At 43.1% G+C, this 66,469-nt stretch overlaps 1 protein-coding gene and 1 pseudogene across 1 annotated transcript; one reads left to right on the top strand and one right to left on the bottom strand.

Annotated features, from left to right (window-relative positions):
• The first annotated feature begins 12,277 nt into the window (after positions 1-12,277).
• Positions 12,278-17,969, top strand: LOC110525405 (cytochrome P450 1A1-like). Its single transcript, XM_021605476.3, has 6 exons — positions 12,278-13,337; positions 15,024-15,147; positions 15,508-15,597; positions 16,415-16,538; positions 16,688-16,774; positions 17,570-17,969. Exons 1-6 carry the CDS (start codon positions 12,372-12,374, stop codon positions 17,850-17,852), a joined length of 1,674 nt encoding a protein of 557 aa, XP_021461151.3. The 5' UTR covers positions 12,278-12,371; the 3' UTR covers positions 17,853-17,969.
• Positions 17,970-42,503: 24,534 nt separating this feature from the next.
• Positions 42,504-44,009, bottom strand: LOC110525111 (uncharacterized; annotated as a pseudogene).
• Between the last annotated feature and the right edge of the window lie 22,460 nt (positions 44,010-66,469).

Below are 66,469 nucleotides of genomic sequence, written 5' to 3'. Positions count from 1 at the left end.
TGGGTAACCTTGTTGAACATGATGTTCTGAAAATGCTTTTAGAACTTAATATTATACTTTTTTCCAACGCCTAGCACAAGGGCCGTTCCATGTCATTTCAGCAACCCATGACACCCACCATCTCAGATTGTCCTGTCGTTAGAAACAGATAAGATTAACATTCCTGCAACATTATTTGGTTGAAATATAATTAGATCTCTGAGAAATTAAGCTAATTGATTACACCCAAATTGGCCATTTTAACTGATAGGATTCATATAATATTCAATAAATATAGTACCTTACACCCGATACACCAAAAACTTGTTTCTAACATTGAGTAAGACATGAGGAATCCAAATAAATTGTCAAAAGCCACCCACGGACCCTCCACACCAATCCCACCCTAACAATGAGTATACAGTATCAGTTCGCTATGCCTGACAAGTAGTATGGAGCTGTGGCTTGGAGTATTGTTTCTTCATCCTATTTAGTGTATTCTCTGTGATTTTGGTGAAGTTTTTTTTCCCTTGTTTCCGAGAAAATAGTAATTGAAGTTGTTACATCCTGATTTTACCAGGTGCTGACCTAGGAGAGGCTAGCTAACGAGCTGGGCTAGAAACAACTGGCTAAACTAGTATTCAGTTGATGTTAGCTAGCTATCTAGGTGTCTGTTCTAAAAGAGTTAGCTACAGACATGTAGGGTTGATAACAGTGCCCACTAATATCAAATCAATTGCAGCTAGTAAATCCTGCACTGTAGCAAGCTCTTCCGGTAATGTCACTAGCTAATCACACAGCACAGTTGTTGATCACACAGCACAGTTGATCTTATTTTGTAAATGTATACTTCATGCCATGTTACCTGGCTAGACTTGAACAGAATAGTCTTCTAAAAAGGCACTTATTTTAATATTTGTTTTATTAGTACCCTTGAAAACATTCTCAAGGCTACTAACGTGCATTGTAACATAAATATTATTTTCAGCAGTTGTAAGGGTAGGAATGTTGTGGGGACATTCTTGTACAGGGACACTCGAAGTCAATAAATTAATCATTGTTTATTGTCAGCACACTGAAGAGGTTCCAACCAACTCAATGCACCGTTTTGTTTCATTCATGCTATCGAACAACTCTGTTTCATAATATGTGACAGACCAACACCTCACGAGGCTTCTCCTCTCTAAGCTGAGACCTTGAAAAACAAGGTCTGGGTGTACTGCCAAATTTCAGCTGCTGATAAGAGGAGGATTTGTTCAGTCAACCACTTGCATGAACACAGAAATTGGTTTATAGAACAGAACATGAATAGAACACAGAAATTGTAACGGCTTTCTTCCTGGGAAAGAGAGGACCAAAGCGCAGCGTGGTGAGTGTTCATCTTCTTTAATAATAAATCCCAACTGAACACTTCAAATTACAAAACAACAAATGTGAAAACCGAAAACAGTCCTATCTGGTACATAGACACAAAGACAGGAAACAATCACCCATCAACCCCAACACAAAACAAGCTACCTAAATATGGTTCCCAATCAGAGACAATGACTAACACGTGCCTCTGATTGAGAACCATATCAGGCCAAAACACAGAAACAGACAAACTAGACACACAACATAGAATGCCCACCCAGCTCATGTCCTGACCAACACTAAAACAAGGAAAACACACAAGAACTATGGTCAGAACGTGACAGAAATGAGTTATACAAAAAGCACAAACATTAAAATTCCCATTACATTCCATCCTCTTATCACTATGTGCGATATTAATCATTACATTTTAATGTAAGCATTTTGATTTTAGCTTCTATATCAAAATATTCTATACTCTATTAAAGTAAGGGAAATCAACACAGAAAAAACCCGGACACTTCATAATTTCAAACCCTTCATTCTGGGTTCGACAATCCACTTAGTATGGTAATACTATAATGATAATAAAGGCTATAATTTATTAATTGGATAGAGAATCAAAAATACACAATGGATCTGTAGATTCAGAGGAGAATAAATCTCTCAATGTTAACCATTGTTTCCATATTTCTTAGCACAATCGGATTGCATTGACCTATGTTTTCACTAACTGTCCCTGGGACATCCACCTAGTCAAAATATAAAACCCAGTTGTTTAACTTGCTCATCAGCTCAGTGTTCCATATAATGTATACAGGTTAAGGGTTTAGATGACCTTACCCTGAACTTGTTAAAATAAAACAACCTTCAATCAATACTCAGTGTCCGCATCTACAGGGGGAAATTGGGGCTCATCCAGAATTGGCTTCTAACTGTTTTACCATCCTCTGGAAGAGTAGAAAACAAGATAGCTGCCAAAATCCTATCAGCCAGAGAGGCACATAAACTTACAACATGGTAAGGAGGTGCTACTCTCAGATAGTAGCATTGTTTGCTTTCGCCGAAAAGCCTTTTTGGAATCTGACATGTTGGCCGGATTCACAACAAGTGTAGCTTTAATTTGGTATCTTATGTGTGATTTCATGAAAGTTTGATTTGTATAGTAAGGTATTCAAATTTGGCGAGAGGTTTTAAACAAAGAGAGAAAACATGTTTCAACCCTGCAGGCGCAACACAAAACGCAGAAATAAAAATATAAGTCATGCCTTCTTTGACAAGCTTCTTCTGTTGGCACTCCAATATGTCCCATAAACATCACAAATGGTCCTTTTGTTAGATTCATTCCGTCGATATATATCCAAAATGTCCATTTATTTGGCGCGTTTGATCCAGAAAAACACCGGTTCCAACTTACTACAAAATATCTCAAAAGTTACCTGTAAACTTTGCCAAAACATTTCAAACTACTTTTGTAATACAAACTTAGGTATTCTTTAGTAAATAATCAATAAAATTTGAGACGGGATGATCTGTGTTCAATACAGGAAGAAAACAATCTGACGCTACCTTTCTGGTCATGCGCCTCTAACAAACAGTACACTTGAAGTGACCCTCGTTTTGAACAGGGCTACTTCTTCATTACACAAAGGAAAAACCTCAACCAATTTCTAAAGACTGGTGACATCCAGTGGAAGTGGTAGGAACTGCAAGAATGTGCTTTAGAAATCTGGATTCCCAATGAAAGTTAATTGAAAAGAGAGTGACCTCAAAAAAAGAGATCTGAATGGTTTTTCCTCTGGGTTTCGCCTGCTACATAAGTTCTGTTATACTCACAGACATTATTCAAACAGTTTTAGAAACTTCAGAGTGTTTTCTATCCATATCTACTAATAATATGCATATCTTATCTTCTGGGGATGAGAAGCAGGCAGTTGAATTTGGGCATGCATTTCATCCGGACGTGAAAATACTGCCCCCTGTCACCAAGAAGTTAATAACATTTCACAGGGAAGAGAGAGAGAACACATGTTATAACAGTTTCACACCAACCTTGCTAAGAATGAGATTGAGGCAAGGTTAGCCCAAGCTACAATCTAGTGTCTCTCCTCACATATTTAGGACACAGCTCTGTCTCTAGAAGCCTTGCCTTTCCAAATCATAATTGTAATTATTGATAAATTATCCAACCCAAATTTAGAATGACAGTCCTTAGTGCTTCACGTTGGTTCTATCCCTTTAATTTAAGACCCTCACTTTTCTCATCACTTGTGGTAATGACAGATTGACTGATTTTGCAGTGTGCAGACCTCCACAATCATCCTGATACCCTAAATAAACAATTTTGGTCAAGCCTAAATCAATTACGGGCACGGTTGACCACCCCCCTGGGTCCCCTGCACTCATCCTTCCTGGCATTTCTTCATGTTTTTCTTCAGATAGTGTTTCAGTTTGTCCTTTTAAGTGGATGGCCCTTGATAATGTCTCTCACCTGAGCCGCCACTGTCCTTTACAGTCCATTATGTCTTTGTCCATTTTCCTATGAGTACAGCAGCCGCATGAAAGAAGTCAGGACTGGATCTCTCTCCATGTTCACTCCACCCCATGTTGCACTTCTGAGAGAAAAATCAGTTGATAACTTTGACTTCTGTGTACAGGTTGCTGGCTTCGACTCAGGTCTCACGGTAAAAGTGGTGAAGGACCATGCTGAATGCCATTTTCTACATATTTAGCCGGTTAGAGGCGGTGTTGAGGTTCACACTGTTCATCGGCCGAATTATCTTCCATGCATCTAGATATCATCTGTTTTCACCATTCACCATTCACCATAACATCAAGAGATGAAAGACCAGAACAGTTTAGTTTTGAATAACAACACACAGTTGAAGCACCCCCCCCCCCCCCCCCCCCCCCCCCCCCCCCCCCCCCAAAATTGGCTTATACTCCCCTATCACCTTGGAGATCTCACTGAGGCATTACAGGTCAGGGAATCAGAGGGCTAATTCTTAGGGGAAAATCTTGACCATCCAGCAGACCCAATCTGGGGAGACTTGTTATTGAAGCAAGACATAAACAAAGTAAAGAAAACAACAACAGCAATACACATGTATCATTCGAGATGGGGGAAATCTTCATTCATTTGAAGTAACTTTCATCCATTACCAACATTTCTTTTTCCCTTTTACAGGCAGGCATGTGAATAAAATCAATTTACATATTTACCAAAGGGCCCCAGGGGACCGGTAATTCCCCCTTTGGACACATGACTCACATCATGAATCACGTGTCTGAAAAAAAAACAACACTGGCTGTTGAATCAAAAATAAACAAATGAGAATAAATCAAATTGAATTATCTATTGATAACTCCATCAGGAAATAATTGTATCCCATAAGGTAATGGTAAAATAGACTAGAGACAGCTTTCTCTCTCTCTACTTCTTGCAGTTCAAATCACACATAGGACTATTGATAAATTATAAACATCTTCTTAATGATTTGTTTTTACATAGCCCATAAAAAAACGTATCCTGTCTTCCTAGTAGCGGTGATCAGGCCTCACCAGGAAGTCAAAACAGAGATCAGAGGTCAGTCAGCCCTTTTAAGTGAGAGATTGTTTCCCTGTAACTCAGACATTATTTAAAGACATTTCAAACATTGTGTGTATCAGGTTTACATTGGGTTTTTCAGTACATTTCTTCTAGTCAAGAGAATTGACATGTACGCAACCGAAACTCTGACAATAGAAACTTTCAGTTGTATACAGCATCCTTTCTAACCCGTGAAAAACCCACTAAAACAAAATAAAAAGACCCCATACTCCTAAATCAAACAGAGTACAAACCACTAACAAATATACATTAACGGGTCGGTTGTGTGTGGATACTGGCATGTGTGTGGCAAAAATTGTAGGGTAAACACAAACAACATGGCCAGGCCTTGCTTCATTTTGGAGGACCCTTAAATCTTTTAACTGCTCTCCCAAGGCACCTGCCACAGGAAGTCCTTTCAAAGGGAGAGATACAGAATCATTGATAAACATGAAAATAAAACTTGGTAGCGGACATTCCATCAGTCCTGGAAGAAATCAAATAAACATGTACTTAGTTTTCACTGTGCTACATTTGAATCAGTCCTAAAAAGTCTTAATCATTAATCGAATTTACTGCTCTCTTGTAATCTTAATCTTTTTGACCTGTTGCGTTGACATACAATTATTTACAAACTGTCCCAAATTTCCCCACTGTGCCTCTCACAGCCTTTTTGAGTTCAGTGTGTACTGGCAGCGATCTATTGTTCCACAGGAATGTTATCTCTAATCCAAACAACAGATGACGTAAACACGAGAGCAATGGACCAAGCCTTGAAGAGTGAGCAGCCTCTAATTTGATATCAGGCCCAATGCTCAATCCCTCTGTTTTACTCCTTCAAATTACTAAATTATTATATTATTGGATTGCTATCTGAAAGCCAATAACCAGTCTTTGTTACTTTCACTAGTCTCCATCTGTCTCCAATCTGTTTTCTTCAACTAGGACTCCCTTCTTCCCAATAGGAATACCTCATCACTACTGCTTAAACACACAGATCACTCTCAAACCACATTTAGCTTTTCCCCCTATTGCAAGGGTTAAGATAAAACAAAAACAAACATGATAACTTTCTCCATATTGGATAGCATTGTTTTCATTTTAGTATACCTTCAAAAAGTTACTCTATATTGTTATTTCTAATCTATGTTGGATATTCTTCAATATTTATTAAATGTTGATTATTTTAAGATTCATATGTAATTCCTTGGAGGGATCATTTTGTATTAACTGGGTTGCACTGTCTTCGTCCCCAGGAGATGTCGCACTTGGTCCATAATAAATTTGGCACCTGAGATAACAGGGAAACAGATGCCGTATCCATTTTTCCTACTCACGAATTGGTTTAGAATGTCATCATTTGGGATATTAAAAAAACTCCATCGGGAGTACAATAGATTGGAGCCTTTTAAGTTTAGTTAACAGAAAATCATGTTCAACATTAATTGGTTCTATTTGACAGGGTATGGTTGTATTTCAAAATGCATTACCAGGGTGGAGGAAATCTTCTAAGCGTTTATTAGCTCTATTGGTTAGGGGTAAGTCAATGCCTTAAATCTTATAATTTCTCAAATATTCCATAAAGGGACCACTCTGAACATTCCTCAGAATACTTTGTCTCTCAGAACTCAGGATAAGACCAAGATGTAGACAGCTAGAGTCCCAGATGTTAGACAGCTAGAGTCCCAGGCAGGCAGAGGTCCGTAATCCAGGGCAAAATCAATAAGGTACAGAACGGCAGGCAGGCTTGGGCTTAGGACAGGCAGAAACAGGAGACAAAGGGCTGTGAGACATAGGTTTATTCCTAGAGACATGAAAAGTGGAATGGATACGGATGGTATGGGGCAACAGAAGAGAAACAGCAGAGGGGCTAATGATCTTGGAGATAGTGAAAGAGACAATGACTCCACCCGGCCGTTGGACTGGTGGTGGAACCCGGAGGACAGGCTAGCCAACGACCCAATGAGTGTGCAGAATGCCTTCCAGAACCGGGACAAGAACTGAGGACCCTGGTCGTAGACCACATCCACTGGCAGTCCATGGATCCGGATTACGTGCTGGCCAGTTCGTACTATCACGTTTCAGGTAAGACCCAGATGCAGACCGTGTCGAAGTAACAAAAGATGATTACTAGTACAGGGGCAGGCAAAACGACAGGTCAAGGGCAGGCAGAGGTCAGTAATCCAGATAGGATGCAAAAGGTCCAGAACGGCAGGCAGTCTCAGGGTAGAATGGTAGAATGGTAAAAAGGCAGAAAGGTCAAAACCGGGAAAAACTAGTAAACAGAAACTAGAACAGACAAGAGCAAGGGGGGAAATGCCGGTAGGTTTCACAAAACAAAACGAACTGGCAACAGACAAATAGAGAACACAGGTATAAATACACTGGGCATAATGGGGAAGATAGACGACACCTGGAGGGGGGTGGAGACAAGCACAAAGACAGGTGAAACATATCTATTTATTATGGCCATCGAAATGTTAGCTATTAAAATCAGATCCAACAATAATTTCAAGAGATTAGAAATACATGGCTTAAAAACAAAGGTGGCAATTTACGCTGATTATTCATATTTTCTTTTAAATCCACAACTTGGATCCCTCCACAGCTTCATAGAGGATCTAGATAAATGTTCTAACCTCTCTGGATTACAACCAAATTATGGTAAATGTACTTACTATATTTCATATTGGGTCACAAAAAAATTCAACTTTTACATTGTCATGTAGTTTACCAATAAAATGGTGCGATGGTGATGACATTTTAATAGAAAGTTAGCAAAAATAGATACGATCTTGCTACCGTGGAAAGGCAAATACCTTTCTATTTGTTTTAAAAAATCACCCTGATAAACTCTAGTCATATCCTAGTTTAACAATTTGCTTATGGTCTTGCCTCCACCTAGTGAACAGTTTTTAAAATTATATGAGAAAAAAAATATTAAATTTTATTTGGAATGGCAAGCCAGACAAAATTAAACGGGCCTATTTATATAATGAATATGAATTTGGAGGGCAGAAAAGCATTGGTCCTCTCACTAAAGGCTTCAGTCATCCAAAAGTTATACTTAAATCCAAACTTGTTCTCTAGAAAATTTGTAAGAATGTCTCACCCTATGTTCAAGAAATACCTTTTCCCCTTTATTCAGTTTACAACCTCTCACTATCACTATCAGTTATTTGAAAAAGGAAATAATCTCCCAAATATCGCTAATTTTAAAACAATCCATAGAAAATTGGTTGCAATTTCAAGTTAATCCACCAATAAAGACAGACAAATAATACAAAAATATTGTTGATTAAAAAAAACATTATTCTTTAAATTTAAAAAAAAAAAATGGTATAATCTTCGCAAATGATATCATAATTATAACTGGTGGAGTTATGTCATACATGCAGCTAACAAAAAAAAATGGAAATGTCTGCTCTACCCAAAATTACAACCAACTAATTGCAGCATTACTGGAAAAATGGAAGAGGGAAGTGGACAGGGGAAAAGGGAAGGCACTTGGCCCTGCATTAAAGCCCATAATTGGTTAAAGAAAATCATGATCAATAAGAAAGTATACCAGCTTAATTTAAAGACCAAAAGAATTGACAGCCATGCCACATAGATTGCAAAATATTTGGGAAGAGATTTTTGACACGGTTCATGAACTGATACGCAAAACGACGCCGGATTTAGAACTTAGAATTTGTAAATTATTATACAACATTTTTGCAACCAATAGAATGTTATTTATATGGGAGATACAACCTTCCCAGCTATGCAGATTTTGCTGCGAAGAGGCAGAATCATTAGATCATTTTGGTACTGTCCATATGCAGCTTGTTTTTGGTCAAAGGTCCAGGAATCGCTGAAGAATTGCAATATTTACCTGGAGCTAACCCTGCAGATAGCACTACTGGGCGATTTGAAAATTCATAGTCAATCAATCAATATATGATATAATAATACTTTATATTTTAAATTTACAATCTGTAGAAACAATGAGGATAGAAAGGTTCAGAACTTTTGTGAAACATCACAGCACAGGTGAAAAATATATGGCAACTAGAAATCACAACATGGATGGTGTGAAGAAAGAGATGGGAGGCGTTGAAGGGAGCTGAAGGTTGGGACTATTAACAACAAGCTAACTAATGTAAAATATACTGTGCCCGTAAAACGTATACAGGTAGAGGAAGGACAGGAGTAAAAAAAAAACAACCAAATTGAACTATTGTAAAAAAAATACTCTGCCCATAAAATGTATACACAGTTGAAGTCGGAAGTTTACATACACTTAGGTTGGAGTCATTAAAACTTGTTTTTCAACCACTCCACAAATATCTTGTTAACAAACTATAGTTTTGAGAAGTCGGTTAGGACATCTACTTTGTGCATGACACAAGTAATTTTTTCCAACAATTGTTTACAGACAGATCATTTCACTTATAATTCACTGTATCACAATTCCAGTGGGTCAGAAGTTTACATACACTAAGTTGACTGTGCCTTTAAACAGCTATGAAAATTCCAGAAAATTATGTCTTGGCTTTAGAAGCTTCAGATAGGCTAATTGACATCATTTGAGTCAATTGGAGGTGTACCTGTGGATGTATTTCAAGGTCTACCTTCAAACGCAGTGCCTCTTTGCTGGACATCATGAGAAAATCAAAAGAAATATGCCAAGACCTCAGAAAAAATGATGTAGACCTCCACAAGTCTGGTTCATCTTTGGGAGCAATTTCCAAATGCCTGAAGGTACCTCGTTCATCTGTACAAACAATAGTATGCAAGCATAAACACCATGGGACTACGCAGCCGTCATACCGCTCAGGAAGGAGTTGCGTTCTGTCTAATAGAGATGAAAGTACTTTGGTACGAAAAGTGCAAATCAATCCCAGAACAACAGCAAAGAACCTTGTGAAGATGCTGGAGGAAACAGGTACAAAAGTATCTATATCCACAGTGAAACAAGTCCTATATTGACAAAACCTGAAAGGCCGCTCAGCAAGGAAGAAGCCACTGCTCCAGAACCGCCATAAAATGCCAGACTACGGTTTGCATTTGCACATGGGGACAAAGATCATACTTTTTGGAGAAGTGTACTCTGGTCTGATGAAACAAAAATAGAGCTGTTTGGCCATAATGACCATTGTTATGTTTGGAGGAAAAAGGGGGATGCTTGCAAGCCGAAGAACACCATCCCAACCGTGAAGCACTTGGGTGGCAGCATCATGTTGTGGGGGTGCTTTGCTGCAGGAGGGACTGGTGCACACACAAAATAGATGGTATCATGAGAAGGAAAACTATGTGGATATATTGAAGCAACATCTCAAGACATCAGTCAGTAAGTTAAAGCTTGGTTGCAAATGGGTCTTCCAAATGGACAATGACCCCAAGCATACTTCCAATGTTGTGGCAAAATGGCTTAAGGACAACAAAGTCAAGTTATTGGGCTGCACAGCTATTTTCAGGTCTCTAAAGAGATGTTTGTTCGGGTTCATGTCCGGGTTCTAGCTGGGTCACTGAAGGACAATCAGAGACTTGTCCCGAAGCCACTCCTGCATTGTCTTGGCTGTGTGCTTAGGGTCATTGTCCTTTGGAAGGTGAACCTTCGCACCAGTCTGAGGTCCTGAGCGCTCTGGAGCAGGTTTCATCAAGGATCTCTCTGTACTTTGCTCTGTTCATCTTTCCCTTGATCCTGACTAGATTCCCAGTCCCTGCCACTGACAAACATTCTCATAGCATGATGCTGCCACCACCATGCTTCACTGTACGGATAGTGCCAGGTTTCCTCCAGACCTGACTCTTGGCATTCAGGCCAAAGAGTTCAATATTGGTTTCATCAGACCAGAGAATCTTGTTTCTCATGGTCTGAAAGTCCTTTAGGTTCCTTTTGGCAAAGTCTAAATTGGCTGTCATGTGCATTTTACTGAGGAGTGGCTTTTGTCTAGCCACTCAACCATAAAGGCCTGATTGATGGAGTGCTGCAGACATTGTTTGGTACCCTTCCCAAGATCTTTGCCTCGACACAATGATGTCTCAGAGCTCTACGGACAATTCCTTCGACCTCATGGCTTGGTTTTGGCACTGACATGCACTGTCAACTGTGGGACCTTTCCAAATCATGTCCAATCATTTCAATTTGCCACAGGTGAAATCCAATCAAGTTGTAGAAACATCTCAAGGATGGGTGCACCTGAGCTCAATTTTGAGTCTCATAGCAAAGGGTCTGAATACTTATGTAAATAAGGTATTTCTGTTTTTATTTTCTAAAAACCTGTTTTGGCTTTGTCATTACGGGCTATTGTGTGTAGATTCATGAGGGGAAATGTATTTATTCAATTTTAGATTAAGGCTGTAACGTAACAAAATGTGGAACAATGGACGGTGTCTGAATACTTTCCGAATGCACTTTATGGTCCAATTCCCTTGTGGCATATCTATGCCTGAATATCCTGTCTGTGGAAGTGGGAAAGTGGAGAGAGAGGTGGAGTTGGGAGAGAGAAGAGGGAGACAGAGGGAGAGAGAGGAGGTTAAAGGGAAGGGAAAAATATGAAGACAGGTTTAATGGAGGGGGGAGAGAGAGGGGAGAGACAGAGGGAGAGGTTGAAGAAGGGAGGTGGAAGGAGAGAGATAGACAGGAGGGAAAAAGAGATTAAAAAGAGAGAGACAGAGCAAGAGAGGAGTGTATCATTTCTGTGAGGCCTTTCTCTATGTATCCATATTGTGATGCTAATCTTCTCCCATTGAATGCAATGTTTTCACTTAGGCATCAACTCCTTAAAGCTCACATTTTCCCATTGACTGCAATTTATTGACATAAGATTCAATTGGCTGATGCTTATCTTTTCCCATTGGAAGCAATGTACTGAGATAAACATCCTCCCTGGTGAGACTCATCTTTTTCCATTAACTGCATTGTATTTAGGAAACATCAGCTACTGTGACATTTTATCTTTTTGCAAAAACGTGCCAGGGTGACATTTTCAGGCTGATAATGGGCTGGGATGCTAGATCAAGCTCTATGGAGTTGTTCAATTGAATGCTCACCAGTTTGCAGTGTCTGCTTAAATAGGCTGATCTTGTCGCTGCCTCTCATGGCACTTGGCCCTGCCTAGTGCCAGTCCTCTTGCAAAGTGTATCCAGTTTTGCGTCCTCCGGCAATTTGCATTGCGGTAGGTCAAACTGAACTCATTAGAAGAGTCTCCAATTTAAGAGAACTTTCATTGCTCGCGTCTGGTGAGTAACATATCATTGTCTTTTGGTTGTTATCAAATTTATGCATTGACTACTTGTTCAACAAAAGTAGGCTACATGTTGGTAGTTCATTGGGAGATACCACATTATTTTCTTACTGCCATAAAATCATAGATTGTTATTTCTGTGAAATTAAAACCTAAGCAGTTGTGTTCTCATACAGGACTAATCTGAACAGATTATCTTTATTTATTTTTCTTTCATGTTTATGAAAGTGATAAAGTATTTGTTTTCACTCTCTCTTCCAGATTCTAGTTTGTGTCTTAGTGCTTCTGTACTGGCTGGCTCACAGCTCTCAGACGGCAATATGAGGCTGACATTTGGGATATTCCCCAAGGATGGCCTCAGTATGTCCCTCTCCGGAGTCACCATGGCTCTCTGTACCCTCACCCTGCTTCTAGTGGCTCTCAGGGGCCGCAAGCGAGAGGGTGCGGGACACTCCAAAGGCACCCTGCCACCGGGACCGACCCCCTGGCCCCTGGTGGGTAACCTGTTCCAGATGGGCGACCAGATCCACCTGTCCCTGACGCAGCTCCGGATGCAGTACGGAGACGTCTTCCAGATGCGTATGGGCTCCCTTGTTGTGGTGGTGCTCAGCGGCTATGCCACCATTAGGCAGGCGCTGGTTCGGCAGGGCGAGGCTTTCGCTGGACGCCCTGACCTCTTCACCTTCTCTGCCGTGGCCAATGGCACCAGCATGACCTTCAGTGAGAAGTATGGCCCCGCCTGGGTGCTCCACAAGAAGCTCTGCAAGAACGCCCTTCGCTCCTTCTCGCAGGCAGAGTCGCGGGGTCCCGACACCACCTGTCTGCTAGAGGAGCACGTGTGCGCTGAGGCAGCTGGGATGGTGGAGGCCATTTGGGAGCTATCAGAGGCGAGCGAGGGGCTAGGTCTGGACCCTGTTGTCCCGCTGGTTACGTCGGTGGCCAATGTGGTGTGTGCTCTGTGTTTCGGGAAGAGGTATGACTACAATGACAAAGAGTTCCTCACTATTGTGCACATCAACAACGAGGTGTTGCGGATCTTCGCTGCAGGCAACATGGCCGACTTCTTCCCTGTGTTCCGCTACCTGCCGAGCCCGTCCCTGCGTAAGATGGTCCAGCACATCAGCAGAATGAACAGCTTCATGGAACACAACATCGAGGAGCACCTGGAGACCTTTGACAAGGTTTGAGCCACACCTGGGTCATGCAAATTAGAGCACGCCACAGAAAACATTTATATACTTTTTCAGTGGAACATTTAAAATGAGTCCTTTTCGGGACAAGTCCATGTTGTCCCTCCCTGTTTCAGTTTTCTTCTGTTTGGTGTTTAATGAACAGACCCTGAAAGCCGTCTGATAATATTGCAATGTATGATAAGATATCCAACTGACATTCAACCGTTCTACTGTTACAGCTTGAGGTAGAGGTAAGATATGTTGATACATGTACTATTAAAACTATTGCCTAGAGGCATATATTCTGTAATGTGTATTCAGAAAGTTGACGGTAATCCTTTTTGCAGACATCAACTTGTAGAGAAATCTCTATTATAATATGACATTTAGGCTGAACTTGGTAGATAAGTAAACTGTTACAAAGATATGATCTGTGCAATCAGATTCTGGTACAGAGGCACAGAAAACCAGCCAGTCATTGAGGGATCTGTTTCATTGCTAGATGGATAGACAGAGAGAAGGAATAATGCAGGTGGGAAAGAAAGGAATAGATGGGATAGAGATATAGCGTGAGCAGAGGTAGATTAGGTAGAAAGGAAAGTTTCTTTTTGGAAAGCATGTTTTTGCTTGTGATTTTAGGTTACATATAACAGTTTGTATATTACAGTAGGGAATACATTGAACAGATAGTTATTTGAAATATTGAAATAGTTGAGTTACAATATAAGAGACCTATACTCTAGGTAGGAGGACAGGCCAGACCAGGCTTATATATATATCGGGTGAGGCTAAATTGAACCTTTGTTCTTGCGCAGGGGCTAAAATGGTCGCACGCTCTCTTTAATGAGGAATTATCAATCTGGTGGAAGACATATGCTCACATGTTTTCTAGAAGATGCTGTCATTTACTGCCAGTCTCACTCTCACAATTTGATGGTACATTTGATTGTTGGGTTGTATGTTAGGGTTTTGTGAATTTGAAAGGATTACATTTAATTTGAAATCAATATTTGGAATATGACACAGATATAACCTGGAGTGGCTAGGTTAGGACTCCCCCTGCCCATGTATAGGCTTACTTAGAGAGACATAACATATAAGCCTTATTATTAGACATTATAAGGGCTCATACAGTACCAGCCAAAAGTTTGGACACACCTACTCATTCAAGGGTTTTTCTTTATTTTTACTATTTTCTACATTGCAGAATAATAGCAAAGACATAAAAACTACAAAATAACACATATGGAATCATGTAGTAACCAAAAAAGTGTTAAACTGTGCACAGTACTACATAGAGCTATAACTACATGGAACTCTATTCCACATCAGGTAACTGATGCAAGCAGTAGAATCAGATTTTAAAAACGATAAAAATACACCTTATGGAACAGCGGGGAATAGGCACACAAGTGCTAGCATACGCACTCTACACACATGTACATTGTAGTATGGGGGTATTTTACATTTTGCATTGTAGATATGTAGTGGTGTAATACTGTTATATGATGTACTGTTTTATCTTTTGTTTTCTATGCAATGTAATTGTCTTAATGTGTTTGAAACACAGGAAGAGTAGCTGCTGCCTTGGCAGCAGATAATGGTGATCCCTAATAAATACAACAAAGCTGCAGGTATTAAGTAGAGTGTGAAGTAAAGTGTTAACTAAAGCTGTGATGATGTGTGTGTTTCCAGGACTGTATACGTGACATCACAGATGCTCTGATTGCCCTCTGTGAGGATCGGCAAGAGGATGAAGACACCGCAGTGCTGTCCAACTCCCAGATCATACACACTGTCATCGACATCTTTGGAGCAGGTGAGAGAGATGGAACAGAGAAGTTTGGCAACAAATGATTTGAAGCTCTGCTTATAAACAGCATATTAACACTAGGCTATTACACAGTATGTTCATTCTTGACAAGAAGTTTATAAACAGAACTTGGTATTATGGCTATTTCAGGGCTGTGGCTGTAGTATGTTTGCTGAGACTCGATTTCCAAATCCAGATGTCTTTTTCTTCTGGACGATCACCATTCCCAGCAGTGATGGGTTGAACAATACGTTTGAACAGACCAACTCTAGAGTAACTTAATTCATTTGGCGTTCATAGCATAGATAAGACGGTGATAACGCCGATTGTAACTAACGTTACATATGAGTTTTTTTTACATTACAGGATTCGATACCATCATAGCTGGTTTACAGTGGAGCCTCTTATACCTCATCAAGTTTCCTGACATCCAGGTCAAAATACACCAGGAGATTGGTACTGTACATCCTCTGTGTTGTAATAATTATTCCTGTATGACTGAACAGTACTTTTCCTATAGAAAACTGTAATACTGTACTGTCTGCCCTTGTAGCGCTAAATTGACTTCTTGTCTCTTTATACTTAGTCTCTTTGTACGCCTGCTTGTGTGTCTGCTTTACTTGTTAAGAATAATCACTTTGTTTTATAAAAATAGGTGAGAGGTCAGGTGTTTTATGAATGTAAGTACTTCCTGTGTTGTCAAATAGCACATCCTAATGAGCAGAGTCTCCTACAGTACCAGCCAGTTTGCCAGTTTGATAGGCCGTCTGTGCAGTTCCACACAATGATCTAATCTCTGAGAGACGTGCCCCCCCACCCTACCCCCCCATTCCGTCCTCAATGGCTAGAGACCATTGCTCGCCATGGTAACACGCAAAAGGTCATGAATTCACCAAAGCCGGAGCTATTTTTGAAGTGGGCTGAGAAAACTGGTACAGTATGTTCAGTAAGCACGATTCATTCACAGAGACAGAGAGAGAGAAAAGAGAGAGAGATTTTGGATACTTGGACAGTCTACTCTGACAGGAACAAAGGAGATCACACGCAGGGGTATTGCACCATACGAGAATCAAGCCACACAAATCATCCCCTTACTTGTGAATGGAAATGTAAGACTAGATGGCAATAATCCAATCGTCTTTCTTTCTTCCTTGGTCTCACTTTTTCTGATTTCCACTGTTCCTTTTCTCTTTTTTCCACTTTCAGGTACATTATTTTCTTTCTTCGAGGTATTTTGATTGCGACTGTATGTTTTTGCCTTTCTCTGGTTCAGACGACCACATTGGCCCAGCCAGACTACCTCGGTTTGAAGACAAGCCCAAGATGCCTTTTACTGAGTCCTTCTTATATGAGGTGTTCCGTCACACATCCTATGTCCCTTTCACCATACCACACTGGTGAGGCTCTGATAACAGGCACAGTAACAATTTGTAATATTTACATCTGAATGGTGCCTGTCTGTTAGCACGTTCAGGTCAAAGCATTATCTCTGGGGAAGTTGATATTTACACAGTCTTTTTTCCCCCCATGCTTTTCATCCCTTAAGCACCACACAAAACATCACACTCAATGGATACTTCATTCCAAAGGACACCTGTGTCTTCATCAATCAGTATCAGGTTAATCACGACATGTGAGTGTTATCTGTATGTGTTTTAAAGCACACATCTCAATTGATGTTACATTTTAGTCCTTTGTGCAGTGTTGGGGAAGTTACTCTGAAGGTATAGCTGGCCAAGTTACCAATTACTTCAGAATGGAAGAGGTTAAGCTACAGTAAAGCTACCCTTAAGAAACATATTGTTTAGTTAACTGAAGTTACTTTGGAAAAGTAGACTACAGACTACAAATTGCAAGAACAGATCACTCTGGAGTCAGATTTTATCTGATTTTAGATGTTAACAGATTGTGTAATTTAGCCTATTAAACAAAAAAACTATATTTTAAGTGAGAATTTAACAGGTCTGATGCTGAAAAAGAAAGACAATTCTTGCCTAATTCCATTCTCTTTAAAAAAAAGTAGTGTGTAGTTCCAGTAGTTAAAGCTACACCACTACATGGTAAAAAAGTAAATAACTGCTGAAAACACTACCTAGATTTGAATTGAGTTAAACTACCACCAAGCTACTGCAAAATGTAGTTACATTACTTGTTGAACTACATGTAGTTCACTCCTCCCCAACACTGAGGAGGTGACATCACCTTTTGCAGCTCTCTCACAATCTATTTGCATGTGTTTGAGTGTTCAACTGGTCTTGGTCATGTCCACTAGGCACCAACCAGCAGGGAAGGACTGAAGTGAGGGATTGACTATCTGGACTCTGCTCATTTTTGTTTCCAAGTTACGAAACGTTTTCCTTTGTGTGCTCTAATGAACACAACCCTGTTGTGGTTGTGAATGGTTGGCTGTCATTTTCCTCATTTGTAGAGATCTGTGGGGTGACCCAGACGTGTTCCGTCCCGAGCGCTTCCTGGGTAAAGAGGGACTGCTCAACAAAGACCTGACAGACAAGGTCATGATCTTCGGGATGGGGAAAAGGCGTTGCCTGGGTGATGGGTTCGCCCGGTTGGAGATGTTTGTATTCCTGACCACACTGCTCCATCGGCTGTGTATCGAGAATGTTCCGGGACAGGAGCTGGACCTCAGTACCGACTTTGGGCTCACCATGAAGCCCCGCCCCTACAGGATCAGTGTCTCGTCACGCCTCTAGATCCGTCCTGTCCGTTAAGCCATACGGCACCAACTACAGTAAGGCTACAACTGGCTTGACTGGGCAAGACCTTGCCCACATCATCATAACGCACAGAAACCATGGATACTCAGACACCAAAACATATTTACTATACAGACTGAACACAACATCTTCACCTGGCAGTGGTGTCATTACCACTGTAAACACAAACACAGTTCCTAGCTGTGAAGCGTCAAAACAGTACAAAGTGTGCAATAGTATTAAGTAGTCATAACCAAGGATTTGTTCACATCCATTTCCTCATTGGTCATCAAATGGATTGATATTTCCCTAGAAGTTGTTAAGATTTTAGTTGAAGTATGTACGTATCCTATTGTAGATATTTAAGATAAACCTATTATATACGTAACTTTAGCATTTTTATGATATCTCAGTATGCATGTAATGTTAGAATATCTATGCCTATTGGAAAACAGTATTGGTACAGGGCCATTCCCAGTATTATTTGAACTATTAGGGACAGTGATTGGTCCTTCCACCTTCATCAAGTGAAACATAATTACAAATGCCTTTTATTAATATCCTTATCTGTAGTTATTCATTCAACTAAACGCTTAGGGAGGGAGAGAGGAAGTGTTTTATTTAAGTGATCAGAGCCTTGGGCACTATGCAGCGTTCACTCAGGGTTCATTACTACTCAGCGCACTCTTCCACCCCCCCATTCATCTGTAACTCCGGGATTTTAAGAGAAGATCTCTTTCTCACTTTCTGTCTCCTTTCCCATTCCTACTGTAAGTAGTTGCCGGTGATACTCTGAGATTAAGGAGAATCACCTTATTTTTTAAAATATATATATTTTTAATATTAGACAGTCTTTGGATTCTACCAGACTTCTTTCAGAGGTTAAGATGAAAGATGAGACACGTTTGTAAAATTTTAATTTTGATGCTGTGATGTTCTATTTTATGAGATAAAACTATCACTGAAAAGCCATGACTATAAGTGTTTGAATGAGATGTGTTATTTACATTATTGTAACTTGATTGCCAGTATATGTTCCCAGAAGAATTCCACAGATGTCACAGCAGTGAAGCCATTTGAGAGACATGTCTTTATTCAGAAGACAATACACCCCTCTTTGAAATCCGATATTAATGATGTCTGTTAACACGTGTCTTGTGAAAATTACATTTTTTCATTTGTTAGTCTTTTTTGTCTTAATTTAGCATCTGAAAAGTGTGACTGAGAATAAAAACTGATGGAAGTTTGTGTATGTGGTTATACTTTGTTTGTTTTTGTTTCATTTTGGTCACAATCACTGGCATTCTCTCCAGAATTAAAGGTACATTCCTTAATTCGTGCTTCAGCCAAACGGCAGCCCTACCCACTTGGTTTGGTACAAAGCTGTGGGATGGGACTGGAGATATGTGGCCACTTTCAAATTCAGAGATTGAGATAAAAAAAATATATATATATAATTTTAAACACATTTCTAAGCTATACACTGTTTACAAAGACTGATTCTTGAAGAATTGCCTAACTGCCTAAACCCAACTGAAACCAAAATAAACTTGTTTTACTCCATTGTTTGTAAATATGTAATTGTAAACAAAGATTGTATAGCTTCAAAGCATCTCATGGTTGATTAGTCCTTGCATCCAAAGCTCCGTCTATGAATTTGAGTGGTTACATCTCTCCTGCCCCATCCCTCAACTGTTTACCAAAACAGGTGGTGGGGCGGCCGTTTTACAAAACTCAGACTGTGGATTTTTTTTGAACCTTTATTTAACTAGGCAAGTCAGTTTAAGAACAAATTGTTCTTACAGTGTGTTAACTGCCTTGTTCAGGGGTAGAATGATAGATTTTTACCTTCTCAGCTCGGGGATTCGATCCAGCAACCTTTCGGTTACTGGCCCAATTCCTCTAATCACTAGGCTACCCAGATTGAATACAGTTGTATAAGCTCAAGTACTTTATAAATCAATTAAATTAATTCCAATTTGAACTGGTTTAATGTTAAGGCTCCATGCTGTCTCTTACATGATAGATCCTGTTACAGTATATGAGCCATATGAGAAACTAATGAGCATGATTGGAATGAAGAATGGACTCAACTCAACTTTAGACCCCTTTCAAGGTGAACATATCAGATTTTTTTTTATTTCAATTCAATTTGGACAAAGAAAGGCTCTCAAACATTTGACCCTAAGTGAGTTTTAACCACATTCCTCAGGCCTCAGTATAGAGGCACAAGTGGCGACCCGTCAGTGGCGACCTGTTTATCTAAAAAATATATATATTTTGTCATTAATACGTGTCACATATCAGTTTGCAAACAATGTTAAAAAAAATGGAGTTAATAAAGTCGAATACAAACATGGTCTCTTCATTACTTTCTTGAGTAAAGCATCTCCAAAATGTAGGTGTTTCAGCCTAGCTCAGTGGTTTCTGTGGTGGAGGGTAGACAGTGGAAAATACAGAGCGTAGGGTTTGGTAATCTTCTCTAGTTGCGCCGTGATTGGCTCAGTGTTCTGTCAATCATGGGGACACTACGTCACCGCAAAATCTACAGGGAGAGCTTGAAAGTTCAAGCCCCCTTAGGTGATGCCATCTATTTACAGATGAGCTATGTACAGGTGCAGTGATCTGTGAGCTGCTCTGACAGCTGGTGCTTAAAGCTAGTGAGGGAGGTAAGAGTCTCCAGCTTCAGAGATTTTTGCAGTTCGTTCCAGTCATTGGCAGCAGAGAATTGGAAGGAGAGGAGGCCAAAGGAAGAATTGGCTTTGGGGGATGACCAGTGACATTTACCTGCTGGAGCCCGTGCTACAGGTGGGTGCTACTATGTTGACCAGTGAGCTGAAAGAAGGCAGGGCTTTATCTAGCAGAGACTTGTAGATGACCTGGAGCCAGTGGGTTTGACGATGAGTATGAAGCGAGGGCCAGCCAATGAGATCATACAGGTTGCAGTGGTGGGTAGTATATGGGGCTTTGGTGACAAAACGGATGGCACTGTGATAGACTGCATCCAATTTGTTGAGTAGAGTGTTGGAGGCTATTTTGTAAATGACATCGCCGAAGTCGAGGATCGGTAGGATGGTCAGTTTTACGAGGCTATGTTTGGCAGCATAAGTGAAGGATGTTTTGTTGCAAAATAGGAAGCTGATTCTAGATTTAATTTTGAATTGGAGATGTCTGGAAGGAGAGTTTACAGTCTAACCTAGGTATTTGTAGTTGTCCACATATTCAAAGTCAGAACTGTCCAGAGTAGTGATGCTGGACGGGCGGGCAGGTGCGGGCAGCGATCGGTTGAAGAGCATGCATTTAGTTTTACTTGCATTTAAGAGCAGTTGGAGGCCATGGAAGGAGAGTTGTATGGCATTGAAGCTCATCTGGAGGTTTGTTAACACAGTGTCCAACGAAGGGCCAGAGTTACACAGAATGTTGTCGTCTGCGTAGATGTGGATCAAAGAATCACTAGCAGCGAGAGCGACATCAATGATGTATACAGAGAAGAGAGTCGGCCGAGAATTGAACCCTGTGGCACCCCCCATAGAGACTGCCAGGGGTCCGGACAACAGGCCCTCCGATTTGACACACTAAACTCTATCGGAGAAGTAGTTGGTGAACCAAGCGAGGCAGTCATTTGAGAAACCAAGGCTGTTGAGTCTGCCAATAAAAATGTTGTGATTGACAGAGTCGAAAGCCTTAGCCAGGTCGATGAATGCAGCTGCACAGTAATGTATCTTATTGATGGCGGTTATGATATTGTTTAGGACCTTGAGCGTGGCTGAGGTGCACCCATGACCAGCTCTGAAACCAGATTGCATAGTGGAGAAGGTAAGGTGGGATTCAAAATGGTCGGTAATCTGTTTGTTAACTTGGCTTTCAAAGACCTTAGAAAGGCAGGGTAGAATAGATATAGGTCTGTAGCAGTTTGGGTCTAGAGTGCCTCCCCCTTTGAAGAGGGGTATGACTTCAGCAGCTTTCCAATCTATGGGAATCTCAGATGATACGAAAGAGAGGTTGAACAGGCTAGTGATAGGGGTTGCAATAATTTTGGCAGATAATTTAGAAAGAGAGGGTCCAGATTGTCTAGCCCGGCTGATTTGTAGGGGTCCAGATTTTGCAGCTCTTTCAGAACATCAGCTATCTGGATTTGGGTGAAGGAGAAGTGGGGGAGGCTTGGGCGAGTATCTGTGGGGAGCGCAGGGCTGTTGACCGGGGTAGGGGTAGCCAGGTGGAAAGCATGGCCAGCCATAGAAAAATGCTTATTCAAATTCTCAACTATTGTGAATTTATCGGTAGTGACAGTGTTTCCTAGCCTCAGTGCAGTGGGCAGCTGGGCGGAGTTACTCTTATTCTCCATGGACTTTACAGTGTCCCAGAACTTTTTTGAGTTTGTACTACAGGATGCAAATTTCTGTTTGAAAAAGCTAGCTTTAGCTTTCCTAACTGCCTGTGCATATTGGTTCCTAACTTCCCTAAAAAGTTGCATATCACGGGAGATATTCGATGCTAATGCAGTACGCCACAGGATGTTTTTGTGCTGGTCAAGGGCAGACAGGTCTGGAGTGAACCAAGGGCTTTATCTATTCCTAGTTCTACATTTTTTGAATGGAGCATGCCGATTTAAGATGGTGAGGAAAGCACTTTTAAGAATATCCAGGCATCCTCTACTGACGGGAGGAGGTCAATGTCATTCTAGGATAGGTCAATTAGAAAGGCCTGCTCGCAGAAGTGTTTTAGAGAGCGTTTGACAGTGATGAGGGGTGATCGTTTGACCGCAGACCCATTACGGATGCTGCCACCACCATGCTTCACCGTAGCAACTGTGCCAGGTTTCCTCCAGACGTGACGCTTGTCATTCAGGACAAAGAGTTTAATCTTGATTTCATCAGACCAGAGAATCTTTTTCTCATGGTCTGAGAGTTTTTAGGTACCTTTAAGCAAACTCCAAGCCGGCAGTCATATGCCTTTTACTGAGGAGTGGCTTCCGTCTGGCCACTCTACCATAAAGGCCTGATTGGTGGAGTGCTGCGGAGATGGGTGTCCTTCTGGAAGGTTCTCCCATTTCCACAGAGAAACTGTAGAGCTCTGTCATAGTGACCATCAAATTCTTGGTCACCTCCCAGACCAAGGCCCTTTTTCCCCGATTGCTCATTTCTAGGAAGAGTCTTGGTGGTTCCAAACTTCTTCCATTTAAGAATGATGGAGGTCACTGTGTTCTTGGGGACCTTCAATGCTGCAGAATTCTTTTGGTAAACTTCCCCAGATTTGTGCCTCGACACAATGCTGTCTCAGAGCTCTATGAACAATTATTTCATGACTTGGTGTTTGCTCTGACAATGTAATAAGATGGCGCCTACAGAGAGGGCTGCCGTGCTTCTAGCTCATAGGAAACTTTGCAGTATTTTGTTTTTATGTGTTTTTTCTTACATTATTTACCACAGGAGGATGCAATGAAGTTCCAATGAAGTTGTAGAAACATCTCAAGGATGATCAATGGAAACAGGATGCACATGAGCTCAATTTCGAATCTTATAGCAAAGGGTCTGAATAGTTATGTAAATACATTTTGCAAACAAAAAAACAAAAAAATAAATGTGCTAACATTTCTAAAAACCTGTTTTCACTTTGTCATTATGGGCTATTGTGTGAAGATTGATGAGGAAAAACAATGATTTAATCAATTTTAGAATAAGGCTGTAACGTAACAAAATGTGGAAAAAGTCAAGGGGTCTGAATACTTTCCGAAGGCACTGTGTAGATAAAAATGTATCAGTGCTCATTGGCCATTGGACATGAACATTACACAACAAGTTGGAAATCACCAATTCAACAATGAGTGGTTTGTAAGGAATCAGTGGCTAACTGCAAGCATTGCAAAGCAATCCCTCTTTCGCTTCCCTTGCCTGCTATTCGGTCTGGTCCAAGTCTGGGTTTAAGGGTCTCTTTTCCAAGCATAAAAGGATAAACATTCACATGAAACATCAAGACAGTATTACTTCTGCCGCATTCAAAACAACTGGAAACTTGGAACGGGGAAATCTTAGACTTCAGTGAGTTCAAGACAACTGTGAACTCTGAAAAAATCTCTGACTGGGAAAATACGTTTTGAATCGTCATCCAACTCGGAATTCCACATCGGGAACTCTGGCCTCTTTCTAGAGCTCCGAGCTGGAGAACACTGACGTCATGATTTGACCTTGTTATTTTCCAGAATTCCCAGTTGAAAGCACCATACATCTAGAGAATGCCAGACTTTGATGACAAAGTTTTATGACAAAATATGCCCACAAGAAGGACTGCCGCCGCACCACCTTCCTTTTCGAGTGAGCACAGAACTGTAAGTCCAAAAATGTCTTGTATGCTTCTGCATAAATAATGTATTATTCCAGGGAGGTATGTATACTGTAGCTAAGAAAGTAATACTAAGTGTATGTTGTGCATTAAGCTGTTTCCCCCTCATACTATAATTTAGCTTACTGTTCTCACTTGGTGGTGCACATGTAGCCTAAAGCTTGTTTTAGAGAAATGTCATCATCAAATATTGTAAGAGCTTTCATTGTCTGCTTATATGCCCCCTTTATTTATCATACAGTTCTGACTTGGTGTACAGGTAGAATACCGTAAGAACGCCCCATGTTCTGAAATCTGTATCTGTACATTTTAAAAGTGTTGAACAAATAGTTATTTTTACTATGTCGGTCTTAGCTCACTCATTAATGTCTTAATCAAAATTACGGTTCATTGCTCCCTTATGCCATGGTACATGGATTGTACATCTCCATTGTCAGTGGAAACCCCATATGTTTAAGCAAGTCAGCCATATCAGCTATGTTTTTTTAAAAAGGTTGCAAATGAGGCTGAATTAACTGTTTCACTGCCAGATAAGGCTCCGCTGATAGCCAGATGTAGCCGGGTAAGAATTCAATCCATGGTGCTTAAAATGAAGCTCTGCTGTTGGGACAGCTTTATGTAGACCCTAACAGTTTGTCACCTTCATAGTGCAATTCATGTATTGTGGCTTTGCTGGCATGCATCCAAAACAAAAGTGTTGAGTTTGCCCACCAAGATTTACAAGATTTACATGCTAAAATGCCACGGAGAGGCAAATCAGGATATGCAACTTGATCTTATAACAAACACTCACATTGGCCAACAGCCAGAGAAACACTCATGCTCTCTGAACTGCAGATGTACAAGCATGGCAGTTTAGGAGCATTTTTGATTTATTTTATTTGAAAGGACATCCGGAAATGGAGAGAGGGAGATACAAGGTTTAGAGGGGCATAGACTGAAATGGCCGATACGGGGGGCTTGAACCCCCATCGGGACGGGAGCTTGTGTGGTCCGGAGTAGTGAGTGTTATCTGCTACTGTACCTCAGACTCCGGCAGACAGTTTAGACATTTATTTAAAGCTCATGAGTTACCCACATTTATTCGCCTGTGTGTGGTCATAGGAGAGACTCCAACAATGTCTGTTACAGCAGAGATCATTTTGGTGGTTGAAAGAATGGTTGTTAATTAGCAAAATAGCTGTCATACTCTCTGGGGAAAGAGACACCCCCCCCCCCCCCCACCTCACCACTCATCCCATTTCCCTGACTGCCTCTGCAATGTGATCAACCCTTTGTCTCTCACTTAGTTCTAGTCCACAGAGCTCATTGTATGGATTAAACTATGGAGTTATTAAGAACAAACCAGGGTGAGCGTGTGTAGAGACAGCTCTGATCTGAAGGGGCAAATACAGCAGAAATGCATGAAAGGAATCGGTAGGTAATGTGGTGGTAAACACTCAGGGTTACAGTATGGTTTAAAAATGTTACACAATTATAATCGGCCTCATTCAAGACAAAGGGTGGTCTACTTTTAGAATGGTGGCCTCTTGGCTCAGTATATGGTTCTTATTTACACTGGACTGTTCTAGGTTAGGGTTTGACCAGGGTTAAACACCAGGGCCCCGAAAGCAGGGTAGCGCTAGTCTTAGCCTAAGGCTGTCTTGGATCATCCCTGGACATATATCACAGGCAAGCCCAGGGTTCCAATAAAGGGTCAACTACTAGACTGGATGTTCTTGGGGCCATATTTATAATAGGTTCTTATGCACTAAGGGGACAATTCAGATTTCTGAATTTATGCCTTTCCTACGCACTTCTCAGTATTTGGTATTCAAACGTACCTTATTTAGTTGCGTAACGCGCTCTGCAGGTGTGGATACCTTCCAAGAGTGTGCAAAGCTGTCAACAAGGCAAATGTGGCTACTTTGAAGAATCTAAAATCTAAAATATATTTTGATTTGTTTAACACTTTTTAGGTTACTACATGATTCCATATGTGTTTTTTCATCGTTTTGATGTCTTCACTATTATTCTACGATGTAGAAAACAAAATGTTATTTTCTTAGTCAACCTTGTGTTCTTTTTCTTTGTGTTCTTGAACGTAGCCCTGTTTCTTTGTGTTCTTGAAAGTAGCCCTGTTTTTTGTGTTCTGGAACGTAGCCCTGTCTTTCATTTTTGTTAATTGATTTCACCTGTGTTCGTTTCTCACCTGGTCTCATTAGCTCCCTATTTAGTTCAGTTCTTTCTGTTTGTATGGTTGTGAGGTATTGTTTGGTTTTGACTGCCTACCTGTGTTTGATCTTTGCCTAGGACCATGATTCTTGCCTTCTGTGAAGGCTTAACAAACATCTGCCGCGCTCCGCATGTAAATCTATACATTTTTCTCCTCTCTTCTCTTTCATTACAGAATACCTCACCTAAAAACGGAATGGATTCAGTGGAGCTACAGCGGTGCCTAACCCAGCAAGAGGAGCTTGTGGAGGAAATTTGCCATCTTCCCTGCCAGCCTATCCCTACTCTTCCGATGCCAGGTATCATAGCCCTCCTTCGTTCATACCTGGAAAATATGACGGTTTGCCTGGGAAATGTTAGGGATTTCTGACGCAATGCAGCAAATGCATTGAGCACAACCCCACTAACTTCGCCACCGACAAGAGCAGGATGGATTGTGTTGTCTCTACTCACAGGCAAAGCCCTGTATTGGGTCACCAACATATGGACTGCCAACAGCACAGAACTCTGATCCGAGAACCATTTCCACACCCTCTTCAAAGAGCTATTCGATAACTCTCCCTCCAGTTGTCCTATAGGAGACCTCCTCATAGAACTTCCACAAGGATGCAATTCAGCTGCTGTGTATGCTCTCGATGGACTGAGGCTGCTTTTCTTACCGTCTACCAAAGAGGGCTCAACAGGGAACTTCAGGTGGAGCTGGCCTGTAGAGTTGACCTTCTGGATTTAAATCAATACATTCGTATCTCCAAACGACCACCTCATCGCCGACCGCCAAAGAACTCTGCCACCCAGGAACCCGAAACCTTCTCTTTCCGTGATTAACTCATCCCGTCTGAGTCTTCCATTTCCCATGTAGTTGGGCCACGCTCCTCTCCTGTGTATCGACCGTCAAAAGTGGATCCAAGAAGGGCTCTGCCTATACTGTGAAGGGAAAGATCATCTGCTCAGCCATTGCCCTGCTCGCCCCCCCCCCCCCCAACCAAGAGATGCGAAGGGTCCCCCCGCTGCCATGCAGGATTAACACCCTGTGCAGGCATCCAATGGCCAAGGGCCTCATTGCGCACCTGACACAGAGCGTCATCCTCCAGTTTGGAGTTTTCCACACTCATGGAACTCTCATTCCCCAAACAGCCACTCATCCTCGGACACTCCTGGCTTTGTCGCCATGACCCTCGTGGCAACAAGGTGAACTACTGTCCTGGTCTTCTACCTGCTTCTCCAGTTGTCTCAGCCGACCCTACAGAGCAACCACCATTGAAGACTCTGCATCTGCAGTGCCACCCACCATACCATCTGAATACGCCCAGTACAGCAATGTCTTCAACAAAACCAAGGCCTCCACTCTGCCACCGCCACGCCCAGGAGACTGCTATTGACTTACTCCCTGGCGTGTCCCCACCGAAGGGCTGTGTTGACCCCCATCTATCCTGGAAAATGAGGCAATGGAGAACTACGTTGATGAATCATTCAATCGGTTTAATTCGTCCTTCTTCCCCGGCTTCTTCTTTGTTGGAAAAAAGGACGGTGGTCTCTATTGATTATTGTTCCCTGAATGACGTCACGGTCAAGAACCTCTTCCTCTGATTCCAGCAACCCTTGAACAAGTGGGCCGCGCCAACATCTATACTAAACTCGACCTGCGATGTACATAACCTTGTCCGTATACATGAAGGCGACCGACTGGAAGACTGCCTTTATCACCGCTCGAGGGCACTACGAATACCTGGTCATGCCCTACGGCCTTACGAACGCATTCGTCGTCTACAATCCTTTATGAATGAGGTTTCCCAAGATATGATCAACCGCTTTCTCATTGTCTACATTGATGACGTCCTGATTTACTCCCTGAAGGAACACATACAGCATGTGCAAAAGGTTCTTCATCGGCTCCTTGACCATAACCTTTGAAGACTGAAGAGTTCCTTCCATGTATCCTCAGCATCGTACTGACACCTGGAGGGGTCAGCATGGATGAGAGCAAAGTCATCACTGTCAGTAACTGGCCCAAACCCACCACTGTTAATTAACTCCAACGTTTCATTGGGTTCTCCAACTTCTATTGCCGGTTCATTCGGAACTTCAGTTCTAGGGCCGCTCCCCTCAATGCCCTTACCAGCCAAAAGACCCAGACCCTTCAATGGACTGATATCGCCCTGACTGCGTTCAACAACTTGAAACGCCTTTTCACCTCAGCTCCTGTCTTTCTCCAACCTGATCCGACCCTTCCTTTCACCTTGGAGATGGATTCCTCCGGAGTAGGAGCCATACTCTCTGGGTGGGTGGGAACACATCCCGAATCACATCCCTGTGCCTTCTTCTCCAGGAAGTTATTCCCACACAGAGGAATTACGATGTGGGGAACCGAGAACTCTGCCATCAAGCTGGCCCCCATCCTAACCGATCATCATAATCTGGAATATATCAGAAGGGCCAAGAGGTTAAACTCCAGACAAGCCTCCTGGGCTCTCTTCACACGCTTCCATTTTCATGTGACTTACTTCCCTGGAAAGAAATGTAAAAGCTGATGCTCTCTCCCGCCAGTTTGACCTTCCGACCAGTAACTCCGACCCTACACCCATTCTTCCTTCCTCTTGCATTATGGGACCGGTACAGTGGGAGGTTCACTCTGCCAAACAAGAACCTAACCTCAGACTCGGATCCTCCTGAGACACAAGCTGGGAAGCATTGTACTAGCAGCTGTTAGACCCCCCCCCCCCCCCCCCCCCCCCCCAACTGATGCAATGTCACACGTCCTTGGGGTCAGGACATCCGGGCATTACACGAACCACCGGACTTCTAGCCCAGAAGTTCTGGTGGTCCTCGCTGGCATCCAACGTAAGGGATTAGGTACTCATGTCCAGTCTGCGCCCAAACCAAAAGCCCTTGTCGTCTCCCTTCCGGGAAGCTTCAACCTTTGCCAATCCCTCACAGATCCTGGTGCCACATAGCTGTTGACTTCATCACAGACCTTCCTGAATCTTCTGGTAACACCTCCATCCTTGTCATAGTAGACAGATTTTATTTAATGTGTCTGGTTCCTCTTCATCTACCTAATGCCATGGAATTGGCGGAGTGTGTTCCGTCTGTATGGGATTCCGGAGGACATTGTCTCTCCCAAGTTTGTCTCCCTGGTACTGTCCCAGCTGTCGACACTGGTCACCGGCATCTGCAGGAAGCCTCTAATACCCAGAAACACTTTGCTGACAGACGCTGCTGACAGACTCCTTCACCCTGGACAGCATGTGTGGCTCTCTACCAGAGACATCCGCCTCCCCTGCAAAAAGTTCTGTCCTCACTGCATTGGTCCCTTCAAGATGACCCATTGCATCAACCCTGTCACTTACTGACTCCAGTTACCCCGTCAGTATAAAATCTCCTCATCCTTCCATGTGCCTCTGTTAAAATCGGTCACCCACAGTCCTCTTCATCCTCCAGTCTCTACCCGCAATGCACCCCCACCGTTGGATGTCGGAGGGGAACCTGAGGTTGTGCAAACTTCCGGCGCCGACAGAGATGGCCGCCTCGCTTCGCGTTCCTAGGAAACTATGCAGTTTTTTGTTTTTTTACGTGTTATTTCTTACATTAGTACCCCAGGTCATCTTAGGTTTCATTACATACAGTCGAAAATAACTACTGAATATAAGATCAGCATCAACTCACCATCAGTACGACCAAGAATATGTTTTTCGCGACGCGGATCCTGTGTTCTGCCTTACAAACAGGACAACGGAGTGGATCCTATGCAGCGACCCAAAAAAACGACTCCGAAAGAGAGGGAAACGAGGCGGTCTTCTGGTCAGACTCCGGAGACGGGCACAGCGCGCACCACTCCCTAGCATTCTTCTTGCCAATGTCCAGTCTCTTGACAACAAGGTTGCTGAAATCCGAGCAAGGGTAGCATTCCAGAGGGACATCAGAGACTGTAACGTCCTTTGCTTCACTGAAACATGGCTCACTGGAGAGACGCTATCCGAAGCGGTGCAGCCAACGGGTTTCTCCACACATCGCGCTGACAGAAACAAACATCTTTCTGGGAAGAAGAGGGGCGGGGGCGTATGCCTCATGGCCAACGTGACATGGTGTGATGAAAGAAACATACAGGAACTCAAATCCTTCTGTTCACCTGATTTAGAATTCCTCACAATCAAATGTAGACCGCATTATCTACCAAGAGAATTCTCTTCGACTATAATCACAGCCGTATATATCCCCCCCCCCAAGCAGACACATCGATGGCTCTGAACGAACTTTATTTAACTCTTTGCAAACTGGAAACAATTTATCCGGAGGCTGCATTCATTGTAGCTGGGGATTTTAACAAGGCTAATCTGAAAACAAGACTCCCCAAATTTTATCAGCATATCGATTGCGCAACCAGGGGAGGAAAGACCTTGGATCATTGTTACTCTAACTTCCGCGACGCATATAAGGCCCTGCCCCGCCCCCCTTTCGGAAAAGCTGACCACGACTCCATTTTGTTGATCCCTGCCTACAGACAGAAACTAAAACAAGAGGCTCCCACGCTGAGGTCTGTCCAACGCTGGTCCGACCAAGCTGACTCCACACTCCAAGACTGCTTCCATCACGTGGACTGGGAGATGTTTCGTATTGCGTCAGATAACAACATTGACGAATACGCTGATTCGGTGTGCGAGTTCATTAGAACTTGCGTTGAAGATGTCGTTCCCATAGCAACGATTAAAACATTCCCTAACCAGAAACCGTGGATTGATGGCAGCATTCGTGTGAAACTGAAAGCGCGAACCACTGCTTTTAATCAGGGCAAGGTGTCTGGTAACATGACCGAATACAAACAGTGCAGCTATTCCCTCCGCAAGGCTATCAAACAAGCTAAGCGCCAGTACAGAGACAAAGTAGAATCTCAATTCAACGGCTCAGACACGAGGCATGTGGCAGGGTCTACAGTCAATCACGGACTACAGGAAGAAATCCAGCCCAGTCACGGACCAGGATGTCTTGCTCCCAGGCAGACTAAATAACTTTTTTGCCCGCTTTGAGGACAATACAGTGCCACTGACACGGCCTGCAACGAAAACATGCGGTCTCTCCTTCACTGCAGCCGAGGTGAGTAAGACATTTAAACGTGTTAACCCTCGCAAGGCTGCAGGCCCAGACGGCATCCCCAGCCGCGCCCTCAGAGCATGCGCAGACCAACTGGCCGGTGTGTTTACGGACATATTCAATCAATCCCTATACCAGTCTGCTGTTCCCACATGCTTCAAGAGGGCCACCATTGTTCCTGTTCCCAAGAAAGCTAAGGTAACTGAGCTAAACGACTACCGCCCCGTAGCACTCACATCCGTCATCATGAAGTGCTTTGAGAGACTAGTCAAGGACCATATCACCTCCACCCTACCTGACACCCTAGACCCACTCCAATTTGCTTACCGCCCAAATAGGTCCACAGACGATGCAATCTCAACCACACTGCACACTGCCCTAACCCATCTGGACAAGAGGAATACCTATGTGAGAATGCTGTTCATCGACTACAGCTCGGCATTCAACACCATAGTACCCTCCAAGCTCGTCATCAAGCTCGAGACCCTGGGTCTCGACCCCGCCCTGTGCAACTGGGTACTGGACTTCCTGACGGGCCGCCCCCAGGTGGTGAGGGTAGGCAACAACATCTCCTCCCCGCTGATCCTCAACACTGGGGCCCCACAAGGGTGCGTTCTGAGCTCTCTCCTGTACTCCCTGTTCACCCACGACTGCGTGGCCACGCACGCCTCCAACTCAATCATCAAGTTTGCGGACGACACAACAGTGGTAGGCTTGATTACCAACAACGATGAGACGGCCTACAGGGAGGAGGTGAGGGCCCTCGGAGTGTGGTGTCAGGAAAATAACCTCACACTCAACGTCAACAAAACTAAGGAGATGATTGTGGACTTCAGGAAACAGCAGAGGGAACACCCCCCTATCCACATCGATGGAACAGTAGTGGAGAGGGTAGCAAGTTTTAAGTTCCTCGGCATACACATCACAGACAAACTGAATTGGTCCACTCACACAGACAGCATCGTGAAGAAGGCGCAGCAGCGCCTCTTCAACCTCAGGAGGCTGAAGAAATTCGGCTTGTCACCAAAAGCACTCACAAACTTCTACAGATGCACAATCGAGAGCATCCTGGCGGGCTGTATCACCGCCTGGTATGGTAACTGCACCGCCCTCAACCGTAAGGCTCTCCAGAGGGTAGTGAGGTCTGCACAAAGCATCACCGGGGGCAAACTACCTGCCCTCCAGGACACCTACACCACCCGATGTCACAGGAAGGCCATAAAGATCATCAAGGACATCAACCACCCGAGCCACTGCCTGTTCACCCCGCTATCATCCAGAAGGCGAGGTCAGTACAGGTGCATCAAAGCTGGGACCGAGAGACTGAAAAACAGCTTCTATCTCAAGGCCATCAGACTGTTAAACAGCCACCACTAACACGGACACTGACTCAACTCCAGCCACTTTAATAATGGGAATTGATGGGAAATGACGTAAATATATCACTAGCCACTTTAAACAATGCTACCTTATATAAATGTTACTTACCCTACATTATTCATCTCATATGCATACGTATATACTGTACTCTATATCATCGACGGTATCCTTATGTAATACATGTATCACTAGCCACTTTATACTATACTATGCCACTTTGTTTACATACTCATCTCATTTGTACATACTGTACTCGATACCATCTACTGTATCTTGCCTATGCTGCTCTGTACCATCACTCATTCATATATCCTTATGTACATATTCTTTATCCCCTTACACTGTGTACAAGACAGTAGTTTTGGAATTGTTAGTTAGATTACTTGTTATTACTGCATTGTCGGAACTAGAAGCACAAGCATTTCGCTACACTCGCACTAACATCTGCTAACCATGTGTATGTGACAAATAAAATTTGATTTGATTTGACATCTGCTGTGCTCTGCGCATGAATCTACACCTCTTTCTCCTGGCGTACTCATTACAGGTGTGTCCAAACTGTTGACTGGTACTGTAAATTTATGCTTCATCCAGTATAAACTAATGTATAGAATTTATTATACAAGACAAAATTCACTAATTCTATAGCACAATGGCAGAGTCATGTCTCAAGCGTAAAACTAATGATGACTCAATAATCCATGCTTTCTGGGAATGCTATGAAGTTGTTGGCGGTGCTAGAAAGTTGGCTGTCAGATGTATTACAATGTACCTGTACTTCTTATCCTTCTGTCTGCATGTTTCAAGACATGGCATGTGGGGGTGTAGTGAGACCCAATGTGCTGGATGATTCTCTCATCTTGAAAGAAACAGTCGGAATTTTACATACACCTTAGCCAAATACATTTAAACTCAGTTTTTCACAATTCCTGACATTTAATCCTAGTAAGTTACAATATATCCTAGTATATTCCCTGTCTTAGGTCAGTTAGGATCACCACTTTATTTTAAGAAGGTTAAATGTCAGAATAATAGTAGAGAATGATTTTTCAGCTTTTATTTCTTTCATCACAACCCCTCAGGAAACAATGGATATAGATACTTTTGTACCTGTTTCCTCCAGCATCTTCACAAGGTCCTTTGCTGTTGTTCTGGGATTGATTTGCACTTTTCACACCAAAGTACGTTCATCTCTAGGAGACAGAATGCATCTCCTTCCTGAGCGGTATGACTGCTGCGTCGTTCCATGGTGTTTATACTTGCATACTTTTTTGTTTGTACAGATGAACATGGTACCTAAAGGCATTTGGAAATTGCTTCCAAGGATGAACCAGACTTGTGGAGGTCTAGTCAATTTAGTGTATGTAAACGTCTGACCCACTAGATTTGTGACACAGTGAAATAATCTGTCTATAAACAATTGTTGGAAAAATTACTTGTGTCATGCACAAAGTAGATGTCCTAACCGACTTGCCAAAACAATAGTTTGTTAATAAGAATTTTGTGGCATTTTAATGACGCCAACTTAAGTTTATGTAAACTTCCGACTTCAACTGTATTTTGTTCAGCATATTTTCTACCTGCATAGTTACAGAAGTAGAGAATGTGCCAACTGAAACCTTGCCTTCGATTTGAGCAGCATCACACGCACACTTCACACGGCAACAAAATGAACATGCACATAACATTTATGATTTGTTTTTTGTTTTTAAACAAGTTTGACATTTTCACAGAATAAGGTACAATACCTGCATATAGAGCTATAGAAACAGAGGCATTCAGTTAAATGTCTCAACTGTATCCATGCCTGTTGGATTTTTAAAGAAATAACTCTCCAGTGCCTCAACATGCTAACATGTAATGGTAATAACAACAGAGAGCTAGCAGTTCGTGTTCAACATTATATGGTGAACATTCCATTGAGGTTGTGCAAAGAGTGCATTTGGAAAGTATTCAGACCCCTTGACTTTTTCTGCATTTTGTTCCTCGTCAATCTACACAATACCCCATAATGAAAAGGCAAAAAAGGCTTAATTTTTTTTTCAAATGTATAGAAAATTGACCTGAAATCAGTTACATAAGTATTCAGACCCTTTACTCAATACTTTGAAGCACCTTTGACAGCGATTGCAGCCTCGAGTCTTCTTGGGTACAATGCTACAAGCTTGGCCCACAATTATTTGGGGAGTTTCTGGTCTCTCCAGAGATGTTTGATCGGGTTCAAGTCCGGGCTCTGGCTGGGCAACTCAAGGACATTCCTAGACTTGTCCCGAAGCAACTTCTGCGTTGTCTTGGCTGTGCGCTTAGGGTTGTTTTCCTATTGGAAGGTGAACCTCAAACTAAATCAAAGTTTATTTGTCACGTGCACTGACTTCAACCGGTGTACACCTTACAGTGAAATGATTACTTACAAGCCCTAACCAACAGACTTGGCGCTCCGGTCCTCTGACACCGCCCAGTGTAGAGGTCCTGGATGGCAGGCAGCTTAGCCCCAGTAATGTACTGGGCTGTACCCCTCGGTAGTGCCTTGTTGGAGGTCGAGCAGTTACCGTACCAGGCAGTGATGCAACCAGGATGCTCTCGGTGTTTCAGCTTTAGAAACTTTTGAGGACCCATGCCAAATCTTTTTTGTTTCCTGAGGGGGAATGGGTTTTGTCGTTTCCTCTTCATGACTGTCTTGGTGTGTTTGGACCATTATAGTTTGTTGGTGATGTGGACACCAAGGAACTTGACGCTCTCAACCTGCTCCACGAAAGCCCCGTCGATGAGAATGGGAGCGTGCTTGGTCCTCCTCTTTTTTGTGGTCACAATTATCTCCTTTGTATTGATTAGGTTGAGGGATAGGTTGTTATTCTGGCACAACTCGAACAGGTCTCTGACCTCCTCCCTATAGGCTGTCTCGTCATTGTCGGTGATCAGGCCTACCACTGTTGCGTTGTCTGCAAAATGAATGATGGTGTTTGAGTCGTGCCTGGCCATGCAGTCGTGGGTGACCAGGGAGTACAGGAGGGGACTGGGCACGCACCTCCGAGGGGCTCCAGTGTTGAGGATCAGTGTGGCAGATGTGTTGCTACCTACCCTCACTACAAGGGGCGGCCTGTCAGGAAGTCCAGGATCCAGTTGCAGAGGGAGGTGTTTAGTCCTAGGGTACTTAGCTTAGTGATGCGCTTTGAGGGCACTATAGTGTTGAACGCTGAGCTGTAGACAATGAATAGCCTTCTCACATAAGTGTTCCTTTCGCGCAAATGGGAAAGGGCAGTGTGGAGTGCAATAGAGATTGGATCTGTTGGGGAGGTAAGCAAATTGGAGTGAGTCCAGGGTTTCTGGGATAATGGCATTAATGTGGGCCATTACCAGCCTTTCAAAGCACTTCATGGCTATGGATGTGAGTGCTACAGGTCTGTAGTCATGTAGGCAGGTTACCTCAGTCCCTGTGCCCAAGAGCACTATGGTGGTCTGCTTGAAGCATTTTGGCATTAGACTCAATCAGGGACTTGTTGAAAATATCAGAGACACCTGTCAGTTGGTCAGCACATGCCTGCAAGAGCATGGAGAGCATGATCACACAGTCATCCGGAGCAGGCGACGCTCTCGTGCATGCCTCATTGTTGCTTGCCTCGACGTGAGCATAGAAGTGATTTTTAACTCATCTGGTAGGCTCGTATTACTGGGAAGCTCACGGCTGTGCTTCACTTTGTAGTCTGTAATCATTTTCAGGCCCTGCCACATCCGATGAGCGTTGGAGACGGTGTAGTACGATTCAATCTTAGACCTGTATTGGCGCTTTGCCTGTTTGATATTTTGTTGGAGAGCATAGCAGGATTTCTTATAAGCTTCCGAGCCACCTTGAAAGTGGCAGCTCTACCCTTTAGCTCAGTGCGGATGTTGCCTGTAATCCATGGCTTCTGGTTGGGGTATGTACGTACAGTCACTGTGGGGACGACATCCTCAATGCACTTATTGATGATCGGAAGAATCCCGGAACATTTTCCAGTCTGTGATAGCAAAACAGATCTGTAGTTTAGCATCTGCTTCATCTGATCACTTTTTTTATAGACCGAGTCACTGGTGCTTCCTGCTTAAATTTTTTCTTGTAAGCAGGAATCAAGAGGATATAATTATGGTCAGATTTGCCAAATGGAGGGAGAGCTTTGTATGTGTCTGTGTGTGGAGTAAAGGTAATCTAGAATTTTGTTTTCCTCTGGTTGCGCATTTAACATGCTGATAGAAATTAGGTAAACTGATTAAGTTTCCCTGCATTAAAGTCCCCGGACACTAGGAACTCCGGTTCTGGGTGAGCGGTTTCCTGTTTGGTTATTTCCTTATACAGCTGACTCAGTGCCGTCTTAGTGCCAGCGTCTGTGGTGGTAAATAAACAGCAATGAAAAAAATAGATAAACTCTCTTGGATAATAGTGAGGTCTGCAGCTTATCATGAGATATTCTACTTCAGGAGAGCAAAATCAAGAGACTTCCTTTGCTTACATGAACCAGCTGTTTACAAATATACACAGACCGCCCCCCTTCGTCTATTCTATCTAGCCGGTGCAGCGTATATCCCGCTCACTGAATGTTTTCCATGTCGTCATTCATCCACGATTCGGTGAAACATAAGACATTACAGTTTTTGATGTCACGTTGGTAGGATATTCGTGATCGTACCTCATCTAATTTATTGTACGTTGGCAAGTCATGTTGATGGTAATGGCAGATTTCACACTCGCCGTTGGCGGATCCTTACGAGGCACCCCGCCCTGTGTCCTCTACTTGCGTCTCTTGCCAATGACTGCGATTTTGGCTTTGTCAGGTGTCTGAAACGCATCCCGTGAGTCCTGCTTGTTGAAGATAAAATATTTGTCTAATCCGAGGTGACTGCTCGCTGTCCTGGATTGCAGAAGTTATTTTTTTGCCGTAAGACACGGTGGCAGAAACATTATGTACAAAAATAAGTTACAAATAACGTGAAAAAAAACGAAACATAATGGCACAATCGGTTAGGCGCCTGTAAAACGGCTGCCATTTCTTCCGGCGCCATCTTGTTCTACCTTCACCCCAGTCTATGGTCCTGATCGCTCTGGAGCAGGTTTTCATCAAGGATTGCACTGTACTTTACTCCGTTCATCTTTCCCTCTCTCCTGACCAGTCTCCCAGTCCCTGCCGGTGGAAAAACATCCCCACAGCATGATGCTGCCACCACCATGCTTCACTGTAGGGATGGTGCCAGGTTTCCTCCAGATGTAACGCTTAGAATTCAGGCCAAATAGTTCAATCTTGGTTTCATCGCACCAGAGAATCTTGTTCCTCATGGTCTGAGAGTCTTTAGCCCACTTGGAGTTTGCCAAAAGGCACCTATCTGTGCCATTTACAGAGAAGTGGATTCCGTCTGGCCACCCTATGATAAAAGGCCTTATTGGTGGACTGCTGCAGAGATGGTTGTCCTTCGGGAAGATTCTCCCATCTCCACAGAGGGACTCTGGAGCTCTGTCCGTGACCATCGGGTTCTTGATCACCTGTCTGACCAAGGCCCTTCTCCCCTGATTGCTCAGTATGTCCGGGCGACCAGCTTTAGGAAGAGTCTTGGTGCTTCCATACTACTTCCATTTAAGAATGATGGAGGCTACGGTGTTCTTGAGGACCTTCAATGCTGCAGACATTTTTTGGTACCCCCAGATCGGTGCCTCAACACAATACTGTCTAGGAGCTTTAAGGACAATTCCTTCGACCTCATGGTTCGTTTTTTTTCTCTGACATACACTGTCAACTGTGGAACCTTATATAGACAAGTGAGTGCCTTTCCAAATCATGTCCAATCTATTGAATTGACCACAGGTGAACTCCAATCAATTTCTAGAAACATCAAGGATGATCAATGGAAACAGGATGCACCGGAGTTAAATTTAGAATCTCATAGCAAAGGGTCTGAATACTTATTTACATAAGGCATTTCTGTTTCAATACATTTGCAAAATTGTCTAAATCTGTGTAGATTGAGTTATTTTTTAAAATGTAATGCCTTCTAGATTAAGGCTGAAACGTAACAATGTGTAAAAAGTGACGGGAATGTACAGTAACATTCTGAACAAACAAAATTCCAACTCAATGTATGGAAAGTTTTTTTAAAACAACTTTGGTATACCAAAGTAAAAACTATCTTGTTCATAACCTTAGGGAACAAAATGACCTTGCTACACTCACAACAGTAGACAAGCCCATTTTGGATTTGAATTTGTACTTTTATTGACACCTGCTGGGACATATTGTGTGTGTGTATATACAGTATAACACCAGAAGAGGAAACCACAGAGAGAAATGAGTAAAAGAGAAACCAGTGGAATCAAGCTCACCAGTGGTAACACAGTTTCAGAAAAGGCCAGTTCGTATCCAATCCACTCCCCTCAAACAACTAAAACCCAGGCATCCTTTCAGCCCCCACCCACCCCTCCTCCTGTTGCCTGTTCCGAATGCTCTAATTTTATTGGACTCCCCGTCGTTCTCAAAACCAACATGACAGGGCCTTTGCGTGTTTGAGTGTGACCCTGTCTGTTCCCTGCTATGGGATCTGACTGCGTGACAGTGGCTGGCCATGGGCAGCTCAGTGCGGGCCTCTACCTGCCAAGCGAATGCTAATGCACTTCACACTGAATGATTTTCCCACAATAGAAGCACAAACTGGCCAAGTGACTTCCTAATTGCCACGCTGGTCCTCTGGAGGCCCCTGTGGGCCTCATTCTGCTGCCCAGGGGCTCCCATTAACACCCTGCACGCAATGCCCCCCCCCCCCCCCCCGCCCGCCATAAATCTAGCCCCCAGCCAGACAGTAGACATACAATACATACTGTACACACGCTTAGACATGCTCACACACACACGCATGCACACACAAACACAGTACACATAGGTCCAATCCCAATTGGACCCGTAAGCCCTATGCACTAGTGGAGAGCTGAGAGGATTTGACAGGTGTAATGAAGAGCTCCACCTTGCCCTCTAACAGGCTTGGTGGAAGTTTCATCATATTGGTTAGTGGTTAGAGCATTGGACTAGTAACTGGAAGGTTGCAAGTTCAACCCCCTGAGCTGACAAGGTACAAATCTGTCATTCTGCCCCTGAACAGGCAGTTAACCCAGTGTTCCCAGGCCGTCATTGTAAGTAAGAATTTGTTCTTAACTGACTTGCCTGGTTAAATAAAGGTTAAAAAAAATGTATTGCGCCTTACACTGATCAAATCCTCTCACTATACATCATGCAAAGAAAAACCCAAGAAAGAGTTGCCTTTTCAGACAAAACCATGATACTATGCGGAATGGTTACCTATGTTCTGCATACTACAGTTTATCCATTTCCTGGGGCTCCAGCCAGGTAAGGATGAAGAGATGTGAGTTCAGCATTTTGTACGCATATGGGCATGGACCATTTTTTAAAACATTTTCTTATAGGTGAGTGTGTTTTATAGCTGTGTGTTGTTGTCTGGGTCTTTGGTCCCGGTGTGTTTGGTAAATATCTCTCACATGAGAGAGATTAGCATGGTCAGGGGTCCAGAAACATATTTACAAATAATTTACCGCAAGAAGCCAAAACAGTTATTATCGGCCTAAAATGTAATAATTTCAAACCTTGACATTTGTATATGATCACGTATCTCTCTTATGTGTGGGAATGCTTTGGAACAGATTTCTAAAATTGTTTGCTAGTGTTATTACAGTTTTATGTCAAACAATAAATAAAATTAAAAAAACAACCCCAGGACGCCAGTTGGGCAACCCTGCTATAGGGCAGCTCTGATGACATCTCCCAGAGCACTCAGACTTGTTAATGGGGCTATCCTCTTATAGAAAGAGCGGGAATGGAGGGAGGAACAGAGAGAGAGCGAGAGAAAGACAGGAGTATTCAACAATGATATCCATGGGGGGAAATTTTATTTATATATATATATATATATATATATATATATATATATATATATATATATATAGTACTAAACAAAAGTTTGGACACCTATTCAAGGGGTTTTCTTTATTTTTACAATTTTCTACAAATCATAAAGTAAACAAAAAAGTGTTAAACAAATCAACATATTTTCTATTCTTCAAAGTAGCCACCCTTTGTCTTGACAGCTTTGCACACTCTTGGCTTCTCTCAAACAGCTTCACCTGGAATGCTTTTCCAAAAGTCTTGAAGGAGTTCCCACATGCTGAGCACTTGTTGGCTGCTTTTCCTTCACTCTGAGGTTGGGTGATTGTGGAGGCCAGATCATCTGATGCAGCACTACATCACTCTCCTTCTTGGTCAAATAGCCCTTACACAGCCTGGAGGTGTATTGGGTCATTGTCCAGTTGAAAAACAAATCATAGTCCCACTAAGCGCAAACCAAAGGTGATGGCGTATTGCTGCAGAATGCTGTGGTAGCCATGCTGGTTAAGTGTGCCTTGAATTCTTGTTCCGGATTGACTGACCTTCATGTCTTAAAATAATGATGGACTGTCATTTCTTTTTGCTTATTTGAGCTGTTCTTGCCATATTATGAAATGGGTATTTTACCAAATAGGGCTATCTTCTGTATAACAACCCTACCTTGTCAGGACACAACTGATTGGTTTAAACACATGAAGAAGGAAATTAATTCCACAAATGCAATTTTAACAAGGCACACGTGTTAATTGAAATGGATTATAGTTGACTAACTCATGAAGCTGGTTAAGAGAATGCCAAGAGTGTGCAAAGCTGTCAAGGCAAAGGGTGGCTACTTTGACAAATCTCAAATATAACATTTTTATTTGTTTCTTTTTTTTTATTACTACATGATGTGTTATTTCATAGTTGATGTCTTCCCTATTACTCTACAATGTAGGAAATAGTAAAAATAATGAAAAACCCTTGAATGATTAGGTGTGCCCAAACTTGACTGATACTGTATATAGATATTTTATTTCTCAAATCTCAATTTTCAGCTCAATGAGTACTATTTCACAACCAAAATCTTTTATAAATCTTTGAGATATGGAGTGAGCGTTAAATGCGCACCGGCTGTTGCGAGGGCATAGGTCTCATTGGTAGTAGCCTACAACTGCTAAGTTTTTAGGGCATTACATTTATTGTTGGATTAATACTTAGCTACTAGCAGTGGGTATTAGTTAATGTGTTTGATTTTCCACTTCCTCAGGTGTTGAGCCCCAAATGAATTAGCCTATGATATTAGTTAGTGTACAGAAAGATGCACACTATATATACATAAGTATGTGGACACCCCTTTAAATTAGTGGGTTCAGCTATTTCAGCCACAACCGTTGCTGACAGGTGTACAAAATCGAGCACATAGCCATGCAGTCTCCATAAACAAACATTGGCAGTAGAATGGCCTTACTAAAGAGCCCAGTGACTTTCAACGTGGCACCGTCATAGGATGCCACCTTTCCAACTAGTCAGTTCATCAAATTTCTGCCCTGCTAGAGCTTCCCCGGGATAACTGAAGAGTGTGCAAAGCTGTCATCAAGGCAAAAGGTGGCTACTTTGAAGAATCTCAAATATTAAATATATTTGGATTTGTTTAACACTTTATTAGTTACTACATGTTTCAAAATGTGTTATTTCATAGTTTTGATGTCTTCACTATTATTCTACAATGTAGAAAATAGTACATAAAGAAAAACCCTAATGAGTAGGTGTGCCCAAACTTTTGACAGGTACTGTATATATATTTATTTCCTGTTTACTTTATTCATATTTTTTGATTGTATCATATTTTCTGTGCAAAACAGTATTATGACATGAGGTAGAATTAAGAAGGATGGTATCAGGGTTGTGAGAGCCAGTCATTGTGCTAAAACCCTGCGATCTACTCTTACATGTGCCTTGCTTGGCAGCTATCCCTCTCTGAGCCCTGGTCTGTAATGATGTACCTACTATTCACTCACTCTGACTAAACCAATTTAACAGGGCCCCTTTGAAATGGGGTGCGGGCGTTTGGGTGTACTGGTGGCTGCGATATGGCGGTTGGCGCAGGCCTGCTGAAACATGGTGAAGAGCTCCACGGTGCTGGGGACCTCCTTTGTCTCTGCTCCCTGGGCAAACACAAGCCCCTTTCTGTTCCTCTTAATCTCCGCCCGCCTACTCAGGACCTTGGTCCACTCACAAAGAGGTCCTGGAGCCAGTCATTATACAGCTCCAACATGTAGGGAGAGAGTAGCACGAAGAGGAGAGGAGAAAGGAGACGAGGAAGGGGGGGGGGGGGGGGGAAGGAGAGAGGAGAAAAAGGAGACAAGAGGAAGAGGGGGGAGGAGAGAGGAGAAAATTTGATGATGTCTTTTTATGTTTACGATAAGGTGTATTTGCTTCTTGTTGCCGATGTACAATAGGCAAATAATTTCTCCTCGCTCAGTGAGACTTCTCAGCCCTCACCTTAAAGTCAAACTTGGTGGCATTCTCCTGGAGGATGTCAAATATAGCTCTGAACGCTCTCAGCATGCATGATGCCTGGGCTTCTCTGGTCTCTGTCACCCACCATGGTGAATGTCTTTCCGTAGCCTGTCTGAATGTACGCAATGATACACACGTTGTAGCCGTCGATGGCTGACTGGATCAGGCTGGAAACATGACTGGTTCAAACAGGTATGCTTAATGTCCTCGAGCTACTGTGGGCCAGCGAAAACAATGGCAACAATCAAGAGCAGGGGGTTGGGTTTAGTTAAACAACAACGTACAAGAAGAACAAAATTCTCAATTGAAAAAATACCTTTGAGTACATTTCCAGTTCAACCACCTCAACTGAACCCATTCAACCACTGATTAAGCTCAAGCAATCAGTGTTCAGAACTGTATTTTGTGACAGACTTGCTGAATCTGCGATGGGGGTAAAGAGGTTAGGGATGGGCTTTGGCAGAGGCTTTCCTCCTTTCTTGTTTCCTTTAGTTCACTTTTAACCAATAAAATGATGTTAAGATTGGCAGCATCACATGTTGGTGTTTTGGAACACATCTTCCTGGGAGCTCTCACCGCTGAATACCCGGTGGAACTGGAACTCTCTTGGCCCCCTTGGCGTTTCCACGGTAACAGAGTAATCGTCCAGATGCTCCACGGCAATGGCCCCTCCCTGAGCTGGCTTGGCCTGGCTCATTGGTCGTATCCGACAGAACACCAACATGTAATCTGCACCACGACAAAGCAACCGCAAAGGTCAAGCGACCCCACACTGTACAGTACTGAAGTTGCGCCTAAGCTTAAGCTCAGCTGAAATAGTCTTTGGGCACGTAGAAGACCTGCATTCAAACCTAGTCGGTCCCAATGATAGATAACTACATTTCATGTCCTCCACCATGTTGTAGTATTTATTCCTCATTGTCCACTCTGAAGTGTAGTTCTCCACGACTTTCCTATTCTCCTCTCTCACCTGTTTTAGCTCTAGGAAGAGTCTTGGTGGTTCCAAACTTCTTGCATTTAAGAATGATTGAGGCCATGGTGTTCTTGAAGACCTTCAAAGCTGCACAATCCTGTCTCAGATCTCTACGGACAATTCCTTCGACCTCATGGTTTTTGCTCTGACATGCACTGTCAACTGTGGGACTTTAAATATACAGGTGTGTGCCTTTCCAAATCATGTCCAATCAATTGAATTTACCACAGGTGGACTCCAATTAATTTGTATAAACATCTCAAAGGATGATCAATGGAAACAGGATGCACCTGAGCTCAATTTCAAGTCTCATAGCAAAGGGTCTGAATACTTAAGTAAAAAGGGATATCTGTTGTTTATTTTCTAAAAACCTGTTTTGGTTTTGTCATTGTCGGCTATTGTGTGTAATTTAATTTAAAATGACAAATTAACTTTTGAAATGAATAGCTTCTCCTTTTCAGAAGTCATTGAAAATAAAAGCAACGTTTTTATTAAGGAATTGGAATTTCAGTTTACCACCTGAATTGACTGACTTCGATTTGAATTGAGCCCAACCCTGCTGTACTCGATCACACTACAGAAAGATCTGCAGTTTACATATCATGTTGTTACACAAAGAGACACAGCGACACATAGGTCAACGTAATAGTGACCACACACACACACACACACACACACACACACACACACACACACACACACACACACACACACACACACACACACACACACACACACACACACACACACACACACACACACACACACAATTACATTACCAGAGAGAGAAGGGCTGGAACCAACTCTGATACAGTCCAAAGCCTTCCGGGAAATCTCACATTCCCTCAGTGTCTCCAGTAGCAAAAACACATTAGATGCATGCTCATCAGATGGGTCCAACCAGTGGTACAGAACATTATTCACTCAATAACAAGAGGCACCATATCCGTTTAATTTGGCCCATATCTAAAGGGTACTATGTAATATAGGGGTTAGCTATGGTCTCTTTAGTGCTTCCACACAGGTTTCCATTCAAAAGGTTGTTGGTTCAAAACTTACCGCAACCCTTAGCCTAACCGTAGCTTCATGTCCATATCCTGGTTCAACCCTTATCCTACCCTGAACTCTAATCCTAACTGTAGCTTCATGTCCATATCACGGTTCAACACTATCCTTAGCCTCAACCCTAACCAATTGGGACTACTTGACTTAGCACAACCACATTTTTTCTTCCCTTAAGGCAGAGATGCCCTAAGAACAAGATTGAATAAGGAAGATTCCATGGCTGGAAAGGAAGCTACGGTAAGTCAAAGACATTTTCATGGGATGGAAATCAGCATTGTAGTTTGTATACTGACCATTCTGGGTCAGGATTGTCCTCCTCTTTGCAATTGTGGTCATCTGCTGTCATATTATATTAAAATGTTTCCATTCTAGTTATATAACAGACACTCTTATCCAGAGTGACTTTCAGTTAGTGCATTCATCTTAAGATGGCTAGGTGGGCCAACCAGATTTCACAGTTGTAGTGAGTACATTTTTCCTTAATAAAGTAGTTGTGACATATAGTCAAGCTTCTCTCTTGCGGTTCTCCTCACGGTTCTTTAAGGGACAGTTTTCCAGACACTAATTAAACCTAGACCTGGACTAAAAAGCCTTCACAAAGGAGATTCTCCATTGAAAGCACATTTTAGTCCAGGACAAGGACTAACCTGTGTCTGGGAAACTGGCCCTCAAGCAGTGCTCCTTCCTTTTTTCTTTCCATAGCTTCAATGATGATAATAAATATCAGTGCTATATCGTCAATGCTGGTGCCCTGGGGCTTTAGTTCTGGATTTCCGAGATGAGATACTTTTTAAAAGACACTGTATAATGGAGACATTTCAAGACTGCCTCACCTTCTCAATGACAGTGCAGAGCAGGCCAGCCCATGGGGGCTAAGCCCCAACCTCAACTGTTACATGTTGCTGACAAAATTCCAAGGGGATAGGACCAAAAAATTTCAGGACACCTTCCTGACTTGAATGATGGAATTAATGTTCCACTTTTAAATAATACAAATTCAAATGAACAAATCACATCTGTCGTTTTACAAGATATTAACCTCAGTAACAGTTAAACATTTACATTTGGAAGGTACTTCATCTGTTACATTATGTGTCAAGTCTCAAAATCAGACAAACAAATGCAAATGGAATATAATTAAGCACGCCTCTCCATTCTTTTGTATGAAATCGTGCAAATTACAAACATATCGCAGTGCGTGTCGGGATAGCACTTCGCTCTGAAGCCTGCAGCATTGCAGGATCTCATTCGAAGTGTCTGAGGGTCTAATTAGATCCTACAATCAAAATTGTCACTCCCTTAGCTTTGGGACACTTGTTCGGGTGGTGGAGGCACACGTGTACGCTCACATGTAGGGCCGAGGGGTGAGGAGAAGGGGAAGGGGTGGATTTGGGTTTTAGCCCCTCTCTCCAGTATATACTCTCCTTCAACTTCTCTAGGCGGGCTTGGGCCCCCTCCAGAGGCAGCATTCTGTCACTGCACCCCTATGGACCACAAAGCCTGCTCAGTGCTCAAAGTCCCAACCCCACTACACTGAATACTTATGGTAGAAATTGCCAGTAACCACAGATCAAGGATCAGATTACTCTACCCCCAATCCTTACCATCACAATTAGGGCAACGAAAGCAATTTGGGGGAACTTCTAGCAGCTCTCCATAAAACTGAATACCTGATTTACAATGGAAAACATTTACACTGAGTGTACCAAACATTAAGAACACCTGCTCTTTCTATGATAACTTTCACCTGGTCAGTCTATGATCTCTTATTGATGTCACTTGTTAAGCAGGTTAAAGAAGGATTTTTGAGACGTGGATTGTGTGTGTGCCATTCATACGGTGAATGGGCAAGACAAAATACGCTTTCGACACCTTGTATAGCCCATGCGCCGACTGAGGCAGTTCTGAGGGTCAAAACTCAATATTAGGATGGTGTTCCTAAGGTTTTGTACACTCAGTGAAAATTCTGTATTTTCACATGTGCTCACTAATATATCTACTTTGTTATTTCTTGATTTCTTGTTAATTTTGGGGGATTATTTGTGTATTTGTCAGACATTTTACTGCACAGTTGGAGCTAGTAACATGAGCATTCTACTGCACTTGCAATAACACCTACAAATCTGTGTACGTGACTATTTGATTTGATTTAAGATCATCAGTCGACTGATAATATGCCAGGACAAAGGCTAATGACTCATATACACACAAAGAGTGCACAGCAGCATGACAGCACAGATTACATAGCGATAAAGACTGATAAATCACAAACACCAGGTAATTCTAATCTGATCTGCACGCACATGCACGCACACACACACCTCTAGGCAGAAGGAGCCACAGACATGTGAGTAAAGAGGAGAACACAACACTATCTCTATCAATGAACTCACTGTGTGTTTCTTTTCCCACGTCAACATCAGGCCTGTCCCTGAGTCACACGTCTATTTTAACCCATTCCTTCTCTGTACATTGCATTATGATTACTGCTCTTGAACTCAAAACTCTACTATGTGGCTTGACAGAAATGCTAAACACTTACAGTACATTCAGGAAAGTATTCAGACCCCATAAATTTTTCCGCATTTTGTTATGTTACAGCCTTATTCTAAAATGGATTTAAAAAATGTTTTGCCCTCATCTACACACAATACCCCATAATGACAAAGCAAAAACAGGCTTTTAGAAAGGTTTGAAAATGTATTTTAAAAAAATATACAAATGAAATATCACATTTACTTGAGAATTCAGACCCTTTACTCAGTACTTTGTTGAAGGACCTTTGGCAGCGATTATAGCCTTGAGTCTTCTTCGGTATGATGCCATAAGCTTGGCACATCTGTATTTGGGGAGTATCTCCTATTATTCTCTGCAGATCCTCTCAAGCTCTGTCAGGTTGCATGGGGAGTGTCGCTGCACAGCTATTTTCAGGTCTCTCCAGAGAAGTTTGATGGGGTTCAAGTCCGGACTCTGACTGGGCCACTCAAGAACATTCAGAGACTTGTCCTGAAGCCACTCCTATGTTGTCTTGACTGTGTGCTTAGGGTTGTTGTCCTGTTGGAAGGTGAACCGTCGCCCCAGTCTGAGGTCCTGAGCGCTCTAGAGCATGGTTTTCATCATGGATCTCTCTGTACTTTGCTCCGTTCATCTTTCCCTTGATTCTGACTAGTCTCCCAGTCACAGCTGCTGAAAAACATCCCCACAGCATGATGCTGCCACCACCATGCTTCACCGTAGGGATGGTGCCAGGTTTCCTCCAGACGTGATGCTTGGCATTCAATCCAAAGAGTTCAATCTTGGTTTCATCAGACCAGAGAATTTTGTTTCTCATGGTCTGAGAGTCCTTTAAGTGCCTTTTGGCAAACTCCAAGCGGGCTGTCATGTACCTTTTACTGAGGAGTCGCTTCCGTCTGACCACTCTACCATAAAGGCCTGATTGGTGGAGTGCTGCAGAGATGGTTGTCCTTCTGGAAGGTTCTCCCATCTCCACAGAGGAACTCTGCAGCTCTCTTAGAGTGACCAGCTCTCTTGTCCCCTCCCCTCCCTGACCAAGGCCCTTCTCCCCCGATTTCTCAATTTGGCCGGGTGGCCAGCTCTAGGAAGATTCCTGGTGGTTCCAAACTTCTTCTATTTAAGAACTGTGTTCTTGGGGACCTTCAATGCAAATTCTCTCTACACCAAAATATACCAATCCTCTCCAACACACTCCCTTTGCTACTCCCATAGAAATAGAGGGACTAGAATGGACATTTCCGTTCAAGTCACCGCTCTGTGAAGGGTGAACCTGTGGCCATATTGAGTGTAAAGCCGAAATGTCTGTGTACGCTATCAAATCAAAAGCAGCTTAAAAAGAGGGGTTGGGGGGGCACACAATGCAAATAGTCCAGGTAGCCATTTGATTACCTGTTCAGGAGTCTTATGGCTTCAGGAGTCTTATGGGGGTTAAAACTGTTGAGAAGCCGTTTTGTCCTAGACTTGGCACTCCGGTACCGCTTGCCATGCGGTAGTAGAGAGAACAGTCTATGATTAGGGTGGCTGGGGTCTTTGACAATCTTTAGGGCCTTCCTCTGACACCACCTGGTTTTGAGGATCTCAGGACCCATGCCACATCTAGGCTTTGTCGTGCCCTCTTCACGACTGTCTTGGTGTGTGGACACCAAGGAATTTGAAGCTCTCAACCTGCTCCACTACAGCCCCGTCGATGAGAATGGGGACGTGCTCGGTGCTCCTTTTCCTGTAGTCCACAATCATCTCCTTAGTCTTGGTTACGTTGAGGGATAGGTTGTTATTCTGGCACCACCCGGCCAGGTCTCTGACCTCCTGACCCTATAGGCTGTCTCGTCGTTGTCGGTGATCAGGCCTACCACTGTTGTGTCTTCAGCAAACTTAATGATGGTGTTGGAGTCGTGCCTGGCCAAGCAGTCGTGGGTGAACAGGGAGGACAGGATGGGGACTGAGCATGCACCCCTGGGAAGCTCTAGTGTTGAGGATCAGCGTTGCAGATGTGTTGCTACCTACCCTCACCACCTGGGGGCGGTCTGTCAGGAAGTCCAGGATCCAGTTGCAGAGGGAGGTGTTTAGTCCCAGGATCCTTAGCTTGGTGATGAGCTTTGAGGGTACTATGGTGTTGAACGCTGAGCTGTAGTCAATGAACAGGATTCTCACAAAGGCGTTCCTTTTGTCCAGGTGGGAAAGGGCAGTGTGGAGTGCAATAGAGATTGCATCATCTGTGGATCTGTTTGGGCGGTACGCAAATTGGAGTAGGTCTACGGTTTCTGGGATAATGGTGTTGATGTGAGCCATTACCAGTTGTTCAAAGCACTTCATGGCTACGGATGTGAGTGCTACGGGTCTGCTACGGGTTTGTGCTACGGGTCTGTTTACTGCTATCCCTGATGCAGTAAAAAAAATATACATTACCAGTCAAAATGTTGGACACACTTACTCATTCAAGGGTTTTTCTTTATGTTTTACTATTTTCTACATAGTATAATAATATTTCATAATAGACATCAAAACTATGAAATAACACCTAGGGAATCATGTAGTTACCAAAAAAAAGTGTTAAACAAATCCAAATATGTTTTATATTTGAGATTCCTCAAAGTAGCCACCCTTTGCTTTGATGACAGCTTTGTAAACTCATGGGACTCTCTCAACCAGCTTCAAAACTTTTTCAACAGTCTTGAAGTTCCACATATGCTGAGAATTTATTCACTGCTTTTTCTTCACTCCACGGTCCAACCCAAACCATCTCAATTGGGTTGAGGTTAGGTGATTGTGGAGGCCAGGTAATCTGATGCAGCACTATCACTTTTCTTTCTGGCGAAATAGCCCTTACACAGCCTGGAGGTGTGTTTTGGGTCATTGTCCTGTTGAAAAACAAATGATAGTCCCAAACCTGATGGGGTGGTGTATCACTGCAGAATGCTGTGGTAGCCATGCTTGTTAAGCGCACCTTGAATTCTAAATAAATCACTGACAGTGTCACCAGCAAACCACCCCCACACTATCACACCTCCTCCTCCATGCTTCACAGTGGGAACCACACATGCAGAGATCATCCGTTCACCTACTCTGCATCTCCCAAAGACACAGCGGTTGGAACCAAAAATCTAAGTCTAATGCCAGTCTAATGTCCATTGCTTGTGTTTCTTAACCCAAGCAAATCTCTTCCTCTTATTGGTGTCCTTTAGTAGTGGTTCCTTTGCAGCAATTCGACCATGAAGGCCTGATTCCTGCAGTCTCCTCTGAACAGTTGATGTTGAGATGGGTCTGTTACTTGAACTGTTACTTGAACATTCATTTGGGCTGCAATCCGAGGTGCAGTTAACTCCAATGAACTTATCCTCTGCAGCAGAGGTAACTCTGGGTCTTCCGTTCCTGCGGCCGTCCTCATGAAAGCCAGTTTCATCATAGTACTTGATCGTTTTTGTGATTGCTCTTGAAGAAACTTTCAAAGTTCTTGAAATGTTCTGGATTGACTGACCTTCATGTCTTCATTGTCACGACACAACTGATTGGCTCAAACGCATTAAGATGGAAAGAAATTCTACAAATTAACTTTTAACAAGGCACACATGATAAGTGAAATGCATTCCAGGTGACTACCTCATGAAGCTGGTTGAGAGAATTCTAAGAGTGTGCAAAGCTGTCATCAAGGCAAAGGGTGGCTACTTTGAAGAATCTCAAATATAAAATAGATTTTGATTTATTGATCACTTATTTGGTTACTACATGATTCCATGTGTTATTTCGTAGTTTTTATGTGTTCACTTTTATTCTACAATGTAGAAAATCTGTTTTAAAAAAAATCTGTTAACTTTACCGCGAGCGAAGCAGCCAATGTATCAAGGTGACAGCTAAAGCCAAACAAAAAGTTATATGTCATTGTATCCAAAAATGATAAACTAAATTAATCCTTACACTTTGCTAACTCTCCCAACTTCACACACGCACACACAGGAGTTGGAAGCAGCAGCTGAGGGATCAAACAATTGTAAAGTAGGGAATCCCATACATGCGCAGAAGGTTCGAAGTCCGATGTTTTCGGCAAAGCAGCCACTACAAATTTATTTATATGGTCACCTCTCACCCTGCTTGTCTTTATACAGCACCTTTCTCCACAGTCCCACCTCCTGGCTCTTCTCTGCAGTCAGCACTAATCCAGCATGCAGCCCACCACTTCAACAACAATACTTAGTTGTCATGGATCCCCCCAGTACTGCTGCTCATTCCGTGCACCAGCTCCGGAGGTCTATGTCACCAGCCTTCTAGGCATCACTGAACTGGATTCATTACCACCAACCCCGGACTGTCTTGTCTCATTACGCACACCAGGTTCCCATTCCCCCTTATTAGTATGTTATATACGGTATGTGCCCTCTGTTCCCCATAGTCCTTGTCGGTTATTGTTACCATGTCCGTTGATCCTGTGCTGTTGTATCAGCTTCCATGCTACGTGTTATTGTGGACTTATTTTACGGGTCTCGTCCCGTGTATTATTTAGAGGTTTACACCTCGCTCTTTTGTTTGGGTGTAGTAAATTAAAAACCCTATTATGTATTCTTGCACCTGTCTCCAATCATTAGACAATGTGACAGAATAACCGACCCATCTAATGGAGACAGTGGGAAAGGCCGAGCTGGCAACCATCGTAGGGACAGACGAGCTTCACGAGAACTGTCTCTCCAGACTCGGCAGTGCCATGGACAGTATACTGGCAACCTTCCTGCGTTTAGAGGGGAATGTGTAGTCCCTCCAGTCTCCAGCACTGGTTCCGGCACCAGCCCCCACACCACAACCTGCCTCTGTCTCATCTGAGCCGGCCCGCGGAATACCTCTGTCCCTCCCGGAATGCTTTGACGGTGCGCCAGCGAGAAGCAAGGGATTCCTTCTGCAATACATCGCTCGCTACTGTTTCCGGTAGAGACAGGTTGGCCACGTCATTTTGGCACTGACCGGACGGTCCTGGACTAGGGCGCCGTGGTCTGTGAAATGGGAGGACCCGAGGTCGAGTCCTACGAGAGCTTCACTCTCCTCTTCAACTAGGTGTTTGATCATCCTGTGGAGGGCCGAGAGGGGGGTGAGCACCTACTCCGACTACACCAGAGATCTAGGACCACCTCAGAGTTCGCCCTGGAGTTCCGGACCATCGCGGCCTCCACCGGATGGAACGAGTCGACTCTGGTCACCGCGGGAGGAGGTACAGATGGAGTAGCCTGCCGTGACGACAACCTGTCACTCGACCAGCTCATCAGCATGGAAATTTGTTTGGACAATCTCCTGAGCCCATGACTACACCTGCTGTCGGGGAAATATTGGTTCAATAATATCTCTCAGATACTGGAACCTGTGAATTCAAATAGACTTTATTACAAAGTAACAAGCCGAGCTGGTCCATGGAGCAACTCGGCTTGTTACTTTGTTATTAAGTTTATTTGAATTCACAGGCTCCGGCATCTGAGAGATATTATGAGCCAATATTTCCACAACATAAATGGCAAGCTTGCCAGGAGTGGCAAAAAGGGACCAGAAATTGTGCAAATCTGTAGTTGTGGACGATTTTGGACAAACTACACAAACATGTGGCCACTTAAAAGGTAAGCAAAGTTCTTGCTTAAATATTATAGAGTTTTGTGTGGTTCGCTCCAGGACACGGCCTCAGTGGTAGGACACCAAGTGGGTCTCTCCAAATTTAACAAATGTAAGATATTGGGAGTTTTTGAATTCAACAAATGCAGGCCAAATAATGAAAAAAAGGCAATAAAAGCTTTGAGGGTTGCAACAGTGAAAATATAGTAGTAACATTGGTGCGACCACTACAATTGGGGAGTTGTGTGCCACATCTGTTTTGATCGGCTCAGTTGAGTGGGGTTATTCACTTGTTTTATTCAGGTGGTTCATCTGACCAGTTTGTTCAGTCTGTTTGAGTTTGTATTGTTTTGTCTGATTCAATTTGCCCGGACTTGTTTGTTCAACCTGTTTGAGGTTGTCATCGCAATTCGTTGCGAGCGTAATTCATTCATCTTATTCAATCAGTCCGAGTCAGGTGGGTCATTCAATTCACTCAGCCGCTCATTTGGGGCATTTGTTCGATCTCATTCAATTCATCTGTATGCCCTTTTGACTGTTCTGCTCAATCCATTTTGGGGCAGCAAGTGTCCGTCTGCATGGTCGAAAAATTAAATGATTAAATTAATTAAATTAAAATGAAATGAAAGTCCTATGGATAACGCTCTGGTGTGTGGAGGAATTGTATCACGAGGGGACTGCACAGATAGGCAAAAAGACCTGCGGATACCACTTTGTGTCGGAGAAGTGTATCAATAAACGGCTACATAGGCAGGCAAAAATTCTGCGGTTACCATTTTGTTGTGTTGAGGAAGTGAATCAGCAAAGGACTGCTCAGACAGGTAAAACCCTGTATAATACCGCTTTTCTGTGTCGAGGAGGGGTAATCAGAGAAGGGATGAATTTGCAGGTCGCTTAGGGAAAGCGTAAGATGTGTGTAAAAGGGAGTGTAAAAGTCTTCTGTCGTTGGTGGAGAAGGGGTCACGCACCTCTCCTGGATCGCTGCTTAAGAGTAAGGTGGGTACAGATAAGAACCCCTCAATTTACCATTCGGAGATGGTGGCGTAAACCAGGAGAAAGAATAACGTTTAAAACAACTGATTAAACAGTGGTGGGCACAGGAAATAGAAATAATAGAAATGTGGGCAGGGGAATTCCGGTTATGGACTTGCTGTCCGGACATAAATGATAAAAATATATAGAAGTGATGGCAGAACAGAATGAAAATAGGGAACAAAGAATAGAACGGACACTATAAGAAGCTAAAGGGATAAAAACATATTGTAGGGAAAATGATTAGAATACGAGGATTATTAGAATACAAAAACACAATTTAGCAGTGGAAAAGAAAATTCCTTAAGAAACTGGACAGAAAAAAAAACGGAATCTAGAAGAGGTAAAATAAAATAAAGTGAATGTCTAGACTAGGGCAATGAATTAAGAGCCAAACAAAACAAATAATTCCCCGTTGCAAGATAGAACATTATCAGGGTCAAGGAAATAAAATAAAAGTTGTTAAAATAGAAGTGGAAGTGTTTATGCAACGAGAGAATAGGTATCTAAATAAAGAGATGGAAAGAGCAACTGATGCTGGGTGCAGCGCAGAAGTTAGAAAATATAAAGTAACCTGGATAGAGGAAATAGGGTGTGGTCTAGTCACCCAGAGCTAAACGGAACTGTTGGAAGATACTTATTAAAAGTAGAGAGAGAGTGGTTTTAGGAATTAGACAGTAGGGTTAGACAGTAGGGTGAATTGGATCTACATTAGAGGAACTAGCACAATCAAGGAAATGACATTTTGTGTTAGTACCCATAGACGTTTAAGTAAAGCCGTGGCTGAGATTGGGAGAAGAGCAGGAGTTTGAGAGAGGGAAAGGAATAACCGGACAACAAAGAAAAGAAACAGAAGTTGAAATGTCAGTAGCACTGAGATAAGTAGTGGATAACAAATAGAAGATTAATGATACTTAAAAACACAGACTGTTACTAGATTAAAATTAAGGAAAATATTGGTAATGGAAAAACCAAGGCTGGCCGTAGGGAGACCAAGGAAACAAGCGGTCAAAATGAATAAAACGGCAGTAGAAATCCTGAGCAGCAGGTATCCTCTATGCAGGGAAGAATTTACTAAAATATCTCAAATGGGAACAACGCACCAAGAAAATGGGTACGAGATGGCTAGAAGGAGGAACGTTTGATGTCACGGCGTGTGAGGAAATGGAGACGCTGATAAAAAAATATAAGACTAGTGACACAGGGAAGAAGAGAGAGGACAAGAAAGAAAGAGAAAGAGGTACTGAGGATGTTTAAAAAAAAGGAGAAGGGTTGTTGAAAGGTATAAAGACAGCTAGAGGAATGTTGAAGAAAGACAATGAAAAGTCAGACAGGAAGGTGGAATGGTTTAAAAAAAACTCCACCATACACCAGTGAGCCATAGCCCCTGGTGTCGGGAGTGGTGGAAATGAAGGGCGAAATAGAGGTGGAATAGGAGAGGAAGACTCCCTCTGTGCCCTCTAAGGTAAAATAAAAGGACATGGAAAGGACAGGAGAGACAGAGCAAGGTGCAGGAAGGAACCCAGAAAAGTTGAACTGTTATGAAGGATTAAGTGAGGCCTTAGCAAAAATGCAGGTAAAAAAATATGAATATGAAGAATCCCTGGAAGATGACATAATAGCTGAAATGGAAGCAAAAAGCAAGAGAGTGGACGGAGAAATAAGAAGGCTAGAAAAACTCTTAATTGAAAAGGGGGAGAGAGGAAAAGAAAAGAGCGAAAAGAACAGGCGTGTAGGGAACGAGATGGGGAGAGCGGAGAAGATAGCCAGTTTTATGGAAATGGTCTATGGCAGGGAAAGGGAAAAAGAGAGCTGTGGAGTAGGAGGAAGATGAAAGAACCTGAAAGATATGGTGCAAAATGTCCAATTTTGATAAAAGGTACTCAAGGGCACTATTTCCCATGGGGCTCACAGGACCTGGAAGGGTTGGTTGCCCGCCTACCTGATCTCCATGATGGAGCAGGTAAATGGATTAGGACCTTTGAAGAACAAACCATGGGGATGCTACTGGCTGTGGGGGATCTGAAGGCACTGCTGGCGAGAGTAGTGGGAGTGGCAAAGATGGAGGATGTACCGAGGTCCAGTAACCTGAACGAGGCAATAGGGACTACACTGGAAGATGGAATAGACTTTGACTCACACTGCCCTGACTTTTGATGGGTTCTAAGAAGGGAATACACGGCAAAGATTGATCCAAAGTCACTAAAAGGGGAAGCACTGGGGGAGACAGAGAATCCAGCTGCGTATCAACATGGACAGCTGAAACGACGGAGGCTGGAAACAGAACAGGATCCAGAGGAGGACCCCCTGATGACAACTCTGTTCCGAAACTCAGTAATAGAAGCCATGCCCCAGCCAGTGAGAAGCAGGCTGGAGGACGTGGTGGGACTGACTTCAAAATCACACAAAGAATTCTGTAACCATGTAATCCATGTAGTGGAAAAATAAAGAAAGGATGAACAAAGACAAGGAACAAGCTAAATACATTCAGAGGAAGCCAACACAGCTCCAGCTGGAAGAACTAACAAACAAAGGAAAAAAGAAAGTCCAAGCTCCAGTGACAGCCCCGGTGCCTGAAGCAGGAACAATGGCTGCAGTCTCCCCTGGAGGACTACAACCGCCTCCTGTCCAGCAGGCCCAAGTACAACCCACACCACCAGTAGTGAATGTGTATGCACAGCAACCCCAACAATGGAATAACGACAATAGGCAACAAAGACTTCCGAAAATAATCAGAGAGGAGGAAACAGGGGCCCGCAGGGACCACCTGGGATCTGTTGGAGATGCCAACAGCCAGGACACACTAGAGGAAATTGTCCTATTAACCCCTGGCAACAACAGTGAAACAGGAACCAAAATAATTGGAAACAGACCGGAGGAGGCTGGCAACAAAATCAGAAGAAACCACAGGGCCATGTGAACCCATGGGCGGAGCCTAATCAGGGATACTAGGAGCCTAATCAGGGATACTAGGAGTGCCCAGAGAATCCTCACGGGGGAGGTTCAATTCTCAGTGATAACCACAAGAGCTGATCAAGAACTTATGCTGGAGGTTCAAATAGAGAACAGAGGCACACCCATGATGATAGATACTGGAGCCACTTCAAATTATGCCTCTCTTCTCCCCATGTCTGGTAAATGTGCCAAAGCTATAGGTTTCTCGGGACAAACACAGCTAATTCCAATGGCAGCTCCAATCCATTTAACAGCTGATGATAGATCAGTGACCCTTCCTAGTGTCAGAACATACCCCAATTAATTAATTAGAGCGATTAGAATTGGAGTAAAAAGCATATGTAAGACAATTAACTGCTAAACATGAATTTATTTATCTCCAGGAAAAAGAGTGAAAACCTGAACCAGGACAAGAGGTTCCCGGACCCGTGATTCCAGGAGATCGGGTCTACATCCGAGTATTCTGGAAGTGGAACGAGCCAAGGCGAGAGGGTCCCTACAAGGTGGTCCTAGCGACACCAACAGCCATCCAGGAGGAAGGAAGCACTACGTAGTACCATCTAAACAACTGCACCAGAGTTCCGGAAGGGATCTATGAGCAACCATCGAGCCATGAGAAAGCAGAGGATGCTGATACACCAGGCAGGAGCCTGGAGGAAACAGAAGGAGAATAGGACCAAGGAGCAACTCCCACAAGCCAACAGACACTCTCTCCTGAAGGTCCAGAGAGTCAAGAGATGGGGACGAGTGACATGCACGTTGCTCCTGATGGCATACCTACTCTGGCAGATACCCCAGACGGGGGCACTGACCAAGGGGGCGGAGAAACAACAAGAAATAGAGAGGAGGTTGACTTCCCTGCCATCGACTTCTCTGCCCTCTCATGGTCCCTTCAGTCTTCAGTCCTTCAGTCTTCCAGGCCTTTATTAACAAAGTATTTCGGGACATGCTGGGACGAGGCATAGTGGTTTATATCGACAACATTTTGGTCTATTCTGCTGACCGCGCCCAGCATGTCTCCTTAGTCAGGTCTGTACTGGGAAGACTGGTGGAGCATGATCTATATGTTAACCAAGAGAAGTGTTCGTTTTTCCAGTGGTCCGTGTCCTTTTTGGGCTAGCTCATATCCACAGAGGGAGTGGAGCTGGAGGAGCAACGCATCAGCGCAGTCAGGTCATGACCCATCCCCAACTCAACGAAAGCAGTTCAGCGATTCCTGGGGTTCGCCAACTATTTCCGGAGGTTCGTCCTGGTTGCGCCTCTTACTTCCCTGCTGAGAGGAGGTCCCCAGCGGCTTTGTTGGACGGTGGAGGTGGAGAGGTTGTTTGAGACACTGAAGGCCTGCTTCACCACTGCTCCCGTGCTGGCACACCGGAACCCCTCCAAAGCTGCGGCCCTGCGACTTCTACTCCAAGCAGCTGGGCCCCGCCCAGAGGAACTACGACATCGGGGACCGGGAACTCTTGGAGGTCAAAAAGGTTCTGTGTCCAGCTCCTTGTCCAGGTGTGTGTTGTGTACTACCCGGCATGGCCGGTGGTGCTTGGCCTCCTCCCTCAGGTCAGGGAAACTCCCAGGCAACTCCTACAGAACTGTCAATGTCACGGGGGCGTTGTCCACCTGCGAGAAACCCACTTACACCTCAGGACATAGCGACCAGGCTGTCGTCTTCCAAGCACCTTAGCAAAATACAACACAGGCTACTGTATACACCACCAATAGACTAGAGACTGGGAGAAGAAGAGATGTGAGGACAACATAGAGATGCCTAATGACGTGGACAAAGCAGACAGCGCAGGTCATTGATAGTTTATATCAGGCTTAGCTTTCACTATGGACGGGGAGACCCTCCTACATTCTGAAATTGAAACAAAAATTCCCCCCCCAGTTTTATCATTGGAATGTGATGCAAAGCGGTAAAACGGTGTGCTTTAGGACCATGCGGATGCTTCAGAGGAGTCGGGAGGCTGTTTCTCCCCCACTTCTAAAACCAAAGTTGCGCCCCTGTACTCCCTGTTCACCCACGACTGCGTGGCCATGCATGCCTCCAACTCACCCATCAAGTTTGCAGACGACACAACAGTAGTGGGATTGATTACCAACAACGACGAGACAGCCTACAGGGAGGAGGTGAGGGCACTCAGAGTGTGGTGTCAGGAAAACAACCTCCCACTCAATGTCAACAAAAAAAAAGGAGATGATCGTGAACATCAGGAAACAGCAGAGGAAGCACCCCCCTATCCACATTGAAGGGACAGCAGTGGAGAAGGTGGAAAGTTTTAAGTTCCTCGGCGTACACATCACAGACAAACTGAAATGGTCCAGCCACACAGACAGTGTGATGAAAAAGGCACAACAGCGCCTCTTCAACTTCAGGAGGCTGAAGAAATTTGGCTTGGCACCCAAAACCCTGACAAACTTTTACAGATGCACAATCAAGAGCATCCTGTCGGGTTGTATCACAGCCTGGTACGGCAACTGCACAGCCCTCAACCAAGGCTCTCCAGAGGGTGGTGCAGTCTGCACAACGCATCACCGGGGGCAAACTACCTGCCCTCCATGACACCTACAGCACCCGATGTCACAGGATGGCCAAAAAGATCATCAAGGACAACAACCACCCGAGCCACTGCCTGTTCACACCGCTACCATCCAGAAGGCGAGGTCAGTACAGGTGCATCAAAGCTGGGACCGAGAGACTGAAAAACAGCTTCTATCTCAAGGCCATCAGAATGCTAAACAGCAATCACTAACTCAGAGAGGCTGCTGCCTACATTGAGACCCAATCACTGGCCACTTTAATAAATGGATCACTAGTCACTTTAAACAATGAAAACTTAAATAATGCCACTTTAATAATGTTTACATATCTTACATTACTCATATCACATGGTATAAAATACAGGGTATACATCTTTTGCACCTTGCCTATGCCGCTCGGCCATCGCTCATCCATATACTTATATGTACACATTCTCATTCACCCCTTTAGATTTGTGTGTCTTAGGTAGTTGTTGGGGAATTGTTAGATGACTTGTTAGATATTACTGCACTGTCAGAACTAGAAGCACAAGCATTTCACTACACTTGCGTTAACATCTGATAACCATGTGTATGTGACCAATACAATTTGTTTTGATTTGCCTTATGACTAGGGTTAGCAGTTGATGTTATTCTTTAACAAAACAGACCCCAAAGCAAATCAGGGGGAGGAAATAGGTTTATTCAACTAGGACAAATCATGCTTGGAAGTAAATTATCATTCTCCCCTGTTCTCAGTGATGCTTTCCAGTGATTCTCTCCTGTGAACAAAGGGACAGGATGTAGTTTATAACCCAGCCCTAGCCTGTGGTTGACCAATTAGAATTCCTTGAAATAAAACTGGAGCCAATGGCCAAATAACAAGTATCCTATTTCAGACTCAATAAATATATAGTCAAATTCCTCCCATGTCTCTGCATTAATCCCCTATTACAGAAAAAACACTATTTCCATTGATCGTTAGTACTCTATTGACTCTCGCCCTCTTGACCTCTCGTACTCTGTCTCTGCATTGTGTATTTTTCTTTGAAATATTCTCATACTAGTTACAACTCCCTCTGAATGTGTTTGTGCATGCACACGTGTTTGTGAGTTGGCGGCATACTTACGTTGTTTTGATGGCAGGGCGAGAGAGCAGTGCCTCCCTACTTCGTTCCCCAGAAACTTCAGTGACACGTTCTCAGTTCACGAAGAGTTAACGTACATGATGTATTGGTGTGTGCATGTATGATTGTTTGAACCCTGTCCCAAGCAGCAGAAAATGTATAAAGGTAGATTCATAACAAAGCAACATGCAATGCCTATTATACAAAGACCATAATTTGATTACAAGACACACTCACACCCTTCATAACCTTAGCAACTGTGTGTGTGTGTGTGTGTGTGTGTGTGTGTGTGTGTGTGTGTGTGTGTGTGTGCGTGCGTGTATACAAGACAGGAGTTTACACTAACTGTTTGTGTGTCTATGCAGCAACAACAAAAATAGCATCACAAGTTAATCAAGCTCAAAGCATTCTGGAAATGTCCAACAGCTCACAGAGCACATTCCCCCAGTGAATGGAGCACATGTGTCGATCTCACCAGCTAGCCTAAGCTACTTTACACTGAGGTTGGTCCAGACCATATAAGATTGCATGCTGTGTCCTAGAGAGGCTCTTCGGATATGCAAAATATTCCAGTCATGGAGTTCTCTCCATATCATTTAGTGTAATACTTACAGTTACACTATCTGTATGCTCAAAGTGATTCACATTCTAACACTATGCAATAGGACACTTTCAAATATTATCATCAAGAACCTACACAGCCTAATCATTTTGATCTGTACTTGTAGGCCTACTGACACTCAACTACAGTATGAGATACGTTCACACATTTAGCTTATTAATGACATTAAGCTAAATGAAGCGTCACAATAAAAACAAACAATCAAATCAAATATTAGATTGATTATAAATGAGCACTTTAAATTAGATCAAATCCCTGCTATGGCAATGTTGGAGACCTGCTGTTGTCCAGGAAGGTAGAGGGAAAATCTGTAACGCTACTCGTTTGTCTGGGGACACAAACTCTGAACACTCTTTAAATATTCAACTTTAAGATGGGGTTTTACCACTTTGGCATTAGCCCGCCGCGTTCGCTGCAGAGGACCAACTCCAAACAATCATCAGGTTTCCAGTGTGTGAGTTAGAGATTGTAACTAGACTAAATGAAAAATCTGTTGATGTGCCCTTGAGCAAGGCACTTTACCCTAATTGCTCTAGATAAGAGCATCTGCTCAAATGTAGCATCAGGATTTTATTAATTATCATCTAAAAGGCTAAACTGATCCAAGATCTGAGATGTTTTATGAATAGTAACTTTCGCCAACTTTGTTATTGTTGTTGCTGTGGTTGTTGTCATGCCAAACAACAGCAGAGTTGTCCAGAGCAGAAACAGAGTGTGACCTGGCTAACAGGAAGGTCAGATGACTATTAGTGACTTACTTTAAAACCACAATCTGTAAGATTTGCAGTAATCAAGTTTTTCTGGTCAGGTCACATGGCCAGGAAAAAACGTATGAAACCACCCATGCGCCATCTAAAGACCTGAATTGAAAGGCACAAAGGGAGCATCAGCAAAGCATCTGGTATAACCCAGATGCCCTAAACCCCATACTTATGCCTTTTTAATGAACATTCTGACTTGGCAGGAAATGACTAACAGCATCCCTGCTTCTGCTTCCACTACCCAAAATACCCAGAGGACATCCATAGCCTGGCAGACAGATACAGACCTGTCAGTCAGTCAGTCGCCAGTCACTCACTAACTCACTGACAGTTGACAATGCATGCCAGGCACACATACATATATAAATATGTTGTATTTCCATTAACACGGAGTATACAAAACATTGGTCCACCACCTAAAGGACATCCAGTCAACTTGACACAACTGTGGGAGAAATTGGAGTCAACATGGGCCAGCATACCTGTGGAACTCTTTCAACACCTTGTAGAGTCCATGACCCGATGAACTGAGGCTGTCCAAGGGCAAAAGGTGGGTGCAATATTAGGACGGTGTTCCTAATGTTTGATATACTCAGTGTACACACTGGATAGGTGCAGTGAAATGTGTTGTTTTACAGGATCATAGTAGTAGTACAGCGCCCCTGGAGCACATTAGGGTTAAGTGCCTTGCTCAAAGACACATCAACAGATTTTCACTTTGTCGGCTTGGGTATTCAAACCAGCAACCTTTCGGTTACTGGCGCTAAAATTTTAACCACTAGGCTCCCTGCCTCCCTACCAGGGATCTAGCAAGTAAGAGTGCCACAAAACTCTCCAAGGGCCACAGCTATGGGATGTTGTGTTTAGCAGGCCATCATCGGCCTGACTGCCTCTGCAATCTCAGTCCTATCCTCTTTGATTGTAACTGCCAGTGAAAGTTATTTCACTTTATCTCTGATTCAGTCTTGTTACTCAAAGAGACAGAGCTTCTAACAACAACCCTGCTGAAATAACTGATCACTATAACTGATCATTGACAATTTTGTCTTCAGTAATGATTCTCAAACACTCAAATGGCATATTCTGAATCTGTTTGATAGGTTATTAATAGCTTTTGTTTTCATGGAGTCCATTAAGCCATGACACAAGTAACCAAGTAATTTTGATGATGAAATAGGTAGACCAGGGATGGGCAGCTACAGTCCTCAGGGGCCGGAGTGATGTTACACTTTTTCTCCATCCCTAGCAAACACAGCTGATTAAACTAATGTTATTCTAAACTGAAGATCATGATTAGTTGATTATTGGAGTCAGGTGTGTTATCTGGAGCTGGGACAAGTGTGACACCAATCAGGCCCCCGAGGACTGGAGCTCCCCCTCGCTGAAGTGGAATTTAATAAGTGCACATTTTGAAGAGATTGTAGCCTAATCTTTCTGAGTAACTTGTCCAAACATCTCCATTTGATGAAGCATGGAATGTTCAAACAAGTTGAGCAGGTAGCTTACAGGTTGTCAGGTCCCAGACAGTCTTGTGGTGTTGACAACCGCAGGAATTAGCTAGTCAACCATATCCTTGAGGCACTCTTTACTGTCAGCGTCAAAGAAGGATCTCTACAGCAGTGTTTCCCAACGCCAGTCCCCCAACTTCACATATTTTTGTTGTAGACCCAGACAAACTCACCTGATTCAAATGGTCAACTAATCATCAAGCCCTGAATGAGTTGAATCAACTGAGTTTTTCTGGAGTTACAACAAAATGGTGTGGTGTTGGGGGACTGGAGAACAGGAGTTGGAAATCATTGCTTGCACAGTCAAGGATGATAGGCTTACAGCAAAGATAATTAGGGGTGTTTGGTTTTTACGTACACCATAGACCTGAGGTTACATAACCATTGTGGCCAAGTAGGCTCAATCAGATCAGTGGACAGTGACTTCTGGTTTCCTGCTACAGGTGTGCTACACCTGCTACAGGTGTGGATGGACAGTCATTCATCATGCACAGGAATACATGAATTCCACTATAACGGTGACAAACGGTTAGGGCCTACATAAAGCTGTCCCAACAGCAGAGTCCCAACAGCAGTCCCAACACCTTACCACTGCTACACTCGGCTATCAGCGGAGCCTTGTCTGGCAGCGAACGAAACAGTTCATTCAGCCTCATTTACTGCCTTTTAAAAAAACATAGCTGACATATATGGCTGACTTGCTTAAACAAATGGGGTTTCTACTGACAATTGAGATGTACAAAGTTTTTAACTGACTTGCCTAGTTAAATAAAGGTTAAATAAAAATAAAAAAAATGTCCAATGGCCGATGAGCACCGATACATTTTATCTATAATTTCTCTTCATATGACAACGATTAAAAAGGATTTGCCAGTAGATTGTCAACTTGATTGATGATGAGTACTAGCTAAGATTTTGAAAGTATGACGTTGACATGATCAGTCCAATCAAAGCTACTGTAGATATAAAGTGATTTGACGTCATTTTATCTGTGGCCAATGACCTTGACCCTTCTTGGATGGACACTGTAACTCTATGGCAGCACCCAAGGGGCTTGCATTTCGAGCTCTACCCTTAGATTTGGCGGTGACATAGTGTCCTGATGAGTAACAGAACATTAAGCCAATTACAGCGCTACTAGAGAAAAATATCAACCCCAGCCCAAGGGAGTATTTTCCGCTGGCTGCCCCACCACAACAGAAAGCACTGAGCTAGGCTGCAACACCTGCATTTTGGAGCTGCCTTACTCAAGAAAGCAAAAAAGAGACCATGTTTGTATGCGGCTTTATTAACTCAATGTATATATTTGTTTTACATAGTTTGAAAACTGATATGTGACACGTATTAATGGCAAAATAACATGCAAAGCAGGTAACCCCCCCCCCAAGTGTGGGGCTAAAAATGTGGGGCTCAGTGGCGACCACCCTGAAGCACTGTGTAGTATGTACTGCACTGTAACTGCAAAATAACTACAGTTGAACTGCAGTTTAATTACAAAATGACGGCACTACTACAGTTACAAAAGTGAGGATGCAGTAAATGTTAATTGATCTTTTGCTGGTGGGCGTAGGGAGGTGTGGCCCTTATTTTGTCCAATGAGGTATTTTCTAAAATATATCTGTCCATTAAGGATCAATCTGGGATTCAACAACAAAGTGGACACCCCACCACTTTTTGGTAAACAGCTGAGGGGGTGGAGAAATGTATCCACTTTCAAATTCATAGACAGAGAAATGGATGCAAGGACTGACCATCCACAGCTGTGCTTCTGTAATCTCAGTCTTTTCCTCTTTGATTGTAACTGCCAATGAAAGTTATTTCACTTTATCTCTGATAGTCTTGTTACTCAGGGTGACAGAACTTCTCACAACAACCCTGCTAAGATAACTGATTACTATAAAATATTACAAAATATATACAATTTGGTTGATAAAAAAAAAGATCCTTTCAGAATTTAAAAGTCATCCAATAATGAATCATCTACAATATTACATGTAATCAGTTTCTCCAACCCGTTATGTGCATGCATTGAAAAGGTTGTAGCCTACTCTTTCTGAGTAACGTGTACAAACATCTCCATTGTATGAAGCATGGAATGTTGAAACAAGTTGGAGAGGTAGCTTACAGTTAGTGTCAGGTCCCAGACAGTCTTGTGGCCTTGACAACCACAGGAGATAGCTAGTAAACCACACCCGTGAGCCACTCTTTACCACCAGCCTCAAAGGAGGATCTCTGGGAATCACTGTTCACATAGTCATGGATGAGAGGCCTACATTAAAGATAACCAGGCGTGTTTGGTTTTACGTACACCATAGACCTGAGATGATATAGCATTTGTAGCTATCAAGAACCTAAAAGGGTTATTTGGCTGTCCCCATAGGAGAACCCTTTGTAGACCCTTTTTGGTACTAGGTAAAAACCCTTTTTTGTTCCAGGTAGAACCATTTTGGATTCCATGTCAGAGGGAACCCAAAAGGGTTGTACCTGGAACCAAAAAGGGGACAGCCGAACCCTTTTGGAACCCTTTTTT

This window comes from Oncorhynchus mykiss, chromosome 6 (genome assembly GCF_057628025.1).
Source record: "Oncorhynchus mykiss isolate SJ-2025 chromosome 6, ASM5762802v1, whole genome shotgun sequence".
Classification (NCBI taxonomy): Eukaryota; Metazoa; Chordata; class Actinopteri; order Salmoniformes; family Salmonidae; genus Oncorhynchus; species Oncorhynchus mykiss.
This window is presented reverse-complemented; position numbering and strand designations above follow the sequence as displayed.

Excerpts from the sequence above, each read along its gene's own strand:
- LOC110525405 (XM_021605476.3), top strand. The coding sequence starts at position 12,372 with ATGTTTATGAAAGTGATAAAGTATTTGTTTTCACTCTCTCTTCCAGAT. Across the intron at positions 15,598-16,414 it reads CAAAATACACCAGGAGATTG|ACGACCACATTGGCCCAGCC; the intron begins GTACTGTACATC and ends TCTCTGGTTCAG. Across the intron at positions 16,539-16,687 it reads CCTTTCACCATACCACACTG|CACCACACAAAACATCACAC; the intron begins GTGAGGCTCTGA and ends TCATCCCTTAAG.